At 38.9% G+C, this 72,089-nt stretch overlaps 1 protein-coding gene across 1 annotated transcript; it reads right to left on the minus strand.

Annotated features, from left to right (window-relative positions):
• Positions 1 to 18,743: 18,743 nt before the first annotated feature.
• Positions 18,744 to 35,324, minus strand: SPESP1 (sperm equatorial segment protein 1). The gene is made up of 2 exons (XM_032176168.2): positions 35,093 to 35,324; positions 18,744 to 19,962 (listed from the first exon to the last, which is right to left on the minus strand). The coding sequence occupies exons 1-2, from the start codon at positions 35,154 to 35,156 to the stop codon at positions 18,968 to 18,970; spliced, it is 1,059 nt and encodes a 352-aa protein (XP_032032059.1). The 5' UTR covers positions 35,157 to 35,324; the 3' UTR covers positions 18,744 to 18,967.
• Between the last annotated feature and the right edge of the window lie 36,765 nt (positions 35,325 to 72,089).

The raw sequence follows: 72,089 nt of genomic DNA on the forward strand, positions 1-72,089 counted from the left end.
AATTATTTCCCAGATAATCAAATGCTAAGGAAATTCTTCACCACCAGACCGGATTTACGAGATATGCTCAAGGGTGTTCTAAACATGGAAACAGAAGGACAATACTGGCTACCGTAAAAGCACATATAAGTACAAGGTTCATTGAACCTATAAAGCAATTACAAAATTAAGACTACAAAGCAATAACAACAGCATGACAGGAACAAAATCTCACACATCGATATTAAGATTGAATGTAAACAGCCTATAAATGTTCCACTTAAAAGATACAGATTGGCAAATTGGATGAAAAAACAACACCTAACCATTTGCTGCCTCCAAGAGATCCACGTAAAGTGTAATGACATCCACAGGCTCAAAGTAAAAGGGTGAAGAAGACATATCATGGAAACGGAAAACAAAAGCACAGGAGTTGCTAGTCTTGTATCAGATAAAATCAGCTTTAAACCAACAATTAAAAATATGCAAAAGAACATTACATAATGATAAAGGTTCAATTCAACAAGAAAATTTAACTATCCTAAATGTATATGCACCTAACACTGGAGCATGCAGATTTATAAAACAAATACTACTAGACCTAAGAAACGAGATAGACAGCCATACAATAATAGTAGGTGACTTCAACATCCCACTGACAGATCATTGAGGCAGAAAACTAACAAACTTTGGACTTAAATTGGACTCTTGAGGAAATAGACCTAATAGACATTTACAGAACATCCCACTCAACAACTGCAGCATATACATTTTTCTCATCTGTGCACAAAACATTCTCTAAAATTTGCCATATGCTTGGTCATTTTTTAAAAAAGTCTCAATAACTTTTGAAAAATCAAAATTATATTAAGCACCTTCTCAGACCACAGTGGAATATAAAATTAGAAATCAATACCAAGAGGAACTCTCAAAACCACACGGGTACATAAAAACTAAACAACTTGTTCCTGACAACTTCTGGCTAAACAATGAAATTAAGGCAGAAATAAACATTTTTTTTTTTTGGGAAACAAATGAAAACAGAGACACAACATACCAAAACCTCTGGGATACAGCAAAAAAAAAGAAAAAAGTGTTAAGAGGGAAGTTTATAGTGCCAAATGCCTACATCAAAAAGACAAAAAGACTTCAAATTAACAACTTAATGTTGCACTTCAAGGAACTAGAAAAACAGGAACAAACCAAACCCCAAGCCAGCAGAAGAAATCACAAAGATAAGAGCAGAACTAAATGAAATTGACACAAAAAAATCATATAAAAGGTCAATAAAATGAAGAGTTGATTCTTTGAAAGAATAAACAGAATTGATAGACCACTAGTTACATTAAACAAGAAATCAAGAAAGAAGATCCAAATAAGCACAGTCAGAAATCACAAAGATGACATTACAACTGAAACCACAGAAATACTAAAGATCCTCAGAGACTCCTATGAACATCTTTATGCACACAAACTAGAAAACCCAGAGGACATGGATAAATTCCTGGAAACATACAGCCCCCAAGATTGACCCAGAAGAAGTTGAAATCCTGAACAGAGGAGTAACAAGTTATGAAATTGAATCAGTAATTTAAAAATCTACCAACTAAAAAAAGCTCAGGACCAGATGGAGTCACAGCCAAATTCTACTAGACATACAAAGAAGAGCTGGTGCCAATCTTACTGAAACAATTCACAAAATCAGAGAGGAGGGATTCCCCTAACTCACTTTATAAAACCAGTATCATTCTGATACCAAAATCTGGCAAGGACACAACAAAAAAAGAAAACTGCAGGCCAGTATCTGTAATAAATATAGATGCAAAATCCTCAACGAAAGACTAGCAAAGCAAATCTAGAAGCACACAAAAAGATCATTCATCATAGCCAGACATGGTGGCTCATGCCTGTAATCCCAGCACTTCTGGAGTCCGAGGCAGAAGGATTGCTTGAGCTCAGGAGTTCAAGACCAGCCTGGACAACATAGTGAGATCTCATCTCTACTAAAATTCAAAAAAATTAGCTGGATGTGGTGGCACATGCCTGTAGTCCCAGTTAGTTGGGGGGCTAAAGCAAGAGAAGCACTCGAGCCCACAAAGTCAAGGCTGCTGTGACCCCTGATTGGGCCACTGCACTTCAACCTAGGATAGGGAGAGACCCTGTCTCAAAAAAATAAAGGAATAAAATAAAATGAAAAGATTATTCATCATGATAAGTACTCCAGGGACTGCAAGGATGGTTTAACATATGCAAATCCATAAATGTGATTCACCACATAAACAGAATTAAAAACAAAACCCATATGATCATCTCAATAAATGCAGAAAAAGCATGTGATAAAATCCAATATCCCTTCATAAGAAAAACTCTCAACACACTGGGCATTGAAGGAACAAACTTTAAAATAATAAGAGCCATCTATGACAAACCCACAATCAACATCATACTGAACAGGGAAAAGTTGAAAGGATTACTCCTAAGAGTTGGAACAAGGCAAGGATATCCATTCTCACCACTCCTATTCAATATAGTACTGGAAGTCCTAGCCACAGCAATCAGGCAAGAGAAAGAAATAAAAGGAAGTACCCAAACAGAAAAAGAGGAAGTCAGTTTATCATTGTTTGCTGAATGATGTAAACTTATACCAAACTAGGAAACCAAAGATTCCTCCAAAAGACTGCTAGACCTGATAAACAACTTCAGTAAAATTTCAGGATCCAAATTAATGCACAAAAATCAGTTGCATTGCTATACACCAACAATGCTCAAGCTAAGAACCAAATCGAGAACTCAACCCCCTTCACAATGGCCACAAAAAAATACAATATCTAGAAATACATTTAACCAAGGAGGTGAAAGACCTCTGCAAGGAGAACCTCAAAATATAGATGAAAGTAATTGTAAATGACACAAACAAATGGAGAAACATCCCATGCTCATGGGCAGAAAGAATCAATATTGATAAAGTGACTATACTCCCCAAAGCAATCTACAGATTTAATGAAATTTCTATCAAACCACCACCATCATTTTCCACAGAATTAGAAAAAACAATTCTAAAATTCATATGGAACCAAGAAGAGTCGAAATAGCTAAAGCAGTACTAAGCAAAAATAACAGAATAGAGAACCCAGAAATAACGCCACACCCCTACAACCAACTTCAACAAATGGAGGAAGGGACACCCTATTCAATAAATGGTACTGGAAAAAGTGGCCGGTCATATGCAGAAGAATGAAACTGGATCTTTATCTCTTACCATATATAAAAAATTAAGTCAGGATGGATTGAAGACTTAACCGTAAGATCTGAAGCTATAAAAATCTTGACAGACATATAGTAAGCCAAGAGATTGAATCAGTAACCAAAAACCTCTCAAGAAAGAAAGGTTCAGGACCAGATGGCTTCACTGGTAAATTCTACCCAAACATTAAGAATGAATTAACACTAATCCTTCACAAATTCAAAAAACAGAAGAGGAAGGGACTGGGGCAAGGCTGAACCTGCAGGAAAGCATCAAAGGAGATTTAAACAATAATGTGTTACATTCTTGAAAATTGCTGACAGAGTAGATTTTAAGTGTTCTCATCTCAAAAAAATGAGAAGTGTGTGAGGCAATGCATATCTTAATTACCTCAATTTAACTCTTCCATGTTTATATATTTCAAAACATTTATACATGATAATTATATACAATTTTTATTTGTCAGTTTAAAAAACGCTTTTTAAGGGTTTTATTTAAGTAGGAACTAAACAAGAAATTGGCTGCATTTTAAAATACTGCACTAAAGAAAAAAAAAAGAATCCCATCTAAAAGTGGTCAAAGGACATGAATAGACATTTCTCAAAGGAAGATATACAACCAACCAACAAATGTATGGAAAAATGCTCAGCATCACTAATCATCAGGGAAATGCAAATTAAAACCACAGGGAGATACCACCTTACTCCAGAAAGAATTGCCAAAATTATTTTTTTGTTTTTAAAATGGTCATAATTAAAAAGCCAAAAAACAATAGATATTGGTGTGAATGTGGTGAAAAGGGAACACTTCTACACTGCTGTTGGGAATGTAATTTAGTACAACCACTATGGAAAACAGTATGGCGATTCCTTAAAGAACTAAAAGTACATCTAGCATTTGATCCAGCAATCCCACTACTGGGTATCTACCTAATGGAAAACAAGTCATTATATGAAAAAGACACATGCACATGCATGGATACCACAGCAAAATGTGCAATTGCAAAGATGTAAAACCAACCTAAGTGTCAAGTGAATAAAGAAAATGTGGCATATATACACCATGGAATACTACTCAGCCATAAAAAAGAACAAAATAATGTCTTTTGCAGCAACCTGAATGGAGCTGGAGGTCATTATTCTAAATGAAATAACTCAGGAATGGGAAAACCAAATGCCATATGTTCTCACTTATAAGTGGGAGCTAAGCTGTGAGGACATGAAGACATACACAATAATGTAATGGACTTTGGGGACTCCAAGGGGAGCAGGACACGGACGGGAGTTAGGGATAAAAGATTACATATTGGGTACAGTGTACACTGCTCAGGTGCACTAAAATCTCAGAATTCACCACTATAGAACTTATCCACATGACCAAAAACCACCTGTACTCCAAAAACTATTGAAATAATAAATAATAAAATAAAGTAATGCATCTCACCAAAATATGAACATATAAAACAGATAAAGCAGTATTTTACAATGCTTTAGTCCAATGTAACCATTTTCTCAAAGTTGAGTTTCAAGCACTTTGGCAGACCTATAGAGAAAATATTTTAAATGTTCTTAAATCACATTATACTGTACTAATGCTATAATCATACAAAACCTTTCTAAAACTGCAAGTAACACAAAGCTACTATTTATTAAGCACCGACTACATGGTAGGCCCTCCATATATGCTGTCTTTTTTTAAACCTTATAACTTAATCTAAACAGATATCCTCAATTTCTACACCATTAAAAAAAACGTTTAGAAGCTACGATCTGGAATTCCTTCATTTTTTGCTACCAAACCTTCAGGCTTACCTTTATCTGAATTCATTTCTTCTCCTTCCCTCCTATTACACTCTCTGCACCCCATCTTCAACCTCTCCTTTTCTACTGGCTCTTTCTCATCAGCTGCTAAACATGGTCTAGTCTTCTGTCCAGAGTTGGTTCCTTCGGGTGGGGTCATGGTCTCTCTGACTTAAATAATGAAGCCACAGACCTTTGCGGTGTTACAGCTCTAGATGGTGCGGACCTAAAGAGTGAGCAGCAGCAAGATTTATTGCGGAGAGCAAAAGAACGAAGCTTCCACAGCCTGGAAGTGGACCCAAGCAGATTGCTGCTGTTGGCTAGGGTAGCTAGCTTTTATTCTCTTGTCCCTGACCATGTCCTGCTGATTGGTCCATTTTACAGAGTGCTGATTGGTCCATTTTACAGAGCACTGATTGGTCCATTTTACAGTGTGCTGATTGGTCTATTTTATAAACCTCTAGCTAGCCACAAAGAGCTGATTGGGATGTTTTACAATGTATTGGTGGTACATTTTATAAACCTCTAGCTAGCCACAGAGCACTGATTGGTGCGTTTTACAATTCTAGCTTCAGAGTGCTGATTGGTGCATTTTACAATCCTCTTGTAAGACAGAAAAGTTCTCCAAGTCCCCACCTGACCTAGAAGTCCAGCTGGCTTCACCGCTCAGTCTCACCTATCTGAAAATAACAAACTAATATTCTCCCTGGGCTTTACATTCCCCCCACCCCCATCACCTTTTTCTCTCATTCTAGTCACTTAAATATTTCAAGAATTGTCTCTACTTTTTGTCTCCATTTTCTTTTCTTTTTTTTTTTGAGACAGAGTCTCGCTCTGTCACCCAGGCTGGAGTGCAGTGGTGCAATCTCGGCTCACTGCAAGCTCCGCCTCCCAGGTTCACACCATTCTCCTGCCTCAGCCTCCCCAGTAGCTGGGACTACAGGTGCCCGCCACCTGCTAATTTTTTGTATTTTAGTAGAGATGAGGTTTCACCATGTTAGCCAGGATGGTCTCGATCTTCTGACCTCGTGATCCGCCCACCTCAGCCTCCCAAAGTGCTGGGATTGCAGGTGTGAGCCACCGCGCCCGGCCTCCATTTTCTTACCTTAACTCATTTTTCCAACATGGCTTATCTCCAAAGCCATCAAAACTGTTTTTGCGGCCGGGCGCGGTGACTCACGCTTGTAATCCCAGCACTTTGGGAGGCCGAGGTGGGCGGATCACGAGGTCAGGAGATCGAGACCACGGTGAAACCCCGTCTCTACTAAAAATACAAAAAATTAGCCGGGCGTGGTGGCAGGCGCCTGTAGTCCCAGCTACTCGGAGAGGCTGAGGCAGGAGAATGGCGTGAACCCGGGAGGCGGAGCTTGCAGTGAGCCAAGATTGCGCCACTGCACTCCAGCCTGGGCGACAGAGCGAGACTCCGTCAAAAAAAAAAAAAAAAGAAAAAAAAAAAACTGTTTTTGCACTAATCCAGTGGATGATTTTTAGTCTTTATCTCGTTTGATTTTTGAGTTACAACACTGTCAAATCCTCCCTCTTTTTTAAACACTGTTTCTTCCTTTGACGTCTATTTAACCACACTTCTCCTGGTGTGGTTAAATACAGGAGAAATATTTCAAATGTTTTAATATTTTTAAGCACTTTTCTAGCTATTCTTCTTGGTCACTTTGGTAGGTGCTTTTCTTCCTTTTTCCCTCTAAATTAGAGATATTTAAAGCTTAGTTCTAGGTCTTCTGCTCTTCTCTGTACACTCTATAAAGAATGTCTCCACTACAATGGCTTAAATTTCCATTTAGCTTCCAGATAGCTCCATTTAGCTTCCAGATAGCTCCAAAATCGTTATTTGTAGATCTCTTAAGCTCCAGATGAGTATATCTAACTGGATATGTCTCATGGGCAACTTAAATTTAATATATTCAAAAATAAGATTTCTAAAATCATCTTCTCCATAAGTATACTTCCCCTTTTAAATATACCATAATGCATTAATATTTATTGAGCATATAATTACAAGCCAGACATTGTGCTAGCTGCTGAGAGTATAGCAGTGAACAAAATTCTTATGACTCCTTCTCTTATAGACTTACAATCTGGTAAAGAGAGACAAACATTAAACAAATAATCATATAAGTAACTATAAAATTATAATGCAATGTTGATACATGCTATAAAAAAGACAAGGTACACTACCACCCACAAAGTAGCTCAAGTCAGAAACATAGAAGTTATTCCTGACCGCTTTCTTTACCTTGCACATCAAATTGCTAGCAGCAGTGAATCATATGGATCTGCAGCAACCTCAATTCTTGCCTCCTCAGAAGAAAGAATTCAACCAGGGGACAGAAGGCAGAAGGAGAGACTGAGGCAAGTTTTAGAGCATGCGTGAACATTTATGAAAAACTTTTAGAGCAGGAATAAAAGGAAGTCAACTTGTAAGAGGGCAAAGCAGAAAACTTGAGAGATCCAAGTGACTTCATCAGCCCTTGACTTGGGGTTTTATACACTGGCATGGCTCTGGGGTCTTCTTTCCTCCTTCCTTGATTCTTCTCTGGGGGTGGGTCATGCGCATATGCAGTAGCCTGCCAGCACTTGGGAGGGGCCACATACGAAGTGTGATTATCGAAGTTGTACACATACTCAATCGAGGTGTTTTTCCCTTACCAGTCGAGTGTTTAAACTCCATCATGTTACCTCTTAGTGCACATACTTGAGCTCACTTCCCCAGCTCCTGAGATTTTACTGGGAAGTTGCTGATCACCAGTGACAGGTTTTTTTCTATCTACTGGGAGAATGCCTTTTCCCAGCACTGGTTGCAACCAATTATTATTTTAGAGAGACAGTTTAACAACCACCTGATCATCATCTAATGGTCGCCTGACATTCCTCGTGAGGTCGGGAGAGGGCTTTCCTATCCTGTTCATGTCTAACTACCTACAGTAACAAAATAATCACCAAATTCTTGGTTCTTAATTCCTAAATATCTCTCAAATTTACTACTTATTTCCATCTCCTCTGTTACCATCCAAGTCCAGGAGATCATCATCTTTTACCAGATTTTTGTGACAGTCTCCTAATTGGCCTCTACTTTCAGTCTTGCTCCTTCCTCTCCTTTATCTACACTGAAGCCATTTAAAGTGACTTGCAAAAAATGCTTAAAATCTTTCAAAATATGTTCATTGTCTTAAGAATAAAGTACAATCTCCAAAATACAAATAAAGGTCCTGCATATTATATATAAAACAAATATAAGATAACTGTAAAAGGTGAAGAAAAAAAGCCAAACTGGCTAAAGACTTCTGAACCCAAGGAATGACACGGTGGTGCATTCTCTGAATTTTCTTTTAGCCTCATATATCCCAAACTTGGAGCTAGAGAAGCTGACACAGAAACATGAACAGGCACAGACATAAAATCCCCAACAAAAGCCTCTTCCCTCTAGCCAAAGGATTGAGAGAGGGATCGGGGACAACACAGAAAACTTTTAGACAATAACCATTCCATTCCAGCCAAACACTACAGAAAAACTGTGACCCCAATCCAATCTCCATCCCCACTAGCAAAAGCCAAGTTGGGAACCTAGATTTCCATACTCACCAAGCTGTAAGGGCGTGTTGGAGAAGGCTGAGTAGGGATACAGGAATTTCATCTCTGTTGGATGTATGAATTCTCTACTTTATATTAGTGAAGACCAGGTGAAAAGCCTAGACTTTCACCCCCACCCAGCCTTAATGAGTCATTCCTCCCCCTCACCACTACAGTAGTATCAGAGGAGCCCTAATGGTGAGCCAGGATTTTTACTACTACCCAATGGAGAAAATAATCAATAGATGTCAACACCAAGATGAAAAAGATGTTGAATTATATGACAAAGATTTTAAATCAGCCATCATAAAAATGCTTCAGTGAACAATTATAAACATGTTGAAATCCATTAAAAAGTATAAAAACTTCTCCCCCCCCCAAAAAAAAAATAGAGTCTTAGCAAAGAATTAGGAGATATAAAGAAGTACCAGGCCGAGCGCGATGGCTCACACCTGTAATCCCAGCACTTTGGGAGGCCGAGGAGGGTGGGTCATGAAGTCAGGAGTTCAAGACCAGCCTGGCCAATGTGGTGAAACCCCATCTCTACTAAAAATACAAAAATTAGCTGGGTGTGGTGGCATGTGCCTGTAGTCCCAGCTACTCGGGAGGCTGAAGCAGGAGAGTCACTTGAACTCGGGAGGCGGAGGTTGCAATGAGCCGAGATTGTGCCACTGCCCTCCAGCCTGGGTGACAGAGCAAGACTCCATCTCAAAAAAAAAAAAAAGAAAGAAGTACCAAATGGAAATTTTAGAACTGAAAAATACAATAATTGAAATAAAAAGCTCAGTGGATGTGCTCAACAGAAGGATGGAGAGAACAGATGAAATAATAAGTATCCTTGAAGATAGAGCAATAGAAATTACCCAATCTGATCAATAAAGAGAAAATAGGCTGGGAAAAGATTGGGGGCAAAAATGAATGGAATGAGCCTCAGGGACCCAAGGGGCTATAATGAAAGATCTACCATTCATGTCACTGGAATTTCATAAAAAGAGTAGAAAAGGAAAGAGTTGAAAAAGTCCTCAAAAGAATGGATACAGTGTCTAAATTTGGCAAAAGGCATAAACCTACAGATTCCAGAAGCTGAGCAAATCTCAAGCAGGATAAATACAAAGAAATCCATACCAAGGCACATTATATCCAAACTTCTGAAAATTAAAGTCAGAGAAAAAAAAAACCCTTGAAAGCAGTGAGAGAGAGATTACATTTTACCAATAAGAAAAAGCAATAGAAATGACAGTGGATCTCTCATCAAAAACCATGAAGGCAGGGAAAAAAGTAGCACAACATTTTTCAATTGATGAAAGGAAAGATCAACCTGGAACCCTATATCATGTAAAAACATCCTTCAGGAATAAAGAGTAAATTAAGATATTTTCAGACAAAGGAAAACTAAGGGAATTTGTCACTAGAAGACCTACCCTAAAGGAATGGATAAGGAAGTTTTCTATATGAGAAAGAAATCATAAAGCAAGGAGTCGTGGAACATAAAGAAAGAAGAAAATAATGGCTAGAGCAAAAATGTGAGTAGATACAATAGATTTTTCTTTTCTTTTGTGTTTTCTAAATTATGTTTGATGTTAAATCAAAATTTATAATGCTGTCTGATGTGGTTCTAAATGTATGTAGAGGAAATAGTTAAGACAATTCTAAGTCGGAGAGGATAAAGGGATCTAAAGAGAGGTAAGGTTTCTACTCTTCACTCAAACTGTTAAATGATGACACCAGTACACTGTCTTAAGTTATGTATATGTAATATGCTACCTAGAGTAACTGCTACAAACCTATACAGAGAGATACATTCAAATAAAACATAAATAAATCAAAATAAGATTCCAAAAAATGTTCAAGTAATCCACTGGAGGGCAGGAAAGAGAAAACAGAGAAACAAAATTAGAGAGAACATGAAACAAAAAAAAAATAAAATAAAATAGCAAAATGAGCCCTAATATGCCAGTAATTATACTAAATTTAAATGGTCCAATTAAAAGATAGAGATTGCAGAGTGAATTATAAAACATGACCCAGGTTACACTTTCTACAAGAGACTCACTTCAAACATAATGATACAGGCAGGTTGAAAGTAAAAGGATAAAAAATAATATATCAAGTAAACATTAATCAAAGGAAAGCAAGATTGGCTATATTAATATCAAATAAGGTAGAATTCATAACAAAGAAAATTACCAGAGGCATAAATGGACATTATACAAGGATTAAATGTCCAGTCCATCAAAAAGACATAACAATCCTAAATGTACATGCAATAAACAACGGACCTGCAAAGTATGTGAAGCAAAAACTGATAGAACTGAAAGGAGAAAATTCACAAATCCACAATTATAGTTGGATACCTCAGCACTTCTCTTTCAACAATTGATAGAAAATCAGAAAGATTACAGAATAAATCAACAACAGACAATAGGATCTAATTAACATGTATAAAATCCTCCAACCAACAGAATATACATTATTTTCTATACATACATACCATATCCTGGATCATAAACAAACCTTAACAATTTTAAAAGAATTAAATCATATATAGTTTTTTCTCTGACTGCAATAGAATCAAACTAGAAATCAGTGATGAAGGGATTACAGTAAACTCCCCCAACACTTAGAAACTATATGACATACTTTAAAATAATCTGTGGGCCAAAGAGGAAGTCTCAAAGAGGAAAATGTACACATGGCCAATAGGCAAACAAAAAGTTCAACATCATGAAATAAAATGAAAAATACATTAAATTGAAGGAAAAGAAAATACAGTATATCAAAAGTTATAGGACATGGAAAAAACAATGCTCATAAGAAAACATATAGTGCTAAATTCATACATTAGAAAAGAGAAAAAGTCTAACACCAAGAACCTAGAAAAATAAGAGCAAAATCCCTAAAGCAAGCAGAAGGAATGAAATGATAAAGAGCAGAAATCAATAAAATTTAACACAGAAAACAATAAAGAAAAATTAATGAAACAAATTTTTATTGGTTTGCTCTTTGAAAAGATCAATAAAATCCACAAGCCTCTAGCAAGACTGAAAAAGGTAAAAAGAAGAAAGACACAAATTATTACCAGGAATGAAACAAGTTATATCACTAAAGACTGTAAATATCAAAAAGATAAAAAGGAATATTATGAACAACTTTAAAAACATAAATTTGAGAAGTTGAATGTAATAGACCAATTCCTCAAAAAACATGAACAGTTACATCTCACCTAACATAAAATAATTTGAATAGCCCTAAAACTATTAAGGAAATTGAATTTATGGAGGTAAAACTCTCAAAACAGAAACCTCCAGGCCCAGATGGTTCACTGGTGATGATTCTACCAAATGTTGAAAGAAGAATTAACACCAATTTACAAAATCTCTTCCATAAAATAGAAGAGAGAGGAATACTCCTCAATTCATTTGATAAAGCTAATATCCTGATACCAAAACCAGAGAAGGACAGTACAAAAACAAAAAGAAAACTATAGGCCAATATCCCTCATTAATACATGCAACAATCCATAATAAATTTCAGCACACGGAATTAAGCACACAGAAACTCATACACTGCTGGTGGTTATGTTAAATGGTACAGCCACTCTGGAAAAGAGTTGGGCAGTTTCTTATAAGACTGAATATGCAACTGCCACACAACACAACAATGGCACTCCTGGGCATTTATCCCAGAGAAATGAAAACTTACGTTCACACAAACTCCTATATATGAATGTCAGATTATATATAATCTTTATCAGATATATAATTTGCAAATATTTTCTCCCATTCTGTCAGCAGCTTTTCTTTTCTAATAGCCAAGACATGGAAACAAGCCAGAAATTCTTAAACAAGTAAATGGTAAACTGTGGAGTACCACTCAGCAATAACAAGGAATGAGTTGATACATGCAAAAATCTTGACAAATCTCCAGAGAGTTAAGCTAAGTGAAAAAAAATCAGTCCCAAAAGATTATGTACTGTATGATGCCATTCATACAACATTCTTGAAATGACAAAATTATGGATATGGGGAACAGAATAGTGATTACCAGTGGTTAGACAGGGAGGGGGGAGGTGGTGTGGCTATAAAACAGCAACATGAGAGATTTTTATGATGATGGAAATGTTCTGTATCTTGTACCAATATCTATGTTTTGGCTGTTATATTGTACTCTAATTTAAATACTACATTTGGGTGAAATAGGGAAAGGGTACATTTAACTAGATCTCTCTGCATTATTTTTTACAACTATAAGACATGTGAATCTATATCACAAAATAAGGTTAGTTAAAAAGCAATAGATCATAATAATAAGATATCACTACACACCTACTAGAATGGCCAAAATGCAGAATACTAACAACACTAAATGCTGGCGAGTATGTGAAGTAACAGAAACTTTCATTCATTTGGTGGGAATGCGAAAATGGTACAGCCGCTTTGGAAGACAGTTTGGCAATTTCTTGCACAGCTAAACATACTCTTACCGCGTCGTATTAGTCCATTCTTGCATTGCTATAAAGAAGTACCTGAGGCTGGGTAATTTATAAGAAAAGAGGTTTAATTGGCCCCTGTTTCCACAGGCTGTACAGGAAGTGTGGTGCAAGCATCTCCTTCTGGTGAGGGCCTGAGGGAACTTACAATCATGGCACAAAGTGACAGACAGCTAGCATATCACATGGCGAGAGTGGGAGCAAGACAGCAAGGAGGGGAGGTCCCAGACTTTTAAACAGCCAGATCTCACGTGAACTAACTGAGCAAGAGTTCACTTATCACCAAAGGGATCGTGCTAAACCATTCATAAGGGATCTGCCCCTGTGATCCAGTCACCTCCGACCAAGCCCCATCTCCAACATTGGGAATCACATTTCAACATGAGTTTAGAGGGGACACACATCCAAACCATATCACGTATGATTCAGCAATCATGCTCCTTGGTATTTACCCAAAGGAGTTGAAAACTTCTGTCCACACAAAAACCTGCACATAAACGTTTACGTCAGCTTTATTCATAATTGTCAAAACTTAGAGAAGTAACCAAGATGTCCTTCAGTAGGTGAATGAATAAATTGTGGTACATCTAGACAATAGAATATTATTCAACACCAAAAAGAAATAAACCATCAAGTCATTAAAAGACATAGAGGAAACTTACCTGTGTATTACCAAATGAAAGAAACCAGTCTGAAAAGGCTACAGACTGCATTGATTCCAACTACAGACTGAGCATCCCTAATCTGAAAATCCAAAATCCAAAATGGGCTGAGTGCTGTGGCTCAGGCCCGTAATCCCAGCACTTTGGGATGCCGAGGCAGGCGGATCGCTTGAGATCAGGAGTTTGATACCAGCCTGGCCAACATGGTAAAACCCTGACTCTACTAAAAAAAAATACACATAAAAAATATTTGGCCAGGTATGGGGGCACGCGCCTGTAGTCCCAGCTACTCGGGAAGCTGAGGCAGGAGAATTGCTTGAACCCAGCAGGCGGAGGTTGCAGTGAGCAAGATTGCGCCATTGCACTCCAGCCTGGGCAACAGAGTGAGACTCTGTCTCAAAACAAAAAACAAAAGCAAAAAAAAAAACAAAACAAAAATCCAAAATGTTCCAAAATCTGAAAGCTTTTGAATGCTGACAGGACATCTCAAGTGAAAAATTCCACACCTGACACATTATTTTTTCACTGTATTAATAGTATGTCATGTTTTTACTGTCAAGTACTTATGTGTGCATAAGTGTAAGAAAATAATCGCTTATCAGTAGCAAATAAATTCAGAGTCAGAAATGATAGTGTTGCTAAATAACCACAGACTGTCCACATGGGTGGCTGAGATATTGACACCTTTGCTTTCTAATGGGTCATGTACACAAACCTTATTTCATGCTCAAAATTATTAAAAATAGTGTAGAAAATTACCTTCAGGCTATGTGCATAAAGTATATATGAAACATAAATGAATTTCATGTTTAGACTTGGATCCTATCCCCAAGATATCTCATTATGTATATGCAAATACCAAAATCTGAAAAAAAAAAAAAAATCCAAACACTTCTGGTCCTAGGCATTTCAAATAAGTTACTCAACTTATATATACATTCTGGAAAAGGCAAAATTGTGGAAATGAAAAAAAAAAAAAAAAAAAGCAGTGGTTGCCAGCCAGAAGTTAGGGGAGAGGGAGGCATGAATATATGAAACACAGAGGGTTTTAGGGCAGTGAAACTACTCTGTGTGATACTATAATGGTGGACACATGTACATTTGTCCAAATGCATAAAATGTAAAACACCAAGAGCAAATCTTAGTATAAACTGTGGAGTTTAGGTGATGATGATGTGTCAATGTAGGTTCATTAATTATAACAAATGTACCACACCAATACAAGATGTGTCAGGGAGGAGAGAGAGGGATGTGGGAACTCTGTACTTTCTGATCAATTTATCTGTAAAACTAAAATTGTTTGAAAAAAATAAGGCTACTAATAAAATAGATCATCACTGGAGATTCTATGAACTAATTATTCTGGAAATTATTAAGCAAAGGGATTCAAGCATTTGATGTCTTTCCAATATACACTAGACCACTAGGGAATCAAATAATAGATGAAAGTTTCTCTTTATAGACACATTCCAGATAATAACGGAAGGAATGATGTCTCTACTTTGTATCACCTGATCAATTAATCTATCTAGGCAATGACCATAAAAGTCTGCTAAAAATACAAAAAGAGACCCAACCATATGGAGGAATAAAACACCATCTTGCCAAAAAAAAAAAAGAGAAAGAAAAAGAAAAACCTCAGTTTGATGAAGCCTCTCTAGATCCAACTACCAATTTATAGAAAAGATAGAGGATAGGAGAACATGCTAAATGGCACTATGGGGATGCAATTAGCAAAATCCATATTGTGGGAAACTACAGGACAAATGACCAATTTCTTCAGTAAATAAACCCAAAGGGGAAAAAAAGAGGTATAAAGGAATACTTTAGATTAAAAGAGACTTATTAGTCAAATCAACCAATTTTAATGTGTGAACTTTATTTAATCTTGATTCATATAAACTCTAAATTTTAAAAATTATTTCACAATTGGGAATTTGAACATTGACTAGATATTTGATGAAATTAAAAATCATTAAACTTTTTTTTTTTTTTGAGATAGAGTCTCCCTCTGTTGCCCAGGCTGGAGCACAGTGACACGATCTCAGCTCACTGCAACCTGTCTCCTGGGTCCAAGCAATTCTCCTGCCTCAGCCTCCTGAGTGGCTGGGATGACAGGCATGCACCACCACACCCAGCTATGTTTTATATTTTTAGTAGAGACAGGGTTTCACCATATTGGCCAGGCTGGTCTCGAACTCCTGACCACAAATGATCCTCTTGCCTTGGCCTCCCAAAGTGCTGACATTACTGGCGTGAGCCACTGCACCCAGCCAGAAATCATTAAATTTTATGTGTGATATTGTGGTTGTGTTTTTTCTTTAAAAAAAAACTTAGAGTTTCACATTGTTATATTTTTACTGATGAAATGATAAAGTATCTGTGATTTAATTCAACATAAAATAGGAAGAGGAGAAAGGGGTAGGGATATAGATGAAAGAAGATTAGTCTTTAGATAATTGTTGAGACTAGATGATGGGTATGTGGAAGTGAACAATAACAAAGTGGAGTCACTTATGTCAAAGCCCTAATCAAAAATGGGAGATGGGGAGGTCATAAAGAAAAAATCCTCCTGCTTACATTCTTGAAATACCTATACACCTTGCTTGTACCCTGTAATCAGAGCTTATTCTCAGGCATTTCCTTGGCCTTCAGCATTTCTGATAAGATGATCTGACCAGGACAGGTGCCTACCAAGGGCTATCTCCTGCAGTGAGCTTTGTTTCAAAGCAGTTTGTGTGGACTCCTGCTTTAGAAACTCCTCTTTGTCCTGATTTTCCTGGTGTGTGTGCTTATGATTTTCATGGCTTGTGTACCCTAAATTGCGATTCCCAATTAAAATCTTTTGTTTTAGAGAGCTTGTCTCTATGAGGTCTTTTTTTAAGGTTGACATGTACATGGATTCATTACATTATTCTTTACTTTTGCAAATTTTTGAAATTTTCCAAAGTAAAATTATTTTGTAAATAACAGTAAAAGAGTATTTTTATTAAAGCCTATATATAATCCTTTTTACAATACAGCTAATTGTGGGAATTATTTTTGGTCCCTGCTATTAGCACAGTCCCCATATCCATTCAATCACCAAATCTTGTTGATTCTCCCTCTTTTTTTTTCCCCTAAGACAGAGTCTTGCTCTGTTGCCCAGGCTGGATTTCAGTGGCACAATCTTGGTTCACTGCAATTCGGCTCACTGCAATCTCAGCTCACTGCACCTCCACCTCCCGGGTTCAAACAATTCTCCTGCCTCAGCCTCCCAAGTAGCTGGGATTACAGGCGCCCACCATCACACCCAGCTAATTTTTGTATTTTTAGTAGAGATGGGGTTTTACCACATTGGCCAGGCTGGTCTTGAACTCCTGACCTCAGGTGATCTGCCCACCTTGGCCTCCCAAAGTGCTGGGATTACAGGCATGAGCCACTGCTCCCGGCCTGATTCTCCCTCTTAATTGCCAATTCTTTCCATCTACTCCAAGCAACATTTGGCCTGTGCATAGTGCACTTCTACTTTTGCCCACTTCCAAAACTGCAGCGAGTGGGTTTGGTTGTTGTTGTTAACAGAAATTTGATCATACTAGTCCTTTTTGCTTAAAATCCACTAATGGCTTCTCATTGATCACAGGGTAAAGGCTAAAACACTCAATAACGCGCTGAAGGCGCCACAGGATCTATTCTGACCTGGTGTATATGTCACCAGATCCATCTTGTGATGCTCTTTCTTGCCTTTCTATACTCCAGGTACTTCCTGAACTTCTCATACTTATTTTTAACTCACAGCATTCATACCTGCTGTTCCCTCTGCCTGGAATGTTCACTTTCTCCTTACACACACCCTAATCTTTCAGACTACACCTTAATTGCCACCTTCTCAGGGTAGCTTTCCCATTATTCTTGGTCAAAGTGAGGTCAAATACCTCACACCTTCATAACAACTTGTCACAACTGAAATTTAAAAATTTTTGAAATTATTTGTTTAGTGTCTATCTTTCTCGCTATAATATAATCTCAAAGGGAAAAGAAAGTAGGTCTTATTTTTGTATCCCCAAAGCCTAGTATCTATTGTGTCCTGCACATAGTAAAAGGTCAATAAATCTTTATCAAACTATTAATGAATGCCTTGATGAACAAATAAATAAATGTATTTGAATATAATACTGGTCAAATCATAAACAGAATTACCTGAGCCATTATTAAAATATTACACAGTTAACCTTAATGGTGTCAGTCATACTCTCTGACGAAAGATTTGAAAATCTTCAATGTGTATGTACACAAAGAAAGGAAATGAGAATGACTTCATTACATATCCAGGTTACAGTCCCTCATTGATACTCCAAAAGTACTTAATGACAAAAGAATAGAGATGTATCTTAATATAGTATCTACATTTTAAAGGAGGCACACCTATATCCAAATAACAGTGCAGATACAAGCTCCAAGTTATGCTATTAAGACAGAAAACTCACTGGGCACACTGGCTCACACGTGTAATCCCAGTACTTTGGGAGCCCAAGGAGGGTGGATTGCCTGAGGTCAGGAGTTTGAGACCAGCCTGGCCAACATGGTGAAACCCCGTCTCTACTAAAAATATAAAAATTAGCCGAGCGTGGTCATGGGCGCCTGTAATCCCAGCTACTCAGGAGGCTGAGGCAGGAGAATCACTTGAACCTGGGAGGCAGAGGTTGCAGTGAGCCAAGATTGCACCACTGCGCTCGACCCTGCGTGACAGAGTGAGACTCTGTCTCAAAAAAAAAAAAAGAAAAAAAGACAGAAAACTCAGATTATCTGAAAGACTAATAAAGACCATATGCCCCCAAAATTTACACTTTATGTATATACAATTATTTTATTTAAAACTAGCTATAGAGAGCAGTCTCTTAACTCATAAAATGAATGAATTTAACTAATCTATTCAAGTAAAATCAAAGCTTAAACATTGTAAAGATCTTCACAACATTTAAAATTAATGAGAAAAAACTACAAACTCCTGAACCAAAATTTTATTTTAAATTAGGTTTTTAGTGCATATAAAAATTGTTCATAACACATGACACATAAAGATGTTGGCACATTTGAACTACAATAGAAAATATTTTTACACAACTTTTGAAATTACGAATATGCTTATTTCTCCTGTGAAAAAGTGCAGTTTGCTTAAATCAACTTTGTCATGGAATATCAAGTAGGTTTAAAATTTTTATATTCTTGTTTAATAAACTTTTAATAAGGCTGTGACTCTCCTTGATCTACACATATTTTTTAATGTATTGAATACTGTAGCAGCTTTTTCTCTCATCTCTGGTGGAACACATTTAATATCTAAATATTCATAGAGTTTAGCTCTAGAATTACACAGCATGTTAATAACAGTTTCAATGTCATCAATTTTATTACTTGTTGGTCCTAGTGGCAATAACTGGGACTTATACATTGTTTTTAATTTATGTTCTGCTGCTGCTGCTAGAGCAAGGCTTCGTTTTAGGTGATCTTTAGAGGCTTCAATATCTTCTCTATATGCTGGGTTGCTGGTGTCACTAAGAAGTGCCTGTTGCACTTGTGAATTAATAGCTAAAATTTTTTTCAAAATGTCATCATTATTCCAACTCCCTGGGTGCTTTCCAGATGTTAGTTCTTCGGGTTTTTCTATCGCAGTTTCACCTGAGAGCTGAGGAACATCTTCTGATTCTGTAGAGATCTCAATGCCAGTGCTCTTATCTAAAGTGGTGACAGGTGACTTGTATGAGGTAACATATGGACTTGTAGATGATTCAGTAACAACTGGCAACATTCTTGGTGCCTCAGTTTGTCTTGCAGCTGGCTCCGGCTCTGGCTCTGGCTCTTCATTTTCAATATAAGGTTCCTCTGCATGCAAAACAATGGAAACATTGTTTGGTTTGATCGACCAGAATGGGGTACTTTCCGTGTGTTTTTTCTTTCCTATTTCCGGTGTGAAGCCTCCTGTAGGGAAAGTTGTAGTTTCTTCATTGATAGGATTGGTTAAAACATCATTCTCAGTTGAAGCATCTCCATGTGTAACTAGCTCCTTAAATTTTGATCCCTTTGATGCTATAGAATAAACATGTTTTGGAGAGTTAGATTTTTTCTCACGACCTGGCTCCCTAGGGGGAACACTTCGTACTAGGTTCTCTAAAACTTGTATATAATGATTCAAGTTTTGTTCTTCATCAGGTGTCATAGTTATGCCTTAAGGGAAAAAAATCAAATAAATAATAAGTAACATTTATTATTATATATGACACATTGACAGAATCTACTGACCAAAATTTATTTCATATGCTATCACTTAAAAATTGAAATAAAGAACCAATATGCAAAGCACCTTTGACACAGTCAACTTTTACTTAAATAAACAAAATTATTTCTTCAGGTTCTTATTAAAACAGTTGAGCAAGATTAGTGCAAAAATTGCATATTAACACCATTCTCTCTGTATTTTTGCTTTTATTCTCCCATATAACTTATGATTCAACAGGCAACTTATTAAACCAAAATTCTTGATTATGTCCTCTAACACAGTGGCGTGCTGGAGTAGGCTTATACTGGTTCACTAGAGCCCATTGTTAAATTTTATGAATTTTGTGAGCCAGATGTTAAACACAGACATTATTTAAACATTAACTTATCTACATATTTACAATCAAATAAATTATATTAAAAGCAAAGGTAATAAATATCCCAAACTTATCACTTTCTAATTATTTTACTATTTTCTATGCTCGTGAGGTTATTTACATCTAGTGTATCTGTATGATGAAAATGCAATATAATGGTGTGCTACTGTGCATCTCTACCTTCCTGCTCAGTGATGTCAACTTGGTAGCTTGAAATCAACCATGGTTGGAGTATCTATGCCATGTAAATGAGCAAATGCTACAAATCAGAGTTTCCTCCTCTCTCCCAAAAGCCAGTTTTAAATATTTACCAGTATACTACTGCCTTCAACCCAACAAAGATCTAACTATAGTCTGTGACTCATATCCACTCAACTGTTTTAGTAAGTAATGTTTTATTGGAACCTAATGAGTCTTGCCTATTTGTTTATGTATTATCTACAGGTGCTTTTGCCTGCAACACTAGAGTAATTGTAAGAGACCACACGGCTTGCAAAGCTGAAAATACTATATTACCCTTTACAGAAAAAGTTTGTGAATTCCTGGCCTAAATCATCAACATTTCACTCTTAACAACAAAATGGTAGTTCTACTTCATGAACCACTGGCAGCACCTTCCTTCTCCTCACCTGCCCCCAGATCAAAAATATATATATATATTCTTGACTAAAGTCTAGTCAGGAAATATTTCCTGTCTTTTATTTTAAGCATCAAATTGTTTTAGTTGACTTAGAAAAAAGTACAGAAAAGACAAAAAAAGCCCAAGGGTATTGTTGGGGCGTCTATCTAATGTGGAGAGTCTTTTTTTGAGGGGTCTCCTAAAATAAAATATTTTGATAAGCAAAAAAAAAAAAAAGGTAGTTCTATTTATACTCCTATTTTGCAGCATCTGAGCAGTAAAGCCTCTCATTTCCAACGTGGAGAACAGAAAAGATAATAAGATATTAAGATATTCTGGAATTCTGTTCAACTACTCCTGAATCGGAGTAGTTTTATTTTAAGCATCAAATTGTTTTCAGTTGATTTAAAAAAAAAAATACAGAAAAGACCAAAAAAAAAAACCCAAGGGCATTGTTGGGGCATCTAATGTGGAGGATCTTTTTTTGGGGGGGTCTCCTAAAATAAAATATTTTGATAAGCCAAAAAAAAGGTAGTTAAATTTACACTCCTATTTTGCAGCATCTGAGCAGTAAAGCCTCTCATTTCCAATGTAGAGAACAGAAAAGATAGTAAGATGTTAAGATATTCTGGAATTCTGTTCAACTACTCCTGAACCAGGGTATTTTAATTTTAAGTGCTATGGTTTTTTACTACGTGCAATTTTAAGGTTTGCTGTTTTCAAGTATACAAATTGATTTAATTCAGGGAAGTAAATCACTTTTTACCAAACACTAATGCATTACTCCTACCTGAACCATCCCCCTGCAGGCTAAATAAAGTAATAAAGTTTCTGTTCAGGAGGCACTTTTATTTAGCTTTTTGATAAGCACAAAATACTCAAAAACTGCCTTGTATTTACATGTTTCTCCTCTCTTCTTTATTCTGTTACAACTTAGAAAGACCAGATAGACGTTTAATCAAAATTGAAGGCATATTTCTAAATTTTAGAAAATTCTTTTTTTTTTGAGTTTTAAGGAGGCCAGCTTTATTTACTAGAAGCATCATTTGTAATTAGCATTAACAGTTCTACAAAATCTCTTTCGTACTGCTAGCATATTCCTATTTTATTCACAGAGAGTATAAACCTTTAACAGTGGCCAGAATAGATTGGTTTTGAACAGAACAGCCATCAGAAAAGAGCCCCAAACAAAATGAACCCCCTAAAACTGTGAAATCAGGGGGTGGCTGCTTGAGGTGGAAGTTCTGCATTTATGCCCAATGAGAAAACAGATATAATTTATATTAACCCATTTCACCTCAAAAACAGACGCTGATCAATGAAATTACACTAGATTTCCACAGCTGATTATTAAAAAATTCTTAATGAGAACAGTTTAGTGAGCCAATGTGGTTACTGGAAAGATACCACCCGTCTGGAGGTCTTGATTCTAAAAGTAAATTCTGCATTTTATGTAATGCTTAGAAAAACCTTGTATACTCCTAAGATCCATATGACGATGATAAGTGAAAAAGAAAGCATAGAACATAGAGTTTGATGCCATCCTTATAATACTTTTTAAAAATCACTCACATAGTATCATATATTTTGTCTGTGAACTACAGATTTTTTTAATGGACTGTAATGATAACATACTAAACTCATATGGGTAGTTGCCTCTGAGGAGAGGCAGTGGGACTCAATCTGGTCAGTAGAGGAGACTTTAGACTTTAGCTATAATATTTTACTCCCTAAACACACACACACACACACACACACACACACATACACACACACACACACACACCCCAATCATTTAATATAGTAAACCATTATAAGTCACATTTTTTTAAGTTTCAAGTATTTTTTCTCCTTTATTTTTTAATGGCAAACAAAAATTGTATAAAAATCACATTTTAAAAAGGAAAATAACTTATTTATGTAAACTCATACTTATAAAATGCATTGTCCTGAATCAAAGTCTTCATGAAGGAAAATAATTAAGTAAAATGAATATGCCTTGTGCAGTGAAAATAAAATATTTAATCCTGGTCCTAGCTCTACCAATTTATAGCAGCATGTTATTTAACTTATCTGGATATTCACTTAACTATAAAGCTAAGATACTACACTTGCCTTTTTATCTCACTGAACCAAATAAATTCGATATTTTAAAACACTTTCAAAGCTACAGAGCACTAATAAGATATTATTCTTTATAAAGGTAACTGATTACATTTCTCATTTTAAATATAAATTTCCCTTAAAATTATATAGAAAAACATGTTCCCTAAAAAGAACATTAAATTATACTTTGTATCTTATTTAGTGGGAAACAGTAGAAGCTTTTCCGCTAAAGACAGGAACAAGATAAGAATACCTAATATCTTCATTACTGTTAATATTTAACATCATGTTGGAGATACTAGTCAACGCAATTAGACGAGGGAAAATAATTGGAGACATGAGAATTGGAAAGAAAGAGGTAAAACTATGCTTACATACAGATGATAGAATTATAAATACAGACAACACAAAAGAATCCATTGAAAAGCTACTACAATTAGTAAGAGAATTTCATAAATAGCAAGTCATAAAAATCAATATACCAAAATGAATATATAAATATAAACTGCTTAGAAGATATAAGAAATAAGATGTTGTTTACATAACAGAAAAAATGAAACAAAATATTGGCTGTGTGCAGTGATTCACACCTGTAATCCCAGCACTTTGAGAGGCAGAGGCGGGTGGATGGCTTGAGCCCAGGGGTTTGAGACCAGCCTGGGAAACATGGTGAAACCCCAACTCTATAAAAGTACAAGAATTAGCTGGGCATGGTGGCACATACTTGTATTCCCAGCTAGTGAGAAGGCTGAGGTGAAAGGATTGCTTGAGCCTAGGGAGGTTGAGGCTGCAGTGAGCCATGATCTTTCCACTGTACTCCAGCCTGGGATTATATATATACATAATCATAAAATATTAAAAACATGCCAAAATCAATATGAAGAGTCATAGTAGGCTAAATAATGAATATTCAAAGATATCACCCTAGAACCTGTAAATATTACCTTAAGAAAGAAGGGTCTTTGCAGATGTGGTTAAATTAAGTTTCTTGACATGGGGCAATTATTCTGGATTACCTGGGTGGACTCTGAATCCAATCACAAATGTTCTTATAAGAGATAGACACAGAGAGATTTGACACACACCCAGAAGAGGAAGAGGTAATGTGGAGGAAGAGGCAGAGATTAGACTGATGTGGCCACAAGTCAAGGAACGTAAGCAGCCACCAGAAACTAGAAGACGCAAGGAGCATATTTTTCCCTTGAGCTTCCAGAGGGAGCATAGCCCAGCCTATGCCTTGATTTTGGCTCAGGGAAATGGATTCCAGACTTCTGGCCTCTAGAACTGTGAGAATAAATTTTTGCTGTTTTAAACCATCAAGTTTGTGGTAATTTGTTATAGGAGCTACAGTAAACTAACACAGGAATATAATAAAATCTTTTGAAAGACATAAATATCAACAAATAGAAAGCTATACCATGTTCTCAGATGAAAAGATTCAGCATCATAAAGATGCTTAGATGTCATATCCTCTCTTTTAATTTACATATTTAATATGTTTCTAAAAATGTCATTAATTTTTTTCTGGAGTTAGAAAAATTTATTATAAAGTTTATTTGGAAGAACAAATAAGAACAGCCAGGAAAACAAAGCCTAGCCCTATCAGATATTAAAATCAAATATTTAAATATATTATAAAGCCTCTATTATGAAAAGTAGTATAGCATTGGCCATGAACAGATGAAGGGAGCAGAACAGAAAATATAGAAATAGACCCAATTGCATATGGAAAAATAGCTCAAAAGGAAGAAAGGTTTCAATTTATAAACTATTTCAGCTAATAATTAAAGAAGCCATTTATAATTAAAATATGATAATTTTGCAATAATTTTCTATGGCTATGTATATCTAAAAAGGTACAAAATCTGACGTTATGTGTTTCTTGATGGAAGAACACAACACCACCTATGAAGTAGTCTTGCAAAAAAAAAAAGTCAAATCTGAATCCAGTAGGTCTCCCTAGATATAACTAACAATATACAGAAAATATATAGGACAATAAGGGAGATAATAAACTACACCATGGGGGTGTAATCAGCAAAACCTAGACTTTGAGAAACTAAAGGATGTATGACCCAGTTTCTTCAACAATTAAATTGCAAGGGAAAAAACAGAGATGGAGGAAGAACTGTAGATTAAAAGATAATTAACAGGTATATCAATAAGTTACATGTATAAATCTTACTTGAATTCCGATTCTATCAAACTGGAAAAAGAGAAAGACAATCAGAAACACTAACCAGATATTTGATAATATTAAGGAATTATTTTTATAAGTAAAAAATTACATTGTTTTGTGTTTTGTAAAGTCCTTATATTTTAGTGCTTCATGCTGAAGTATTTGCTGATAAAGTTATAGGATGTCTAGAATTTGCTTCTACATAATCCAAGCCCAAGAAATTGGGGAGAGTGTCCAGGGAAGTGAGAGGAAAAGGAATGTGGAGCTATCAATAAAATAGAGCTATCAATAAAATAGGATTAATCATGAATTAATAATAACTAAAGCTAGAAATCACCACTAAAGAACTTACCCATGTAACCAAAAACCACCCGTTCCCCAAAAACTACTGAAATGCTAATAATAATAATAATAACTGAAGCTATTATAAATATGTGGAGATTATGTAATTCTTTGTACTTGTGTACATATTTAAATTTTTCCATAATAAAATTTTTAAAATCTGAAAAAGATTTTAATTCTGAGCAACTATAATAAGCAAATCTAAAATGTAAAACCAACAAAGGTTTCAACGCTTTTAAAAAGACATTGCCATTAGATTATAGGCTGCTGAACACTTGCTTTTCAACCATTTAGCTTGCCTCTTCTCAAGTTAGTAAATAAGATACCCGGGTGGATATTAGGTGAGTTAGAGTGCCAAAGGACAGGAAAAGGAGATACTACTAGCTGATTCCTTAACAAAGTGAAATATTTATTATCCCCTTCTATTGTTACTCAGGCAACACCCAAAAGCCTGTTCTTGGCTGCCTAGCAACAGAGTGCCCTACCTCCTACCTCGATTTTCCTCTGTTCTTCATGTACCCTTGGCTTCATATTTTTCTGTTGTTAAATCCATCCTCTCTCCACACACCTTCTACCTCCTGCTTTTGTCCCCTAAAACATCTCCCTATTTCATGTTGACCTTCTCAGTTCTACTAATCAGGTCTGCTCTTGCAAATCAATTTGATCTTTATAAAAATGTTTGTAGTCAAGGTAGTAAAAGATAGTGGAGCCTCAACTGTCCCTACAGATGGCCGTGGCCACTGTGAAAACCTGTTTTTCTCCATTCTTCAGGAGGTGCTAGAAAGCTGTACAAAATTCAAATTCTTACAAGGAACAGACAATCCTGCTAGAAGTTGTGTTATTATACTTGGATATTCATAGTCTACACTGGTATACTTTATAATATCCCATCTATTTTTACCAGTAAGTGATTAAAGCAAACATGGCAATGTCCTAGAACATGGCTCTGGCCCAGGTAAGAATCTCCAGCTTGGGAAACCATGATGCTGCTCTCCAGTTCCTCTTATAAGCAGGATGGCTAACTGCTAAGCAGGCTTGAGATTTTGCTGGAATCTCAGATACGGGGACTGAAGGTGAGCCTGAGGTTGCCTGCACTTCTTGAAATAGTACAGGAAGAACTGTCACACAACAGAAATGATGGGAAAGTAAACAAAACGGTACTAAATAACTGTAGGAACAAAAGTGTTAGGAAATCCAAAGGGGAAAGGGAAGATAATGATTAAAAAGATCCTAACAGCTTCCACTGACTGAATGATCACTATGTGCCAGGCACTATACCCAGGGCTTTGACTGTGAGAAGTACTTTGTCAAAGAAGAAAAGGAAGAGACTTAGAAAGGATAAGCAATTTGCTTAAGATTATATTCAACTTATAAGTAAGGATGAGATTTGAACATAGGCTGCCTTACTTCAAAGCAGGTGCTTGTAACAACTACACAATGTTGTCATAAAGAAATGACACAAGGATGCTGGCAAAGCTGTATTAGTGTTGTGATAAAATTATTCTGCAGGGATACTACTCTGTTTTAAAATACATGTGAACATTAAATAAAATCAAATAAATAAATACAGTATCCAAAATTGTGCTGTCAACTGGACCGAAATATTTTAAACTGCATGTAAATATTAAAATTAAATTAACTTAAATATGACCAAATTTTGTTCTATCATCAAATGAACCAAAATGCATCCCTTTCACATATTAAGATGTATCTAGTAATATTGAAAATAATCCAAATACAGTATTTTCTTACTACAAAGTACGAGTAACTGACAATCAATGACTTACAAAAAAATTAATCCTGTTCACACAGAAATAAAAGGCAAGTTAATTACTTTTGAGTTTATTATGAGGAAAATAATAAAATCATGATTTAAAATGAGCAATGAAATATAAAACTTCAGGCTGGGCTTGGTGGCCCACGGCTGTAATCTCAGCACTTTGGGAGATGGGAGCAGGTGGGTCACCTAAGGTCAGGAGTTCGAGACCAGTCTGGCCAACATGGTGAAACCCCGTCTCTACTAAAAATACAAAAATTAACTGGGCATGGTGACACGCGCCTGTAGTCCCAGCTACTCTCGAGGCTGAGGCAGGAGAATCGCTTGAACCCAGGAGGCGGAGGTTGCAGTAAGCCAAGGTTGCCCCATTGCACTCCAGCCTAGGGGACAAGAGTGAAACTCCATTTCAAAAAAATAAAATAAAATAATAGATAAATAAAATTTAAAACTTCATTCAATAAATAATACATGTGAAATATATTTCCTTTTCATAGAATGACCAATTAAAGAAGGAAGAGAATAACGTAAAAGCCAATTTGCAAGAAAACTTGCTAAAACTCATTGTTCATAAAAGATATGCAAATTAAAAACAATTTTTGTTTTGCCAGTCAAGTAGGCAAATATTTTTAAATGATAAAACCTAGGATTGGCATGTGTATATGTTACTTCCTTAGTAAAATAAGTTCCATCCTACCCAGAGAGAGGAACAATAAAACCCATTTCCCATATACCCTATCCCCCAGGCCCTGGAGAACACACACCACGGCCTGTTGGTGGGTGGGGGGTGAGGGGAGGGAACTTAAGAGGATGGGCCAATAGATGCAGCAAACCACCATGGCACACATATACCTATGTAACAAACTGCACGTTCTACACATGGATCCTGTTTTTTTTTTTTTTTTTAGAATAAAGAAAAAAAAATAAGTTCCATCTTTACTCCCCTTTTGATCCCTAGATCCTTCTTTAGTCTCTCTCTAGCATACTGATCTTTTCTTTATAGAATTTATACAGTTCTAACTGTATTTGTTTGTTTAATGTTTGTTAACTGTTACACTTAGTAAGCTCTTTGAGAGCTGGGACACATCTAATTTGTTCGTTATATACTCTGTTTTACCCACTGCCTAGAACCATACTAGACAGTCAAAAAGTATGAATAACTGCATGAATGAACAGAATGCTGGAAGGTATGTAAATTAATTGCACCTCTAGTAATTTATCTTAAAATAATCACAGGTAAAACATTTCTACAGAAGAATACAGAGGAAGAAAACTAGACTTCATGTTATGTTTAAAAATAAATCTGCTAGTCTAAAAATTATTGTGTGGGGAGCAGTTTCTGGCTAATTGTCCAGTAATTATTGGAGAGAAAACTTTAAACGAGTAATAAGAATGTTCTTTTATTTTAGGCAAAGTAAGCAGTTTTTTTAATAATAAAAGACACAGCTTACTATGTCGTTCTAAATTTCTAAGTGTGAAGTTTATATAAAATAACATCATAAACATCATGGTGAAATAGCTCCATTTCTCAGAGAGCCCCCATACTTCTTGTAACTGCCCCTTACTAAATAGCCTAATATAAGTTTAGATCACATAAACTTATGTCCTACTAATTACCTTTCATTGAATTTTATCAATCTCTAAAGTAACGCTGCATTGACATAATTTTAATGTAAGTAAATCACAACCTTAATATTAAAATACCTCCATAATTTACCTTTTATTTATCTTAAAGTATGCAATTCAATGGTTTTCAGTATGTCCACAGAGTGGTGCAATCACCACCACAATCTAAGTTTAAAACAGTTTTGTCATCCCACAGTAAAACCCATTTCTCATATCCCCTATCCCCCAGCCCCTGGACAACCACTAATCTACTTTCTGTACCTACGCATTTGCCTATGCTAGACATTTCATATAAATGGACTCACACGATATGTGTCCTTTTGTGAGTGGCTTCTTATACTTAGCGTAATGTCTTCAAGATCATCCATGTTGTAGCATGTGTCAGTATTTCATTCATTTTTATGGCCAAATAATATTTCATTGTGTAGATACACATACATTTCTACTTTGCCCTTGGCCAGTAACCTTGATATGGCAACTGCTGATTGCACCCAAAATTTAACCAAGAATTATGGATGCTCATTTTGTTAAAGATTTGAATATAACTAGGATTTTTATTACAACGATAGTGAAAACAGAGTGGCTTTATCCATAAAGAACTCATGTATATAAAACTTAAACATATACCCAAGCATCCATCACTTATAGATGGTCCACACACTGTGGCTGAATGTCCATAACTTTGGAGAACAAATTGCGTATATTTTCTATACATGCCATGAAGTGGACTCATAAAGAATAAACTTCCCTTATTCTCCAGCAGTTAAGTACTAAAGTAAGAATAACTGAAAGCTGTCATAATGCAAGAACTACCAGTTAAAACATCCAACACCTTCAAATTAAAATGAACTTTTATGACGGTTAAAATTTTAAAACGAACTGAGCTGGAGTACTGTATTTCCAACTCAAAGTAGTAATAATTGTGCTTAATTATTGAGGTGTACTCGAGGAATGGTCATAAAAGGAAATATTAAATCTTCTTATTCATCTAGCAATTTTCCTATAATTTATTATTATGCAAATATTAATTTTTGCTCACAGGTAAATAAACAAGTAATTATGTTCATATTAATCAAGTGTTCCAGTTAAAGAAATGTAACTTTATGGCTTTCCACTTCCTGCTATTCATGTTCTTGGGTAGTGTCTTCTGACATTGGATATGGGCTTGCCCCATGTGACTTGTCTTGGCCTATTGGACATTAGCAAGTCTGATACAGTGTAGGCTTACTAAGAGCATCCATGTTGGGGCTTATAAATCTCCTTCTTGGAAGCAAGCTGCCACGGTGTAAAGAAACTTGGGCTAGAGTACTGAAAGATGAGAAGTCATGTAAAGACCCTGGAGGATGAGAGGCCATCTGGGATGTTCCTACCCATTTGAATTTCCAGCTGAATGCAGCTGCATGAGTGACCTCAGCTATACCATATGAAGCAGAGCTGCCCAGCTGAGTCTAGTGAACCCATAGAATTATGAAAAATGATAAGTTTGGGGAGCAGTCTTTTATGCCACAATGGACAACCACAATAGCCTCATTAAATTATGTTACAATTCTAGTGTGGATAAAGAGTTAAAAATCAAGATGCATCCTATGAGTAAAGTTATAATTGGAACCAAAATAAACTCATTACTTCAAATCTCTCTCTTTTAGTTCTGTTCACTAAAACGACAAAAATAACAATATTTCCCCACTGCAGTAGTCTAGTATGTATCGCAGGCACTTTGGTCTCTCATACCATGTTCTCCATCCCCTTGGAAAGACAGTGAATTCCATTAAGAGTGAGAAAGACACAGAGTGGGAAAGACACAAAGTGGGCTTCGAACAATCAGTTAACATCAGAAAACAAGAAGTCTTTAAAAATATATGGGATCCTATCAAAAGAACAAGAGAAGACAGCTTACAATGGCTCCAAATGGTCAAGGTATGAATATTTGAGGCTCAGAAAAAACTATACTTAGGTTAAATAAATTGTGTGTTTTTAAAATGATTCAAATATATAGTGATACTAAAAAAAAAGAAAATATTTTCTTTTCAAATAACTAGTATTTTATTTGGAGATAAAAAATGTTGCTTAAGTTTAATTTCACATATATTATCAAGAGATTAAAGTATATCCATTTAAGGGATAATACGATCAAAAGAACAGAAAGACAGGACTTTTTTCCACATAAAACATCAATGGACAGGCTAATGAAACTTCCTGCTACTCCCCCACGGACTACTCTCTTGACACTTGCCTATTAGATGACATGCTCCTCATTATCTCAAACATTAACAAAGTGTGTCATGACAGTTTATTCACAGGTTTGAGAGACCTTTTAAATGCTGTAGCCTTGGGCACTAACTAAGTGAACCTGCAGCACCAGAACTCAGTGAACTTTAGAATGTATTTGAAATAAAAGAAATATTCTTTTCCTTTTAATTTATTTGGTGATAGATTCAAACAATTGTTGCGGGTTGCTGCCTTATTGTTTCCCTTACCTTATGTGGTTCATTAAGACAAAATCCTTCCTAAAGACAATGACAGAAGCCAAAGACTGATACATTGAGCCTTCTTATAACACCAATCTAGAAATAAGAGCTTTTGTAATCCTAGACTAACCCTATTTTTCCTAGTCTATACCAAGAGATGATCTAGAGGAAATAATTTATTTGGGAGACACCCCAAAATTAATATTTTAATTTTATTTATACTTAAAATATTATGCAAAGTTTGAATCATTTAAAAATTAACATATATTAATATTAAATTAATATTAACACACTTTAATTTTAATTAGTTTGCACTCCCAGCCCATGAATATTTGATGACTTAAAATTTTAAAAGGCCAATTATATAATTTTAATAGTAGTTGATATTATTTAAATATGTAACTATTATGTTAATATTACTTTAGAAGTTACTGTGCTTTTTTTTTTTTTTTGAGACAAGGTCGTGCTCTGTCAGCCAGGCTGGAATGCAGTGGTGCCATCTCAGCTCACTGCAACCTCTACCTCCTGGGCTCAGGTGATCCTCCCACCTCAGCCTCCCGAATAGCTGGGACTACAGGCCCACCCCACCACATCTGGCTAATTTTTGTATTTTTTGTAAAGACAGGGTTTCGCCATGTTGCCCAGGCTGGTCTTGAATTTCTGGGCTCAGGTGATCTGCCTGCCTCAGCCTCCCAACGTGCTGGGATTACAGGTGTAAGACACCACACCCGGCCTGTGCATTTTTTTTTTTAAAGCAAAAAGAATTCTCATTAAGAAGTAAAGTAAGTTGCACAGTGTAAATACATTAAAGAGGGAATACGTTAAATATCTTCCCACTTAAAAATTTTAAAATGGGAAAGTATTTAAAACTATGGAAAAATCAGGTAGAGGAAACTGAACGTATAAAAATTTGATATAGTAAAACGTTGTTTCTCCAGCACCATCAGGATGTGTGTGTGTGTGTGTATGTAAAGGAGTGCCGACTTCTGTATACCCAAGCTGCATTTACGTCTAACTGAATTTAGATTAAACAAATACTAGTTAAGCTTGGATTGGGCCTGTTAGAAAGGTATAGGCAGATACAAGAAGTACTGAGGTTTTCAATAAATGCAGTTACTTAATACACCCGTGATGTTTGTGTAATATAACCTCAAAACTGTCTAGTAGTCTAGAAAAAATGTGTCAAAGCTGCACTTTTCATTATAAAAACCTATGTACCTTATCTTTTGCATCTCACCAACAATTGTTTGAATAGCGGCCATATAAAAGAATGCATAGCTGATTTACATCACGCTCAATGATATACTCATTTTGGTATACTTAGTTTAAAAACAAAATTAAAATTAGAGAAAAAGTAGAGAGACAGATACAGAGAAAGCAGCCATGTACCACTGCCTGCTCTATATATTCCTTAATCCACTTCTGTAGAAGAAAGGTAATCACATATTCCAAGACATCTTCTATGATTACAACCTGTATATAGTTTCCTTCTGTCTTATAACATCTATATATTCAACACAAAATCACTCCTTTTTTCTGGGAAGTGTCTTTTCATTTCCTACAACCTTTTCTTTCTTCCCAAGAAAGATTAGGCAATAGGGTGCTAAGAAAGACAACAGCCTGGCTGGGCACAGTGGCTCAAGCCTGTAATCCCAGCATTTTGCGAGGCCGAGGCGGATGAATCATTTGAGGTCAGGCGCTCGAGACCAGCCTGGCCAACATGGTGAAACCCCGTCTCTACTAGAAATACAAAAATTAGCCAGGCGGTAGTGGCATGCGCCTGCAATCCCAGCTACTCAAGAGGCTGAGGTGGGAGAATCCCTTGAGCCTGGGAGGCGGAGGTTGCGGTGAGCAGAGATCCGGCCACTGCACTCTAGTCTGGGCTAGAGAGTGAGACCCTGTCTCAGGAAAAAAAAAAGGGGGGGGGGAGGGAAGGGGAGGGGGAGGGGGAGGGGAAGATTATGGTGCTAGGCAAGAGACTGCACTGAGTTAAGTGGGTGTCCAGGGACTCCTACCCAGCAGTCCCAGAGTGTACTGTGTGACAGTGTTAAAGTCACTTCAATTAAAGTCTCCATATATGTTAGTCACTTGTGACTTACTGATCTACAACTACCAAAATGCAGTAACTGGTGTTAGTAATAATGATCATCAGACATCAAGAAAAGATAGTAGCATCTTCATTATGTTCTGGTCCTTTATGTCAAGGAAGAAAAATTTTACAAAACTTTTTATTAAAAACAGCTACAAATCATAAGTGCTAGTATTTAAAGAGCTAACTTTAGTTACCTAGAACTTCATCTAGAACTTTTCCCATTACTATTCATAATTTAGATTGTGTTGTATTTTCAGTTTTTAAATCTGATTTTTAAATAGGATCGTTTAGCAATTCTGAAATATAGATTTGCATAATCAGCATGCACGATAGTGCTTTTTTCACACCTGTTAAATTGTATTTATTGATTTAAGTGAAACCAAACTCCAACATTACTAAATGCCACAATGAACTACAGTTGGACTAAATGGGGAAGCCTCACCTACCTGACTTAAACAGTAAGTACCTCAAGGTGCCCACATGATATTGTTAATAAAGTCTTTGCACCCCTGAATTTGACCTTATTGGTTTTCAGCTTTCGGGGAGGGACAAAAATTGCTCCTTGGCAAGTCTTAAGTTATAATCCTGCTTAACTAAGGCTTTGAATGCCGTGTGCGCAAGCATGCTCTCTGGGAGCGCATCCTCAGGTGAGTGTCCCATACCGCGACCCACAATCCACAGGCTCTCCAAATTTTACCGTACGGGTCAACCTTTTCCTGTACAGGGCCAGACAGTAAATACTTCAGTCTTTGCAGGCCAAACTGTGTGGCAACCACTTAACCCCGTTGTTCTAACGCGGGAAAGCAGCCATGGGCAATACATAAAGGAATGAGCGTGGATGTGTTCCAATAAAATTTTATTCACGAACAATGAAATGTGAGCGTCATGCTTTTCCACACGTCATGAAAGAGTTCATTTCCTATTTACGTTTGAAAATGTAAAAATAGAACATCACACACTGGGGCCTGTCGTGGGGTGGGGGGGAAGGGGGAGGGAGAGCATTAGGAGATATACCTAATGTAAATATTGGGTGCAGCACACCAATATGGCACATGGATACATATGTAACAAACCTGCACGCTGTGCACATGTACCCTAGAACTTAAAGTATAAAATAATTTAAAAAAAAAGAAAATGTAAAAATCATTCCTAGCTGGCCAGCAGCTGTCACCCGACCCCTGCACGGTCACGCGCTCAATGGCTGGGGAAGGATGGGGTGGGCAGAGGCAGGCCTCCGGTGAGGTGAGGGGCTTCCACCCGCGCCCACGGCCCGCAGGCGCTTCCCATCTCATCTGGGCCGCGCCGCCTGAGTTGCTGCGTTCCCTGGCCAGGAGAGGAGAGGGACACCCCTCGGCGTCGAGGCCAGGACCCTGGACAGTGGGGGAGGGAGGCATGTAGGACCAGGGAGAAGGAAGGGCCAGGCTTCAAGGTCGCGGAGCTCGGGAGGTTCCCCCAGGGTGTCCCCGGTCCGCTGCCTCCTCAGGCCAGTCACTCACTTGGATAAGCCGGAACGGACGAAGGCCATAGCAACAGCACAACTAGAAGGACTAAGGGCTTCATAGGCGTCGTCCGTAGCACTCTGCCATGCGACCGGAACGTCCTGGGGCCACCAGGCTGGGAACCTTAGGGCCGAAAGGGAAGGTGTCAGCGGAGGACCGTCCTGCCTTAGGCCCTGGGACACCCCGCAACGGTTGTCCCCAGCGCACAATTGCAGCGGCGTGGGGGAGGGGAGAGCAAGCTGCCAAGGCCCGCCCCCTCCTGGGACCACGTGCAGGGGGCGGGGGATCGCGCGCGCCCCGCCCCGCCCCTTCCTAATGCGCATGCTCGTTCCGCCTTCTCAGGTCCGCGCCAGGCGCGCGCTGGGAGCGCCTCGACGCCCGGCTACTGCGTGCGCCGTGCTGCCTCGGGGCAGGCGGGGCTCGGCCCGTCCTGCGAGGTAGGGATGCCGCCGTGGTTTAAACGCGGTCCCTGTGAGGAAGGAGCTGTAATGGGAGAGGCAGCTAACCTGGCAATTACCACTAGCGTGAAAGGGGGCTGTAGTGGGGGAAGCCCTAGGTACTGTGGTGCACAGTGGAAACCCACCCCCGGAAGCGGGCGGGGAGCTTGGCTAAGTGGAGCACAGCTTGGAGCGCCCCCAGAACTGCGCATAGTTCCGGCGAGTTGCATTGCGGGGGCTGGGAGGACAGTTGTTGGAGGAGAGGGAGGAGAGGTAGGCAAGGGCATTAAAAACACTGTAAGGGGCTTGGGTGTTTTTGTTTTTCAAAAGATCACATTCTATTTCTTTGGCCTTCTTAAGAAGATAGGGGTAGGGATGAGGGAGAGGGTACGACTATGAAAGGATAGCGTGAGGTTGTTTTGGAGACTGATAGATGGCGGTGGCCACAAGAATCTATACATGTGTTAAAATTCACAGAAGGCCGGGCACGGTGGCTCACGCCTGTAATCCCAGCACTTTGGGAGGCCGAAGTGGGTGGACCACCTGAGGTCAGGAGTTCGAGACCAGCCTGACCAACATAGTGAAACTTCGTAGCTACTAAAAATACAAAATTAGCCAGGCGTGGGTGGTGGCACACGGCTGTAGTCCCAGCTATTTGGGGAGACTGAGGCAGGAGAATCGCTTGAACCCGGGAAGCAGAGGTTGCAGTGAGCCGAGATCGTGCCACTGCACTCCAGCCTGGGCGACAGAGCAAGACTCCACCTCAAAAATAAATAAATAAATAAAAATAAAAATTCACAGAACTGCACATCCCAAAGAATCTGTTTTTCTGTATGGTTATTTTTAAAAATTCACATACACTCATCTCTGCTTCAGGAAGCAAGGGGCTTGGATTTTAGTCTGAGGCATCAGTACTAGAGTACTGCCAGGTTTTGAGCTGGGAACGGTTGTGATTAGATTTGTATTCCAGAAAGCTCACTCTTCATGTAGCGTGAAGAATGGACTGGAGGGAAGCAAGACTAGAGGCCAGGAGCCAAGTGAGGAGGCTGCTTCAGTAATCCAGGGATGGAATGATAGGGGCCTGGATTCATGGTGGCAGAGGATACGGGACACGGGGACAGATCTAAGAGACCTTTAGAGCTGGCATCAAGAAGATTAGGGAATTGATTAAATGTGGGAAAGGAAGGAGAAGGAGGCAATGCCAAAACTTCTGGCTTAAGCATCTGGATATGTAGCGGTGCCATTTACTGAGATGGGAACAGAGGGTACTTGTGGTAGTGGAAGAATAAGAGTTTCATTTTCAACACTGCTATATTGAGATGGGTTTGGAACCTCCTACTGGAGGGGCTTGTCCAGCAGATGGATGTGGGACCCCCAAAGAGTGCTGAGATAGAGATGGAGCATTCAGAGGCATCAGCATCTAAAAGTGGGGATGTCTGCGACTGCCCAAGGAGAGTCTTCAGAGGGAGAAGATCATTGGGCCTAGGACAGATCCTTAGGACACATGGGAGACTATAGAGGGGAGGTTAGACCTGTAAAGGGGACCAAAAGTAGGGAGAGGAAAACCAGGAAAGCACAGAAGCGTCATGGAAGAGGAGGAATTCAAGACTCTTAAGTGCTTCTGAGCAAACAGTAGAAGGACTTAGATTTAGCAGCAAGATTCTTAGCAGAAGCAGTTTCAGTGGAGTGGCTTGGGCAGAAGTCAGAACACAATGAGTTGAGGAAAAAGTAATAGGTGATTAAGTGCTGATAGCTAGTACAGACAACTTTTTTAAGGTGCAGAAGTCTTTAATGTGCTTCACCAATGCTTAATCCAAATATAGCAGCATCCTAGAATCAAACAGTTGCAACTACAACCACGTGTTGCTTCACGATGGGGACACATTCTGAGAAGTCATTGTGGGAACATCATACAGTGTACTTACACAAACCTAGATGGTATAGCCTACTTCACACCTAGGCTATATGGGATAACCTATTGCTCCTAGGCTAGACATTTGTACAGCATGTTACTGTACTGAATACTGTATGCAATTATAATACAATATTTATTTCTAAACATAGAAAGGGTGTAGTGAACATACAGTATTATGTATGTTCATATGTATATATGCCCTTGGAATATGTAACAAAAGCATTAACATTATATAAATACTGTGACATAAATTACATAACAAATTCAGGGGGGCCAGGAGTGGTGGCTCATGCCTGTAATCCCAGCACTTTGGGAGGCTGAGGCGGGTGGATCACTTGAGGTCAGGAGTTCGAGACCAGCCTGGCCAACATGGTGAAGTCCCATCTCTACTAAAAATACAACAATTAGTTGGGCATGGTGGCAGGTGCCTGTAATCCCAGCTACTTGGGAGGCTGAAGCAGGAGGTGAACCCAGGAGGTGGAGGTTGCAGTAAGCCAAGATCGTACCACTACACTCCATCCTGGTCGACAGAGCAAGACTCCATCTAAAATAATAATGATAATAAAATAAATAAATTCAGAGGGAGACAACTTTATGTCCTAAAATAATCATAATGTGTTATGTATAATATAAAAACAATACAAGAGAATGGTAATATTATGGGCTAAATGTTTATGGACCCCCAAAATTCTTTTCATTTTTTTCTGGAGTGTCCCCCAAAATATCATATGTTGAAGTCCTAACCCCTGTGTGATGAATAAGAGATGGAGTCTTTGGGAGGTGATTAGGTCGTGGAGGTGTAGCCATCATGAACGAGGTTAGTGCCCTTATGACAGAGACCCCAGAGAGTTCCCTCACTCGCACCCCATGTGAGGATACAGCAAAGATGGCTGTCTGTGACCCAGGAAGCAGACCTCCACCAGACACTGAATCTGCCCATACATTCATCTTGGACTTCCCAACCTACAACTGTGGAAAATAAATTGTTTAAGTCACCCAGTCTATGGTATTTTTGTTATAGCACCCTAACGAGACTAAAATAGGTAGGTTATATTTGTTGGTTAAAATATCTGACAGCCCATTAAAATGATGCCCATAAAGTATACCTCATTTGGAGAAATGCCGATGTTGTAGTAGATCATATTTTAAGATATTAGCTGAAGTCCCACCTTCCCTGGGCTTCCTTGCCCCATTACCACTTTTCCTGCATAAAGACATCAGTGATCATCTTAATGTACTTGCCTCATGGAAGGATAATAACAATCTTGAACCTGGAAGTTAAGTGAGATGCTGGAATTTTGTTTGTTCATTTTTGCTTTTTTTCGTCATGGTAGGGTTGAAAGACAAAGAACTTTTGTAAGAGCTGCTGCTTATGTGAAAAGTTTTGTTCGCGTTTGTTTTGTGTTTTTAGTGAAAATGCCAGGCTGTGAATATCAAAAGCCAAGGAAACTCAAGGACAGGAGAGCATGAACCATAGATTGGGGTTGGATTCAGGATGATGTAAGGTCCATTTTCCCGACACAGAATTACATTTTTGGGAACAGAAGAGAGGGCTGCAGTGTGCAGAGAAAACCTCCTGGCTGGTTTTGGGGTTGCAGAGATTGCTCATGTCTCCTTTCCAGAGGAGAGTTCAGGGAAAACTGCACACTTTTCAGACACACTGTGCATCTAGCACGGGGCCAAAGCAGCTGCGCAGCTATAGTTGACTCAGCTACTTGAGTGGACAAGTTAGGCAGACAGCTCACCAATGGAGCCCAGAAATGCTGAGCGAGGGCCTCTGCACTCAGACAGGCCTGGGCTTAGACCAGAAAGAAGCCAAGTGCATGGATCTGGCATATGGTAAGTACTGAGTAAATATTAGCTTGAGTATGGGCTGACTTAGTGACTTGATTCTGATGAATAGAATATAACAAAAGTGATGGCACATCACCTAGGTGATTAGTACATAAAAAGGCTACAGCTTTCATCTTGGGCACCCTGTCACTCTCTTACTCGCTGCAAAGGAAGCCAGCTGCCATGTTGTGAGCTGCTGTACAGAGGGACCCACATGTTTGAGAGGTGACAGAGTGCTGGCAGCCCTCACAGCCCTCGCTCACTCTCAGTGCCTCCTCAGCCTTGGTGCCCACTCTGGCCACGCTTGAGGAGCCCTTCAGCCCACTGCTGCACTGTGGGAGCCCCCTTCTGGGCTGGCCAAGGCTGGAGCCGGCTCCCTCAGCTTGCGAGGAGGTGTGGAGGGAGAGGCGCCTGTAGAAACTGGGACTGCGTGCGGCGCTTGCGGGCCAGTGTGAGTTCCGGGTGGGTGTGGGCTTTGCGGGCCCGGCACTCGGAGCGGCCAGCAGTCCCCGCCGGCCCGGGGAAGTGAGGGGCTTAGCACCTGGGCCAGCAGCTGCTGTGTTCGATTTCTCGCCAGGCCTTAGCTGCCTCCCCGCAGAGCAAGGCTCCAGACCTGCAGCCCGCCATGCCTGAGCCTCCCCAATGAGCACTGCTCCCTGCTCCACGGCACCCAGTCCCAGCCACCGCCCAAGGGCTGAGGAGTGCGGGCGCAGAGTGTGGGACTGGCAGGGAGCTCCACCTGTGCCCCGGTGTGGGATCCACTGGGTGAAGCCAGCTGGGCTCCTGAGTCTGGTGGGGACTTGGAGAACCTTTATGTCTAGCTAAGGTATTGTAAATACTCCAATCAGCACTCTGTATCTAGCGCAAGCTTTGTAAACACACCAATCAGCACCCTGTGTCTAGCTCAGAGTTTGCGAATGCACCAGTCTGCACTCTGTATCTAGTTAATCTGGTGGGGACTTGGAGAACCTTTATGTCTACCTAAGGGATTGTGAATGCACCAATCGGCACTCTGTCTAGCTCAAGGTTTGTAAATGCACCAATCAGCACCCTGTATCTAGCTAATCTAGTGGGGGCTTGGAGAACTTTTGTGTCTAGCTCAGGGATTGTAAATGCACCAATCAGCACCGTGTCAAAACGGACCAATCAGCTCTCTGTAAAATGGACCAATCAGCATTCTGTAAAATGGACCAATCAGCAGGATGTGGGTGGGGTCAGATAAGGGAATAAAAGCAGGCTGCCCCAGTTGGCAGTAGAAACCCGCTGGGGTCTCCTTCCACGCAGTGGAAGTTTTGTTCTTTCGGTCTTTCCAGTAAGTTTTGCTGCTGTTCACTCTTTAGGTCCACACTGCCTTTATGAGCTGTAACCCTGCGAAGGTCTGCAGCTTCACTCCTGAACCCAGTGAGACCACGAACTCACTGGGAGGAACGAACAACTCCAGACAGGCCACCTGAAGAGCTGTAACACTCACCACGAAGGTCTACACCTTCACTCCTGGTCCAGTTAGACCACGAACCCACCAGAAGGAAGAAACTCCGGACACGCTGCCTTTAAGAACTGTGACACTCACCGCGAGGATCCACGGCTTCATTCTTGAAGTCAGACCAAGAACCCACCAATTCCGGACACGTGTTGAGGAACCGATGTCTCCAGGCAACAGCTAGTAAGGACCTGAGGCCTGACAACAATCAGGTGAGTGAACTTGGTAATAGATCCTCCCCAGGTGAGCCTGGAGTTGACCACAGCCTGGCTGACATCTTGATTGCAGCCACCTGAGAAACCCAGAGATGGAGGCATCCAGCTGAGCCATGCTTAGATTCCTGACTCACAGAAACTGTTAAGACAATAAATGCTTGTTATTAGATGGAGGAGGAGAAAGCATTTGCCTAAGCAATAGCTACCTACAAGGGTCTCTGTTGATTTGTTCCTTGAAAAAGACCACACTTGGAAAGGCACCTGCAGTTGGGTACACTACTTGATTGAGTTTATAACTGTCAGTCATTCTTCCAGGTCCATCTGTTTTCATTACCAGTCAAGCTGGAAGGTAAGTGTAAATTCAGATATTTGATTCAGATGTTTGAGGGTGACACTATAGCTAGTCAACAAGGGATTGTTACAACTTGTGCATTACTATTTTGATTGGGGGTGGGAGACTGTAATAAAGTTCTGTGGATTCTTCATAGTCTTTTCTATCATGCCCACCCTTGTTCTAAAGGTTAGGAAACCAATGTGAAGATTCTGCCTTATGTCCTTTAAATGTACACTCAGGAATTGGGGAAAAACCACTGGAAGGGTTTAGGGTTCCATTGAACTTACTGTAAGGTGGACTTGGGTTAAAATTCCTTTAATTACCTCACCCCTGTAAACCCCACTCTAACCAGTGAACTACTGTGGCATACTGCGATTTTCCTTTTTTTTCAGTGCAGATTTATCCATAGATGATCACTGGCCCCCTTGGAGAAGGCTAGGAGTTAAGAATCACAGCACATACTTATCTCATTGTATTATTACTGAGTTCTTCAAGGGTTTCCAGCTTTCCCTTCATTTAGGAGACTGGATTTGTGAAACACACTGCAGTTTGGGGATTGAATGAGGAACTGCAGTGAGAGGTTCAAGTAGGATGTCTGTCTGTTAGGCCCAGAGTTGGAGTCGTTTTTCCCTTGTTTGGTTATAAAAACCCCAATAAGACCTTAGCAGTTTTCATCTTGTTAACCATTAAAAAGGAAATGGTGAACTAGCCAAGGTATATCCTAATTGTGGAATTGCAGTTTTTTTAAAAAAGTGTTGTAACTCTGTACTCCATGGTCTATGTGCTAACATATAAAAGTCTCTAAAATATGGTGTTGAGTAAAAAAAGTTCAGAAAAACACATATATCCACTTATGCAAAATTACACCAGTTACACATTTCCATGAATTCACCTGAAATCATTCTGGAAGGAAACACAGTAAGCTGATAATAGTGCTTCCAGAAAGAGAAATGAGATTAGAGGAGAACAGGGGATTTTGAAGGGAGAATTTTGCTTTTTACTTTTTCTTATCCCTTGGATTTTTTGAAGCAAGATTACTAATGTAATTAAAAATAGAAATAGTAACTTTTTACAAAATCTAGTGAAGAAAGGAGGGCCAGTGGTAGAAATGTTTTATTATGCCTCGTGTTTTCCTTTACTGACTTTACTGACTTCACTGAAATATTTTTGAAGTGGCTAATTCACTACCTAGAGAAAAGTAGCCTGCATTTCTGCTTCACCTCTGGATTCTGTAGACTGTTCTGATAACTAATCAAACAGTATCATTTACCGTTATATGACTTTTTTTCAGGGATGTATTTTATCTCCCCTTTATAGTTGTTTTTATGCTATTTCACACAACACCTTGCTGGTGCTCAATAAAGACTTAATAAATAGCAACACATGTTCTTCCAACGTAAAGAATCCTTCCCCGCTTTCCCCCACCCTCTTCCCCTAGAGCTGTCAAAATTCTGTTTCAAGGCTCAAATGCCACATCTGCTGGGAATCTCCCCTCCCTCCAGTTAGAATGTATCATATCTTCCCTATGCCATATTTCCATAATGCTGTATTGTAGCCATTATTTCATTAAATTCTGTATCTTATGTTTTTACAAGCCAGGCTTCTCTAGACCAAGGTCTTTGAGGGAAGGAATCCGATCTAAGTTATCCCTGCATCACCACCTCCTAAAACCCAGCCAAAGTCGTGTGCATTCACCAGGTGCTCAATAAATGCATATTTGAGTTCAATTGAAATCAAAAGACAGGGAATTTTCATAGAATCTTAAAAAGATCGCTGGGAATCTTACAGAATTTTTACAGAATCTTAAAAAGAGCTAATAATACTAACCCAGCTACAGTGACAACTTCCAGCACAATTTTCAATCTCGAGAAGAAACTCCTCATCTCTAAGTGCCTTGACTCCATTATTTAAGTCTAGGTGAAATGAATAACAGGTGGTCTCATCTGTTCTTTTGTCTGTATCATGCAAGTAATTCTAGACAATAAATTCCTGATCGTGAAACCACTGTGTCAAAATAAATGTACCAGTTTGCATATCCATCAATAGTATAGTAACTTACTAATACTGGATGGCATCATCTTTGAAGACCAGTCATGTCAAGTGCCATTATCTTGTTTTAATCTGTTTCACTTTGTTTTTCAGTGAAGCAAAGTGTTTGCCTACTCTTTCCCTGTTCCCACCTTGGATTTTCCCTATATTCCTTCTAGTATATGTCTAAACCCACACTTACTGTTTTTTATTCTTTCTCCTGTTAACCCAAGGGATTTGAGTTAATAGTCTATGGTTAGCCAGAGATATGTTTGTCTCCCTAGAAGTATATTTGGGAAGTCCTTCCCCTCTTAGGTCACTTCCTAAATCCTTTCTATCCCCTCTATTCTCCTGGGACCAATGCACTGAGCAGCTCGGACCACAGCTCTTGCTTAATTAACACCAATGTAGTTTTTTACATCTCAGATCTCAAACGTCATGTCTTAACAGCCCTTGGCCCCATGTGTGGAAAAATAGTTGAAATTATATACTATTAAATGAATGAATCCCCCAATCCTTCTATGCATTTATCCATCCATCCAGCTATTCATACATCCACTCTGCCCTTGTAAAAATCACCATAACATCAGCGTGAGAGCACCAGCAGCTTTGTCAGAGAAGGACTTCAGCCACCCGGGGGCAGCAGAGCCTCACCAGTGGCTGGGATGGCACTTGTAGTTACATCAGAGCATCTCTCCAGCTGTGACTCTAGAAACTGAATTTTGATTTTGTTGCAATAGATCATGTTTTGCTGTTGTGTGCTTTGTTTTACTCTCATGCATCTGGAACACACCAAATAGCATGTAATAATGTTTAAGTGATTTAATAGTAATAGCCTTTGTCTTCCAAAGAAGATTTTCTTCAGTGCCGGCTACGTAGAAGAATATTACACTTCCAGTCTTTTCTCTGACAAAGCTAGTCCACATGTAGTTACATTACAGACAGTCCTTGGCTGAAATCAATTCATGAAATGAATTGGGAGCACACAGAAGAAGCAGGCTGACCCTTGGGAATGCCCACTGTCTGCACGATCTGCCCCACCTGATGTAGGCAATATACATTTTTTAATTTTTAAAAAATTGTATTTAACTTTTATATTCGGGGATACATGTGCAGATTTATTATATAGGTAAACTCATGTCATGGGGGTTTGTTGTACACATTATTTTATCACCCAGATACTAAGCCTGACATCTGGGCCCTGAATAGGCTCTGTGGGATGTTTTTGATTAATAAATGGATGGCAGAGGCATCCTGGAGTGTAGATGGTGATTGCTGGGAAGGGGTTACAAGTGTGTGAGCCTCACAAGATTTTTAGCTCTGTCCAGGAAAACTCTCTCTTTCCTATTGACTCTACCAAAGTCAGTGTGCATCCCCATGAAAGTCTGAAAGTGTAGCTGGGGACTTACAGAGATGCTAGGACAATGATTTATTGTCCTGTTGATTTGCCCAGCTAGGAGGGTCCTGGAATTCTAAAGGAATACTCAATACAAATTTAATTTGTATTCACTTAGTTTTTGTAAAATTAATTATGTCCTCACTAAATAGAAAGCTTCTTAAGGACAGAGACCGTGTCTTTTTGTGTTTGTACCCCAGGGACTTTTCACAGTGCCTGGCAGAGTTTGGACTGTATGTATGTGCTGAATAATATGTGAAATTTTCTTTTTTTTTTTTTTTATTATACTTTAGGGTTTTAGGGTACATGTGCACAATGTGCAGGATTGTTACATATGTATCCATGTGCCATGTTGATTTCCTGCACCCATTAACTCGTCATTTAGCATTAGGTGTATCTCCTAATGCTGTCCCTCCCCCCTCCCCCCACCCCACAACAGTCCCCGGAGTGTGATGTTCCCCTTCCTGTGTCCATGAATTCTCATTGTTCAATTCCCACCTATGAGTGAGAACATGCGGTGTTTGGTTTTTTGTCCTTGCGATAGTTTACTGAGAATGATGTTTTCCAGTTTCATCCATGTCCCTACAAAGGACACGAACTCATCATTTTTTATGGCTGCATAGTATTCCATGGTGTATATGTGCCACATTTTCTTAATCCAGTCTATCGTTGTTGGACATTTGGGTTGGTTCCAACTCTTTGCTATTGTGAATAGTGCTGCAGTAAACATACGTGTGCATGTGTCTTTATAGCAGCATGATTTATAGTCCTTTGGGTATATACCCAGTAATGGGATGGCTGGGTCAAATGGTATTCGAGATCCCTGAGGAATCGCCACACTGACTTCCACAATGGTTGAACTAGTTTACAGTCCCACCAACAGTGTAAAAGTGTTCCTATTTCTCCACATCCTCTCCAGCACCTATTGTTTCCTGATTTTTTAATGATGGCCATTCTAACTGGTGTGAGATGGTATCTCACTGTGGTTTTGATTTGCATTTCTCTGATGGCCAGTGATGATGAGCATTTCTTCATGTGTTTTTTGGCTGCATAAATGTCTTCTTTTGAGAAGTGTCTGTTCATGTCCTCTGCCCACTTTTTGATGGGGTTGTTTGTTTTTTTCTTGTAAATTTGTTTGAGTTCATTGTAGATTCTGGATATTAGCCCTTTGTCAGATGAGTAGGTTGCAAAAATTTTCTCCCATTCTGTAGGTTGCCTGTTCACTCTGATGATAGTTTCTTTTGCTGTGCAGAAGCTCTTTAGTTTAATGAGATCCCATTTGTCGATTTTGGCTTTTGTTGCCATTGCTTTTGGTGTTTTAGACATGAAGTCCTTGCCCACGCCTATGGCCTGAATGGTATTGCCTAGGTTTTCTTGTAGGATTTTAATGGTTTTAGGTCTAACATATAAGTCTTTAATCCATCTTGAATTAATTTTTGTATAAGGTGTAAGGAAGGGATCCAGTTTCAGCTTTCTACATATGGCTAGCCAGTTTTCCCAGCACCATTTATTAAATAGGGAATCCTTTCCCCATTTCTTGTTTTGTCAGGTTTGTCAAAGATCAGATAGTTGTAGCTATGCGGCGTCATTTCTGAGGGCTCTGTTCTGTTCCATTGATCTATGTCTCTGTTGTGGTACCAGTACCATGCTGTTTTGGTTACTGTAGCCTTGTAGTATAGTTTAAAGTCAGGTAGCGTGATGCCTCCAGCTTTGTTCTTTTGGCTTAGGATTGACTTGGCGATGCGGGCTCTTTTTTGGTTCCATATGAACTTTAAAGTAGTTTTTTCCAATTCTGTGAAGAAAGTCATTGGTAGCTTGATGGGGATGGCATTGAATCTATAAATGACCTTGGGCAGTATGGCCATTTTCACGATATTGATTCTTCCAACCCATGAGCATGGAATGTTCTTCCATTTGTTTGTATCCTCTTTGATTTCATTGAGCAGTGGTTTGTAGTTCTCCTTGAAGAGGTCCTTCACATCCCTTGTAAGTTGGATTCCTAGGTATTTTATTCTCTTTGAAGCAATTGTGAATGGGAGTTCACTCATGATTTGGCTCTCTGTTTGTCTGTTATTGGTGTACAAGAATGCTTGTGATTTTTGTACATTAATTTTGTATCCTGAGACTTTGCTGAAGTTGCTAATCAGCTTAAGGAGATTTTGGGCTGAGACAATGGGGTTTTCTAGATATACAATCATGTCATCTGCAAACAGGGACAATTTGACTTCCTCTTTTCCTAGTTGAATACCCTTTATTTCCTTCTCCTGCCTGATTGCTCTGGCCAGAACTTCCAGCACTATGTTGAATAGGAGCGGTGAGAGAGGACATCCCTGTCTTGTGCCAGTTTTCAGAGGGAATGCTTCCAGTTTTTGCCCATTCAGTATGATATTGGCTGTGGGTTTGTCATAGATAGCTCTTATTATCTTGAGATACGTCCCATCAATACCTAATTTATTGAGAGTTTTTAGCATGAAGGGTTGTTGAATTTTGTCAAAGGCCTTTTCTGCATCTATTGAGATAATCATGTGGTTTTTGTCTTTGGTTCTGTTTATATGCTGGATTACATTTATTGATTTGCGTATGTTGAACCAGCCTTGCATCCCAGGGATGAAGCCCACTTGATCATGGTGGATAAGCTTTTTGATGTGCTGCTGGATTCGGTTTGCCAGTATTTTATTGAGGATTTTTGCATCAATGTTCATCAAGGATATTGGTCTGAAATTCTCTTTTTTGGTTATGTCTCTGCCAGGTTTTGGTATTAGGACGATGCTGGCTTCATAAAATGTGTTAGGGAGGATTCCCTCTTTTTCTATCGATTGGAATAGTTTCAGAAGGAATGGTACCAGTTCCTCCTTGTACCTCTGGTAGAATTCAGCTGTGAATCCGTCAGGTCCTGGACTCTTTTTGGTTGGTAAGCTATTGATTATTGCCACAATTTCAGAACCTGTTATTGGTCTATTCAGAGATTCAACTTCTTCCTGGTTTAGTCTTGGGAGGGTGTATTTGTCAAGGAATTTATCCATTTCTTCTAGATTTTCTAGTTTATTTGCATAGAGGTGTTTGTAGTATACTCTGATGGTAGATTGTATTTCTGTGGGATCGGTGGTGATATCCCCTTTTTCGTTTTTTATTGCATCTATTTGATTCTTCTCTCTTTTCTTCTTTATTAGACTTGCTAGCGGTCCATCAATTTTGTTGATCTTTTCAAAAAACCAGCTCCTGGATTCATTAATTTTTTGAAGGGTTTTTTGTGTCTCTATTTCCTTCAGTTCTGCTCTGATTTTAGTTATTTCTAGCCTTCTGCTAGCTTTTGAATGTGTTTGCTCTTGCTTTTCTAGTTCTTTTAATTGTGATGTTAGGGTGTCAATTTTGGATCTTTCCTGCTTTCTCTTGTGGGCATTTAGTGCTATAAATTTCCCTCTACACACTGCTTTGAATGTGTCCCAGAGATTCTGGTATGTTGTATCTTTGTTCTCGTTGGTTTCAAAGAACATCTTTATTTCTGCCTTCATTTCATTATGTACCCAATAGTCATTCAGGAGCAGGTTGTTCAGTTTCCATGTAGTTGAGCGGTTTTGAGTGAATTTCTTAATCCTGAGTTCTAGTTTGATTGCACTGTGGTCTGAGAGACAGTTTGTTATAATTTCTGTTCTTTTACATTTGCTGAGGAGAGCTTTGCTTCCAACTATGTGGTCAATTTTGGAATAGGTGTGGTGTGGTGCTGAAAAAAACGTATATTCTGTTGACTTGGGGTGGAGAGTTCTGTAGATGTCTATTAGGTCCACTTTATGTAGAGCTGAGTTCAATTCCTGGATATCCTTGTTAACTTTCTGTCTCGTTGATCTGTCTAATGTTGACAGTGGGGTGTTAAAATCTCCCATTATTATTGTGTGGGAGTTTAAGTCCCTTTGTAGGTCACTGAGGACTTGCTTTATGAATCTGGGTGCTCCTGTGTTGGGTGCATATATATTTAGGGTAGTTAGCTCTTCTTCTTGAATTGATCCCTTTACCATTATGTAATGGCCTTCTTTGTCTCTTTTGATCTTTGTTGGTTTAAAGTCTATTTTATCAGAGACTAGGATTGCAACCCCTGCCTTTTTTTGTTTTCCAGTTGCTTGATAGATCTTCCTCCATCCCTTTATTTTGAGTCTATGTGTGTCTCTGCACGTGAGATGGGTTTCCTGAATACAGCACACTGATGGGTCCTGACTCCTTATCCAGTTTGCCAGTCTGTGTCTTTTGATTGGAGCATTTAGCCCATTTACATTTAACGTTAATATTGTTATGTGTGAATCTGATCCTGTCATTATGATGTTAGTTGGTTATTTTGCTCGTTAGTTGCTATAGTTTCTTCCTAGCCTCGATGGTCTTTACAATTTGGCATGTTTTTGCAGTGGCTGGAACCGGTTGTTCCTTTCCATGTTTAGTGCTTCCTTCAGGAGCTCTTTTAGGGCAGGCCTGGTGGTGACAAAATCACTCAGCGTTTGCTTGTCTGTAAAGTATTTTATTTCTCCTTCACTTATGAAGCTTAGTTTGGCGGGATAGCAAATTCTGGGTTGAAAATTCTTTTCTTTAAGAATGTTGAATATCGGCCCCCACTCTCTTCTGGCTTGTAGAGTTTCTGCTGAGAGATCAGCTGTTAGTCTGATGGGCTTCCCTTTGTGGGTAACCCGACCTTTCTCTCTGGCTGCCCTTAACATTTTTTCCTTCATTTCAACTTTGGTGAATCTGACAATTATGTGTCTTGGAGTTGCCCTTCTCGAGGAGTATCTTTGTGGCGTTCTCTGTATTTCCTGAATCTGACTGCTGGCCTGCCTTGCTAGATTGGGGAAGTTCTCCTGGATAATATCTTGCAGAGTGTTTTCCAACTTGGTTCCATTCTCCCCATCATTTTCAGGTACACCAATCAGACGTAGGTTTGGTCTTTTCACATAGTCCCAAATTTCTCGGAGGCTTTGTTCATTTCTTTTTATTCTTTTTTCTCTAAACTTCCCTTCTCTCTTCATTTCATTCATTTCATCTTCCATCAGCGATACCCTTTCTTCCAGTTGATCGCATCTGCTACTGAGGCTTCTGCAATCTTCGCGTAGTTCTCGAAACTTGGCTTTCAGCTCCATCAGCTCCTTTAAGCCCTTCTCTCCATTGGTTATTCTAGTTATCCATTCTTCTAATATTTTTTCAAAATTTTTAACTTCTTTGCTATTGTTTTGAATTTCCTCTCGTAGCTCAGAGTAGTTTGATCGTCTGAAGCCTTCTTCTCTCAACTCATCAAAGTCATCCTCCATCCAGCTTTGTTCCGTTGCTGGTGAGGAACTGCGTTCCTTTGGAGGAGGAGAGCTGCTCTGTTTTTTAGAGTTTCCAGTTTTTCTGCTCTGTTTTTTCCCCATCTTTGTGGTTTTATCTACTTTTTGTCTTTGATGATGGTGATGTACAGATGGGTTTTTGGTGTGGATGTCCTTTCTGTTTGTTAGTTTTCCTTCTACCAGACAGGACCCTCAGCTGCAGGTCTGTTGGAGTTTACTAGAGGTCCACTCCAGACCCTGTTTGGCTGGGTGTCAGCAGCGGTGGCTGCAGAACAGCGGATTTTCGTGAGACCACAAATTCAGCTGTCTGATAGTTCGTCTGAAAGTTTTGTCTCAGAGGAGTACCCGGTTGAATGAGGTGTCAGTCTGTCCCTACTGGGGGGGTGCCTCCCAGTTAGGCTGCTCAGGGGTGAGGGACCCACTTTAGGAGGCAGTCTGTCCATTCTCAGATCTCCAGCTGCGTGCTGGGAGAACCACTACTCTCTTCAAAGCTGTCAGTCAGACAGGGACCTTTAAGTCTGTGGAGGTTCTTGCTGAGTTTTTGTTTGTCTGTGCCCTGCCCCCAGAGGTGGAGCCTATAGAGGCAGGCAGGCCTCCTTGAGCTGTGGTGGGCTCCACCCAGTTCGAGCTTCCTGGCTGCTTTGTTTACCTAAGCAAGCCTGGGCAATGGCGGGCGCCCCTCCCCCAGCCTCGCTGCCGCCTTGCAGCTTGATCTCAGACTGCTGTGCTAGCAATCAGCGAGACTCCGTGGGCACAGGACCCTCCGAGCCAGGTGCGGGACACAATCTCCTAGTGTGCCGTTTTCCAGGCCCGTTGGAAAAGCGCAGTATTGAGGTGGGACTGACCCGATATTCCAGGTGCCGTCTGTTTCCCCTTTCTTTGACTAGGAAAGGGAACTCCCTGACCCCTTGCGCTTCCCGAGTGAGGTAATGCCTCCCCCTGCTTCGGCTCGCGCACAGTGCACTTCACCGACTGTCCTGCACCCACTGTTAGGCACTCCCTAGTGAGATGAAACCGGTACCTCAAGCAGAAATGCAGAAATCATCCGTCTTCTGTGTCGCTGGGGCTGGGAGCTGGAGACCGGAGCTGTTCCTATTCGGCCATCTTGGCTCCACCCTCTATGTGAAATTTTCTGATGGGTGCCACGAACAATAGAAGATGACTTTGGGTAAGGAGAACCTTAATCTCTGAATCTCATTCTGCTTATCCCTAAAATAATAACCCTTTGTATCTGAATTATGCTTAAGTCTAAACCTTATATATAGATCAAATATATTTCCTTTTACACTCACAAGCATACTGGGAGGGTAGGCTAAACAAGTGCTGTATGAGTGTCCCAGTTCCACAGTTGAGAAAACTGGGACTCAGACTAAAAGACCTAGCCAGGTCACTCAGCCACATCCCAATGAGCTGAGACTACAAGACCCAGGTCTTTTGACTCTCAGTGCAGTACACTTTGACTATATCTTTCTGAATTACAGGGGATAATTGGACTAGTCAGTCTGTTGGAGACTTTCTTCTAGCTTCAGAAATGGTTCTCAGGCCACACTGAGAATTAGTGTAGAAACTTTTTAAACATAACCAATAATCAAGACTGTATGGTATTGGCAGAGGAATAGACACATATATCAATGGAACAGAATAGAAAAATCCAGAAATAAACTACACAAATATGTCCAAGTGATTTTTCACAAAATGCAAATGCAATTAAACAAATGGTGCTGGAGCAATTGGATGTGCACAGGTAAAAACATGAACATCAACCTAAATCTCACACTTTATATAAAAATTAACTCAAAATGGATCACTGGTGCTAATCTATAAAACTTTCAGAGAAAAATAGGAGAAAATTGTTACCAGCCAGGTCCAGGTCTGTTCTGCCTATGCACAGTAAGTCAGTCACAGTCACCTGGATTTGCGAAAGAGAAAATATTTATTTACAAAGCTGCCAGGTGAGGAGGTGGGAGACCAGCTCTCAAATCTGCCTCCCCAAAGATTAGACTTAGGGATATTTGTGGGTTAGGGAAGTGGGGTGGTCTAAGGTGTGGGGAAAGGTGATTGACAGTGGGGAAAAATGAAGTGGCAGGTTCTGCACAAGTGTCGTTTCATAGAACATATGCACAGGAAATGCCAGCATTAACATGATCCGAGGGAGAAGTTTTGGCCCTCTAACATCAAAAGGCCACCTCTCCAGCACCTGCACAAGCCCAGTTGAAGGGGCAGTGGTCTCAACCAGTTCAAACTGGACAGGAGCTGGCCCAAGTTCCTGAAAAACAACTGAAGTGACCATTACCATGGTGACCCATGAGTTATTGATAAAGGAGCCAAGGAAGGATAAATTTCAGTGTGCAGCAGCAAGGGCTTCAGCGTCACAGAAAAAGGAAGGAAAAAAGATAAGCAAGCGACCAAAAAAAGCAAGCAGGGCAGGTAGACCTGATCAGATTAACACCTGGGTTTTGAAATCTTCAGGATCTATGATTAGGCAAAAAGTTTTTAGACTTGACAACAAAAGCATAATTCATGTAAGAAAAACAACTGATAAATTGGACTGCATCACAATTTAAAATGTTTGCTCTGAGAAAGACCCTGTTAGGATAAAAGACAAATTACAAATTTCTTTTAAAATCTGCAAACCACAAATCTGACAAAGGACTAGTGTCTAGAATATAGAGAATTCTCAAAACTCAGCAGTGAGAAATATCAGTTAGAAAATGGGCAAAAGACAGACATTCACTGAAGAGAATACACAGATGCAAATAATGCACATGAAAAGGTGTTCAGCATCGTTAGCCACCAGGGAAATGTGAATTAAAACTACATGAGTTACCACTACACACATATCAGAATGACTAAAATAAAAATAGTGACAACACCAAATGCTGTTGAGGATGCAGAGAAACTGGATCACTTATAAATTGCTGGTGGATTTATTCCAGCAGCCACCTCTGCAAGGCAGTTTGGCATTTTCTTATAAAACTAAATATGCAAAAACCATACAACTCAACAATTGCACTCTTGGGCACTTCTCCAAGAGAATGAAAACTTATGCCCACACAAAAACCTATACATGAGTAATCATAGCAGCTTTATTCATCATAACCAAAAAAAATCTGGAAACAACTGAGCTGTCCTTCAATGGACAAATGGTTATACACACTGTGGTGCACCCACACCGTGGACTACTACTCAGCAATGAAAGAAATTGAACTTTTGATACATGCAACAATACATGCAATGACTTAGATGAACCTTCAGTGAATTATGCTGAGTGAAAAAAGTCAATCCCCAAAGATTACATATTGTATGATTCTATTTATATAGCATTCTTAAAATGACAATTATAGAAATAAGGTTAGTTGTTGTGAGGGTAGGGGATGGGAGAGGAAAGAGAAGTGGGAGGTAAGGAGGTGTGGTTAAAAATGGGCTACACAAGGGATCCTTTGGTGATGGAAATGTTCTGTGTCTTTATTATAGCACTCTCAATATCCTGGTGGAGAGCCAGGCATGGTGGCTCATGCCTGTAATCTCAGCACTTTGGGAAGCTGAAGCAGGCGGATCCCTTGAGCCTAGGAGTTCAAGACCAGCCTTGGCAACATGACGAAAACCCATCTCCACGAAAAAATACAAAAATTAGCCAGGCATGGTTGCCCACACGTGTAGTCCCAGTTACTTGGGAGGCTGAGGTGAGAGAAAGGCTTGAGCCCAGGAGGTTGAGGCTGCAGTGAACCTTAATCATGCCACTGTACTCCAACCTGGGTGACAAAGCAAGACCCTGTCTCAAAAAAAAAAAAATCCTGATCTGGTGGTGAAATTGTACACATCTTGTACATATCTTGTTTTGCAAGATGCTACCATTGGAGAAAACTGGGTAAAGGGTATGTGGAATCACTGTATTATTTTCTACACAAATGCATATGAATCTACAATTCTCTCAAAAGTTTAATTTAAAAAAAGGAAAAACAGCTCTATCCCCAACCAACTGAATCAGAATTTTTCAGGTGGAGTCTGGACGTTAGGACTTAAAAAAAAAAATAGAGTACAAAAGATTTTAGATAATTAACTCTAATATACAACTAGGGCTGAGAAGCCCTGTACTGTAGGGGGGACAAATGCAGCAGGTGGCTCTAGTAAGTAGAGTTTGAACGAAGATGAAGAACTTGACACATCCTGCAACCTCCACCTCCCAGATTCAAGTGATTCTCCTGCCTCAGCCTCCTGAGTAGCTGGGATTACAGGCATGTACCAACACGCCCAGCTAATTTTTGTATTTTTAGTAGAGATGGGTTTTTGCCATGTTGGCCAGGCTGGTCTCGAACTCCTGGTCTCAAGTGACCCACCCACCTTGGCCTCCCAAAGTGCTGGGATTACAGGCGTGAGCCACCACACCCAGCCCACCACTGTCATTTTATTTCAATGTCAGTGAACTATATTTACCATCACAGAGGATAAATGCTTAATTTTTGATGTTGAAATTGGCAAATACTGCTAGTGGTCTCTGAGGTGGTCAGTGCGGGCTAGACAAGGTTTAGTAGTGACCACACAAAGACAGACCCAATTTTTAGGGCTTTTTTCCCCTTACTCTTACTCTGAGTAGTTGATTGAAGAAGAGTAGAAGTCAGCATCTCATTGATGCTTATTTTTTTAACTGAAGTGAACATCACATAAAGTGTACAATTTGGTGGCATTTAGTACATTCACAATGTTGTGTAATTACTCTTTCTGTCTAGTTTCAAAACACTTTATTGGTGGGGTACGGTGGCTCATGCCTGTAATCCCAGCACTTCGAGAGGCCAAGGCAGGAGGATCACTTGATCCCGGGAGTCCAAGACCAGCCTGGGCAACACAGTGAGACTCCATTTTTACAAACAAACATTTTATCTCCCCAGAAGAAAACTCCATACCTAATAAGCAGTTATTTCTCATTTCCCTCTCATTGCAACCCCTGGAAAACAACAATCTGCTTTGTCTCTTTGGATTTGCCTATTGTTAGTATTTTATGTAAGTGGAATGATAACAATATGTAGGCTTTTGTGACTGGCTTCTTTCACTTATCATATTATTTTTCAGGTTCATTCACATTGTAGCATGTATCATTTAATTTTATGGTAAAATAATATTCCATTGTATGTGTATACCACAGTTTGTTTATCCTTTTATCTGTTGATAGACATTTGGGTTCTTTCCAGCCTTTTAGCTGTTGTGAATAGTGCTGCTGTGGACATGCAGGTAAATGTATTTGTTTGAGTATCTGTTTTCAATTATTGGGACTATTATTTGAAAATACTGGATCAAATTGAAATTCTGTATGTTACTTTTTGAGGAATCGTCAAACTTTTCCACAACAGCTGGACATTTTGCATTCCCACTAGCAATATACAGAGTTTGGGTTTTTTCACATCCTTACCAAGACTCCTTATTTTCTGGTTTGTTTTAATTATAGTCACTGTAGTGGGTGTGAAGTTTCGTTGAGATTTTGATTTGCATTTTCCAAACCACTAATGATATTGCACAGTATTTTCAGGGGCATTTTGGACACTCATATATCTTCTTTGGAGAAATGTGTATTCAAGTTTTTTCCCCATTTTTTAATTGGGTTTTTTCTCTTTTTGTTGTTGAGTTGTAAGAATTCTTTATATATTCTAGACAGTAGACTCTTGTCAGAGATATGGTTTGCAGATATTTCCCCTCATTCTATGGGTTGTCTTTTCTTTTTCTAGATAATGTCTTTAATGTGCAAAAGTTTTTAATTTTGATGAAGTCCAATTTGCCTGTATTTTTCCTCTGGTTGCATATGCTTCTGATACCATATTTGTGAACCCATTGCCAGATCTAAAGTCATGAAGATTTACCTGTATGTTTTCTTCTAAGGATTTTATAGTTTTAGCCTTTATATTTAGATTGTTGATCCATTTTAAGTTGATTTTTAAAATATGGTGTGAAGTAAGGATCCAACTTAATTCTTTTGCATATGGACAGCCAGTCGTCCCAGCACCATTAGTTGAAAACACTATTCTTTCCCTATTGAACAGTCTTGGCACTCTTGCCAAAAATCAGTTGGCCATAGATGTGCATAGATGTGTGGGCTTATTTCTCAACTCTTAATCTCATTCCATTGGCCTATATGTCTATTTTATGGCAGTATCACAGTTTTGATTACTGTAGCTTTGTAGTAAGTTTTGAAATCTGAAAGTGAGTCCTGCAACTTTGTTTTTCTTTTCAAGATTGTTTCAGCTCTTCAGGGCTCTCTGTGTTATGATCCATGAACACAGATGTCTTTTATTTAGGTCTTTTTAAATTTCTTTCAGCAGTGTTTTATAGTTTTCAGTGTACAAGTCTTTCACCTTTTTGGTAAAATTTATTCCTAGGTATTTTATTTTTTGATGCTATTGTAAATATAATTGTCCTCTCTCAATTTTCTTTTCAAATTGTTCATTGCTTATGTATAGAAACATGGCTAAATTTTGTGTTTTGATCTTGTGCATGCAACTTTATCAAATTTGTTTCTATTAGTCCTGACCCACTTCACTCCCCCAGGCCATTTGGAATCTTCCCGAAATAACATTTATTTTAGAGCCATTCACAGACAGCTTCTGCTTCCTGTTTTAAAAATATCTGAAAATTTACTTAGATGGTGTCTAGAGAGAGACAGATGTAGGCTTGGGAAAACCCAAGAGAGTAAGAAATAACTTATGGAAGAAGGAAAAGCATTCTTTATTCTTTTTATCCTCCATATTTGAAATAGAGCAATATGAATAGGCCCAAACATATAACTTTAGTTCTTTAGACAATATATTAGCTTTATTTGATAAGTGACTTTAATATTACCCAACTGAACCCTTTTCTTCAAAATATAGTAGGATAGATCAGGTTCCCCGCCCCCCCGCCCCCTCCGGGATGATGTGGAGAGCCTGGTTTGTCACCAGTGGCAATCACCACTGCTTTTTGTCTCTTATGTAGACAATGCAAGTACATGGTATTCAGAATAAGGACCTAACAACAGCTCCCTGACGCTTAAAAAAAAAAAAAAAAAAAAAAGTGTTTTTAAAGAAATTCTGGCCAGGCACGGTGGCTCATGCCTGCAGTCCCAGCACTTTGGGAGGCCAAGGCGGGTGGATCACTTGAGGTCAGGAGTTCGAGACCGGCCTGGCCAACATGGCGAAACCCCATCTCTACTAAAAATACAAAAATTAGCCAGACGTGGTGGCACACACTTGCAACCCCAGCTACTTGGGGGGCCGAATCAAGAGAATTGCTTGAACCAAGAAGGCGGAGATTGCAGCGAGCCAAGATTGCGCCACTGCACTCCAGCCTGAGCAACAGAGTAAAACTCTGTCTCAAAAAAAAGAAAAGGAAAAAAGAAAAAAATTCTGCCTTAAAAAACAAAGTAATATAAGTGCATCCTAAAAAAATTCAAATGAGATTCTTCCAGTCCCATTCCCAAGCACTAACCACTCTTAACGGTTTGCTGGGAATATAGTATTTCCTGTATTATTTATGTGCACACATATATGTATTCAGATTGTTTTATTTTTTAATTTATTTTAATACTGTACATGCCTGTAACTTGTTTTCTTCTCCCCAATTTATTCCAAACTTACTTCCATGTCAGTGTATACCAAACACCTCAATGAAGTTTTTAACTCTTGTTAAATATCTAGGTTGTCAACTTTTAACCGTTAAAAATGTTATAAATATTCAGCAATAAGGTTTCTTTGTTCATATATTTTTGCAAATTTGTGCAAATATTCAGTGCACTGGATTCTCAGAAATGACCTTACTCAATCAGAGTATATGCGTATTTAAAATTTTGTTTATGCGGTCAAATTTCCCTCCAAAAAGCTTGTATCAGTTTACCTTTCCACAAATGCAGACATGATTACTCTCTTCCCCACATCCTTTTGGTGAGACTTTTTATCTGACTCTCCACTTTGATAAAGCTGATCTATTTTCAGTCATTCACAAGCTACAGTTGCCTTTGTTTTGACTGACCTTGCAGTTGAAATCTCACTGGTGCTGTGAATGGCCAAGTCTTAAGTGGTTAATTAATGAAGCCTCCATAACTTTTTGGTTATTTTACCATTTCGATTGTTTTCTTTCAGGTCTAGAAGTCTTTTCTGTTTTGGTTTAGTTTTGTTTTTCAAGTAGCAACAGGCAAATATGTTAATCAAACTTGATCACAAATTACTTTAAGTTCTACCATAAATCATTATTTATAGATTCTGCAGACCATGCCATTGGTTAAAGGACAACAGGCAGTCCATGAGAAACACCACTATTCTCTTTTACTACTATTTGTTTCAGCACCAAACCTCCAACAATACAATAGCTTGGCTGTTGGTAATGTGTATTGATTTTTTTTTAGTAATGTGACTCACTTGGGGTACAGTTTCAGCAGGGCTGTAATACTCCCTGAACCTTTTATTTCGTTCCATATTCAAAAATATTTCTTAGATCTCTGGATACTTACATTTCAGTCCTGGAACCCCAAATCTAGGGCTTTCTGAATTTATGCCACAGAGGTGTGGCAACAGCCTCCAGGTAATTTTGAGAAAGGTAAGTCTCTCAGGTCAGAAAGAAAATTGCAAATTTTCTATGGCCATTTTGATTTTAGTTTATAAAACACTCTACTCTGACTTATATAAAGGACATTAGGTAATTGCATTTGTTGTTGTTGTTGTTGTCCAGTAGTCTATTTGAGTTAGAGGGAGATTGGTTTAGAAAGGTGTGTGGTCAGAGGGTTGTGGAGGCCTCCATTCTCTAAGCTGAACTCTCCTAGTTTGAGTGCCTGTTTCAGCACGAAGGGAAAACATCTATCTTCTGTTCTTTACCAGAAAAAATCTCCAGACTCAGCAGTAAGAAACCAGCCATCCTATAAGATTAGGGTGTGCTATACTCTGAAGGGCCTACGTAGAGTAACCAACCATCCTGGTTTACCTGGACAGGACTGTCCGGGTTTTAGTACTGACAGCCCTGCATCCTGTGAAATCCTGTAGTTCTGTGCAACCCAGAGGGTTGGTTGCTTTAGCAGTGCAAACAGGCTCAATGGCATCTATTATTCTGTCATTTTGTAGAAATGGCAAAATGGTTATAAAAGTTGCAATCTGTTTTAACATTTAAATTTTTAAAATTAACCCATTTAAAACACCCCAAATGTACAATTTATTATACTTGTGCTGTTTATAAAAATCTCAGTTTTTAACAATATTAATTTACACATAGCAGTCCACTAACGGCATAAGTTAAAAATTGTAAGGTGAACATCGCCTTCCTTCATTCTTGTTGGTCTGTCTCTGACTACAGAAATAGTCTCATATAAATGGCATGTCCACATTCTAAATGCAAGGCCCTCTGTGAAAGTGAGGCCTGGGCCGTGGCAGCTCTGATGAAGTGAGAGGAGTCATTTTGCCACTAAACTGGCAAAATGTAAGACACTCAAGAGGGTGGAGTGCCAAGAACAAGGTAAGCCTGCCCGTGGTGCAGGCAAGGGGGAACATGGAAAAAAATTTATAAAGTAACAAAACCAATGGAAAGTTGACCTACTTTTTACTGTCACTACTCCCTGGCAATTATAAAAAATGTCAATGGTAAGGCCGGGCACGTTGGCTCACACCTGTAATCCCAGCACTTTGGGAGGCCAAGGTGGGTGGACCACCTGAGGTCAGGAGTTTGAAACCAGCCTGGTCAACATGGCGAAATCCTGTCACTACTAAAAGCACAAAAATTAGCCGGGTGTGCTGGCATGTGCCTGTAATCCCAGCTACTTGGGAGGCTGAGGCAGGAGAATCACTTGAACTAGGGAGGCAGAGGTTGCAGTGAGCCAAGAATGCACCACTGCACTCCAGCCTGGGTGACAGAGCAAGACTCTGTCTCAAAAAAAAAAATGAAAACAAAATGTCAATAATAAAACAGTCCTCCCTTAAAAAAAGATTATTGGTCTACACTGTATGCAATAGCAGTGATTACTGGTGAGTTTTAAGAATATACATGTAATCTGTCGATTAGCACATCTGTTTACTGCTTATACTTGAGAATTGTTCCAGCTGTCTGGCACAGTGTGTGCCTGAATCCAGCTCAAGTGATAAACACATTTTGCATTGAGATAGTAGGTTTGACATCAGCAATGATGGAACAGCCTTGTAAAGATGAAGAAGCGAAACCTGAGTTACTTTAATCATGTCATTCTTTGTGACCCCTTCGAGTTTTCATTTGTATTTAAAGTTGAAAACAGGCTAGGTGCAGTGGCTCATGCCTGTAATCCCAGCACTTTGGGAGGCTGAGGCAGGTAGATCACCTGAGGTCAGGAGTTTGAGACCAGCCTGGCCAACATAGCAAAAACCCCATCTCTACTGAAAATACAAAAATTAGCAGGGCATGATGACATGTGCCTGTAATTCCAGCTACTTTGGAAGACTGAGGTAAGAGAATCACTTAAACTTGAGAGGCAGAGGTTGCAGTGAGCCAAGATCATGCCACTGCACTCTAACCTGGGTGACAGAGCAAGACTCCATCTCAAAAAAGGAAAAAAATAATAAAGTTGAAAACAGCAAAACAGGGCAAATTGTGAGGTATATTTTTGTTAACACGAATTTTACTTCATACATGAAATATCTTTAAAATTTATATTCTTTTAATAGTTGTTATAAAACTAAAGAACAAATCAAGAGAATCATTATTACTGATTATTACAGAAGGTAATCTTGTCCTAAAGAGGATCAGGGATGTTGAATATATTAGGTATGCCATCGACTGCCCCCTAACAAAACAAAAAGTGAGAAGAAGCCTGCCAGAAGCACTGCTCCAAAACATTAACTCTGCAAGGAATATTTAAGGAGCTTTGGAATTGGGCGTTGGGCATTGCAGTGTTACCAGCTGTCTTTTTTTTTTTTCCCAACATTTTCCCACCAAAAGGCATACAGATACTGTAATAAGCACATTCAGCAGATTGTTCTAGGTCAAATCTTGGGAACATTATGCTAAGTGAAATAAGACAGTCACAAAAAGACAAATACTACATGATTCCATTTATATGTGGTTTTAAAGAAACCAAACTCTTAGAAACAAGTAGAATTGTGGTTGCCGGGGACTGGGGATAGGGGAGAGGGGGAGTTGCTGTTTAATAGGTATAGAGCTTCAGTTTTGCAAGATGAAAAAGCTTTTAGAGATCTGTTGCACAACAATATGAAAATAGCTGACACTACTGAACTTCACACTTAATGGTTAAGATGATACATTTTATACTGTTTTTAGCACAAAAATAATTTTATAAAAATGTATCTTTTGAAGGTTCTTTTATCTGATATGTGTAATACATAAAGCCAATTCTATCTAGATCCAGTCTTTATATATATATATTTTTTTAATATAGAGACAGGGTCTCACTCTGTTGCCCAGGCTAGAGTGCAGTGTTGTGATCATAGCTCATTGCAGCCTCAAACTCTTGGGCTCAAAAGATCCTCTTGCCTCAGCCTCCTGAGTAGCTAGGACTACAGGTGCATGCCACCACACCCAGCTAATTTTTTAATTTTTTGTAGAGACAGGGTCTTGCTATGTTGTCTAGTGTTTACATTCTAAAGATATTGTATGTTGTCTAGAAATAATATGCTTTGGAGTGACCCAAACTGCAGTTAATGACATTAACAGGTAGAGGTGTTTTACACACCCAATGAAGGGATACACCTTTGCAAACTTTTCTATATTCTTCACAGATGCAGTCTGGCCTGCTGCTATCATGAAGCACATGTTCCCACTCTGCTTTCAAGGACAGACATTTATGGGTTTATGATCTTCTCTCCATAGAGTAGGAAATATGTAATAGAGTTACAATACAAACTCACATTCACTAAAGAACAATTTAATAAGCATTTTCTTTATTAAATTTTCATTGTAAAAACATGACAAATTGAGGTGCCTATATTATTCTAATTTTAATTTACAAAATTCTAATCTAGCTCACAGTAGGACCCTAAGGAAACATGTTTGAATTTTGTTATCTTTCCAAAAGGCTGAATATTTTGGCTTAAACAATTTGACATTTTTTTCATTTGTTTACTAATTTGTAATTTAATACATTGCCACTGATATGGACAGTAGACTCTTTAGGCACTAGATAAAAAGCACAGCCTCTGTGGTCTATGCTCCAGATTATTTTTCTATTCAGTCCTAAAACCTGTGACCATCTGGCTACTTGCTCAAATATAACAAGCTGGAATGAGAATGAGACTTAGATATGATAGACTTGGCATGTATCCTCAGTGTGTGGGCTGGTGGGAGGGGTCATTTGATATACAGTTAACCTTTCAACACAGATTTGAACTACATGAGTCCACTTATATGTGGGTTTTTAAAATAAATACATTAGAAAATGTTTTCTACATTTCCAACAATTTGAAAAAACTTTCATGTGAACCATGTAGCCTAAAAATAATGAAAAAATTAAGAAAAAGTTAAGTATGTCATAAATATATAAAATATATGTAGATATTGGTCCATTTTATCATTTACTACTGTAAAATAATACAAATCCATTATAAGATGTTAAAATTTATAAAAACTTATGCACATGCTTATAGACCATAGATGACACAATTCACAGTCAAGAGAAATGTAAGCAAATATAAGATGCAGTATTAAATCATAATGCATCAAATGAACTGGTATATACTGTACTACTGTAAAAACTTCATAGCCACCACCTGTTGCTATTGTGGGGCGCTCAACTGTCTTGAGTATCTGCTTAACTCAAGTGATGCTGATCATCTCCAGGTGAGCAGTTTCTCCCTCCAGACCATTGGAACCACAGTACATGTGATCTCTCATGGTTCTCTCATAGCTTTCATTGTGTTTAGTTCAATACTGTAAACCTTGACTCACACCATGGAACCCATACAAAGTGCCCCTAGTGATGCTGGAAGTGTGCCAAGAAGCAGAGAAAATTCATGACATTACGAGAAAAAGTTAGATTGCCTGATAGGTACTGTGGATTGAGGTCTGCAGCTACAGTTGTCATTTCAGACAGACAATTCACCTTGTAAACAGTTAACTTATGATACAGATAAATACAATAGAGTAGTGTCAATGGATTTTCCTTACGATTTTTTAAATGACATTTTCTTTTGTTCTAGCTTACTTTAAGAATATAGTATATAATACATATACTAAATATGTGTTAATTGACTGTTTATGTTATCAGTAAGGCTATCAGTAGTTAAGTTTTGGGGGAGTCAAGAGTTATAGATGGATTTTCGACTGAACAGGAGGTAGGCGCCCCTAACCCCTGCATCATTTAAGGATCAACTGTATTTAAAACTCAGAGTTATGTTTTCACAAATTTGGAATTTTGTTACCAACCACTCTGAAATCCAGCCTCGCTGGGCTTTCTGAGCTGGGCTTTCCGTGAGCCCCACCGCTTCTCTAAAATGCTTTGCCAGACCATTTCCACACCAGCCTTCCTCTCACTCCTCCACTCTTGCTGTACCTACTTTCTGCAACCCCACAACTCCTGCTCCAGTGAGAACTTACCTTTTCTTCTTCAAAAACGACTACCCCTATAAACCTTTCGGCTGGTATTTATTTCTTTTTCCTTTTAATACTTTGATTTCTTTTAACCATTGAACTTTTCAAAGGAATGCAATGTTTATATAGAACTGGCCAGAATTTCAGTTACAGTTATTTTAAAAACTGGATTTGTTAATGGAAGAGTGTTTTCCAACTAGACACGAATAGAAGGCAAAATGGATTGCCATTAATAAAAGTGAAATACTACTAGTTATTTTGACCTGGGTGGAAGTTACACGGGTGTTCCTTTTGTGACCAATCACTGAGTTCTTCATTTCTGTCTTATACACTTCTCTGTAAATTATATTTCAAGATAACATATTTTTAAAATGTTGATATACACTGTCAAATTGCCCTTCAAAAATTCTGTACAAATCTACATTCAGAACCCCAGTGAGCCAAGCACTTCTTCCACGTGGCATCCTTGCCGGTTGTACAGTAGATTTCTGCCTGCGCAAAGCTCATCCACTTTCAATCATTTAATGAGAACATTTTGCAGATGTGCAGTATCAAGATCTTCATCTATGCTATCGATAGCTGTGAAATTATGAAACATGCCATAACCATCTGCAGAAACTTTGTCCTTCCAGTCTTCCATCTTGTTTTGCCATTTTGCCATTCCATCTATCATTTGAAAATATTTCATTCCTCCTTGCATGAAATTAGTGAGATAACTCCAAATATTGGGAATATCATAAAAGTTAGCCATTCTGACACCTATAAAAAGATGTTTACATCTTTAAAAAGCTGGAACCAAATTAGTTTATCTTGCAGAAATGCCAAGAGTTGGTGTTTGCAGAGAATGTTTATTCTCTGCAGAATTCTCCACTCAGCAACCATCATACCTCATCATACAACAACACTTGTTTATGATTAGCTTCCATATGATCACATAATAGAATAGCCTCACATTTAACACGTAATCCTTTATGTAACTCATAATTTTAACTATGCCGCTGAGACACTATTGGTTCAGCTGGGTTTTTTTGTTTGTTTGATAGCAAGACTTTCTCAATGAAGGAACAGCATGTTGGTTTATATTCTGGCCCAGCTCTTTTCTCTGGATTAACTACTCCAGAATGCTTACCTGTCATTACATCTGTGCATCAAAAATACTTCTACCCCTAATCTCCAAACCACATAGACAATGTAATGTGTCATCATTTTATACAGTTCTAAGTTAGTTGTGTTTGTGGTAATGAAGTTGGAAAAATCTACTTTCGTATTACCATCATGCTCAAATAACACATATACTAAAAGAATTGCTTTGTTAGTATTACCTGTGCATCAGGTTTCATTAAAAAATAGTTCGCTGGCTTTATTTGTACCATAAATTGGTCTTCCACGTAATTAGCTGGTTTTAAAATACGTTAATCTATAGTGTCATTGGAAAATAGTCTTCACAGTATCTTCTTTGCTCAAGATTCCCCCATCATTTCCAAGCAAACATTTTTTATGAATTTTTGTGCTAATGTCGCCACAATTTAAATTTTTTGTCCTAGTCATGCAAAGTGCTACTTGATAAGAAGCCTGAAAAGTACTACTCACTCTTCGTATATGAAATATTGAACATCTTCTTCCATTAACTTTTTAATTCAATATTCCTTCTTTCAAACAATTCTTTTCATTGTGAATGTGTGTCTTCATGAGTTGCATATGCATATTGCCTACATTTTGATGATGAATTGCTTACGTTAGCCAGTGTATCTCTGCAAATAACACATTCAAATTTTAGTGCTTCTCAATTAATCAGAGCAGTGCAACTGAACTTAGTAAGTAAAGGATTATACTTCTGAGTCAATCTAGTAGAAACTCTTTTGGTTGTCATGCCTTCAAAATTACTTTCATCGTCATTATTTGATTTACTACTGGTGCTACATTTAGAAAAGGTATGTATTTTCTAGATTTTTAAAAATTCCAATGAAAGTTATTCTAGTAAATTATGGCTAAAAAGAAATGATACAAATTTTACTGCCCTGAATTGACTAATAATGTTATATTATAAATTAAATAGTAGATTTGATTAAAAATTAGACTGATTATAAAAACATGTTATCGAAATGCTTACTTTTTTCAGATTTTTATGTATTTTTGTATCACAGTTAACCACCTAACCTTAAACTATCACACAATGCAGTCTGGTCCTACTGTGCATGAAAACATGAACCTTGCCCATTCTGAGTTGAAAAGATGTAAGAAGAGTCTAATTATGTCTAAAGCAGACAAGCTGGCCCAGGGAGTGGAGGGAGATGGGGACAGTGAGAAGACAGCTCCAGCTTCCCCTTGAGTGGCTGACCTGAGGCTAGAGGACTCTCTGAATGTTGGAAATTGTGCCACTCCCAACACAGAACCTCTGAATAGCATGGCTTTCCTAGAAGCCCGGATGAAATGTCCACTGATTTAATAACAATTGTTTTTGCAAAAGTAAGGACTGCCACTTTAAAGAAACACATTGATTAAATAAAAATGAATACATCCAATTTCAGAAATGCAATACATGAAAAGCCATACTTCTTAGAATCTAGGAAATGCCATGAGGATATTTTACTAAGTCTGTGCCTACTTTTTCTGGGTGTGTGTGTGTGTGTGTGTGTGTGTGTGTGTGTGTGTGTCTCTAAGAGGCTATAGCTTCTCTCATTGGCAGGGCTGTTGTGCAAAAAGTGCTCACTGCTAAAGACCTGGAATACAGGCATCAAGGAAGTGGAGGAGTGGGGTCTCCTGAGCCATGGATGCTAACATTCCTTTCACATGCCCAAATTTTACTTTCCCATCTGTGACACTATGTCATAAACAGTATATGCTGCCTACCATTTTTTTTTTCAAGTCTTCTACTGACCTAGAACAAAGCAAAAATATGTTGATGCACTTGGGAAGCTGTAACTCCATTGGTAAGGGAAAAGTCTTTGAAGTTCTACATGTGTGTTTTAAGACTAAGGTTTGCCCTATAAGACCCCACATCCTCTGGGGACAACAGTGGCTTTCTGGGTTGCTGTGAATTAAGGTATCTGGGTATTTCCCAAAATCTGGGTACTTCTCTTTTCTCACCACACAGTTAGCTGGTTAATTGTTTATTCCATTAGGAATGAACTGGAGTTGGACCCTGGGTACATACTTGTGACATTATAGTTAGTTGTTCCTCAAGGGTATCCAGCTTCCTCTTTTTTCAAAGGCCTCTTGGTCGGTGAACTGGGTCAGAATTAGACAAAAGAAAGCTCTAGTCCTTGTTTGTAATGTTGTTACACAAATCCAGGAGAGCCTCAAGAGGCTACCCATTTTTGATCCATCAATGTAGTTGTAGATAACTAACGAAGGTACATCCAAAATATGGAAAATTAGTTTAAAAGAAGTACATATTCTGGCCAGGTGTGGTGGCTCACACCTGTAATCTCAGCACTTTGGGAGGCCAAAGCAGGCGAATCACTTGAGGTGAGGAATTCAAGACCAGCCTGGCCAACATGATGAAACCCTGTTCTACCAAAAATACAAAAATTAGCTGGGCGTGGTGGCAGGCACTTGTAATCCCAGCTACTTGAGAGGCTGAGGCATGAGAATTGCTTGAACCCAGGTGGCGGAGGTTGCGGTGAGCTATTGAGATCATGCCACTGCACTCCAGCCTGGGCAACAGAGTGAGACTCAGTCTCAAAAAAAAACAAAAAACGTGTATGGAGACATCAATATATATGTAGACGCATGTAGATACCTAGGTATATATTTTATAGACAGATGGAGATCATATATATACATACAGAGATAAAAGTAGGAATAGTTATAGATGTGTGAGTGCATTCACATATTTGTGAGTATGTATGTGCTGAGGTTTGAATATGTCCCCTCCAAAATTTAAGTGTTGAAACTTAGTGGCCAATGTGATAGTATTAAGAGGTGGAGCCTCCAAGAGCTGATTAGGCCATGAAGGCTCCTCCCTCATGAATGGATTAATGTCCTTTATAAAAGAGGCTTCATTCAGGTTCAGCCCTCTTGCCCTTCTGCCTTCTGCCATGTGAGGACATAGCATTCCTCACTTCCAGAGGATCCAGTACCACGGTGCCATCGTGGAAGCAGAGAGGGGCCCCCACTAAACAACTGAGCCTGCTAGTGCGTTGATCTTGGATTTCCCAGCCTCCAGAGTGTCTATTTCCTAGCGTTGTCCACTGACAGGGCCTAGAAGCAATGGCACTTCAATGGTAATGAGCACATCTGGTTTTCCAGTGTTGGTTCCTAAATTACATTCTTACTAAAAGGTACCAGTGTTCCTTGGGGAAATGGCTAGTTCTAGGGCTGGAGCAGGGAAAGGATAAGACAGGACTGGAACCTTTTATTGTGTCAGAAAGTGAAGAAATGCTCAATGAAAGATGGAGAGATATCAAAAGGACATAGGAACTAGCTTGACAGAGTTCTCATTGGCCAAAACAGGGACAATTTGAACAATCAGAATAAATAAGTATAGTAATGAATTACAACCTACTGAATAGAATAGGAGACCATGAATCCATACTGATATAAATAAATAAGATGGGGTCAAAGCTCTTCTTTAGAATGCCATCTAATATATGTAGAATGGAAATAGAAAATGAGCATTGGCAACCATCATGGGGATGCCCAGTTGAAGTGAGAATTGTCAATAGGTGCTAAAGCTGGGTGGAAGTTTGATGGGGAACAAGATATTGCAATAATCTCTGAATACCTCTTTACAAAATACTATGATATTATCAAGGGAAGAATCATGACCTTATGGTGAAGAAATGGGGTAGACAATGACAGAACTAGGTAATCAGTGCTAACATCACCAGTGTCAGGATGGGTCAACACGGTATGCTTCTGGAAGGAATGCCCTGAGAAGAACACAGTAGCAGATCTTGGTGTACCCGAATCTAGACATAAGGAAATATCCCACGTTGAAGGTCGTCCCACAGAATGGAAGTCCTGTGCTTAGTTTCTGTCAAGGACATAGAAAATAGGAAAAGGCAAAAGACCTGTTGCAAATTTACAAGTCTGAGGAGACATGACAATTAAATGCAACATATATTTCCTGGACCAGACAGGAAATAGAGACATTGTTAGGACAGGTGGCAAATGTGAATGAGGACTATGGATTGGACAGCAGTGAGGAACCAATGTTAATGTCCTCATTTGGAGGTTGTATACTGGTTTTATATCCTAGTGTTTTGGAAAGTATACAAAGATTCCTTAAAAGACTAATAATAATGGGTATATATAAGTGAAGAGAGAGAGTAATAGAGAAAATTTAGTGGCCTCAGCAATTGGGTAAAGTAATATGGGAGTTATCTGCAATTTTTGGAAGTTTGAAATTATTTCTAAATATGATTTTTTTAGGAAAAAAGATCTACATGTACAACATAGATCACATGGACAGAATCGGTAACAGTCACCTGCTCATCCATATTGAAGCCCAAAGCCAAAGGAACACTCAATAATACAGATCCAGTCTTTAAGATTTTGATATTTTGTTCAATATACATTTTTGGTGCTGATTTAGATTTTTTAAAATATTGCACTAAAGTTTATCTCGATTACTGAGCTTTTGGCAATCCCTTCAGTTGTGGGGACTCCCTTAAATTGTGTGCCAAAATGCCTCACTTGCCTCACCTTCATCCTGGCCACAAAATAATATATATTGTTGAATAAAATAAAATAAATTGCAGATGAACGTGAAGAGTATGCAAAAACACAGACAAATAAAACAACTATTCACTTGTTTCTGGAAATATGTGTTTATAAATGCAGAGAGAAACTTCTGGAAGGAAACAGCCAGCTGTGAATGATGATCCCTCTGGGGAGAGAAGAGAGATTGGAAACAAGATATGTGGTAAAGGGAGGCTTTGGTTGGCACTCTTTATACTGTTATTGCTTAAACATTTTGGCAACAAGAATGTTTTCAGATTTTATGCACGTAATTTTTTTTTTTGAATCAAATGTTTTTAATCCAGAACCTTGTGGGAAGGTAGGGGGAGAAGTAATCTACTCCTCCCTTTGCCTCTACTAGGTTTAGCTGACTTCTTCCCACTGGCTAATTTGCTACAGATGTTTGGGCAGCAGTTCTGCCTCATCTCTGCATCCTTCAGACTGTATTAATTCTTTTTCATTTGTTTTGGTCTTGCCTTTTTTTTTTTTTTTTTTTTTTTGGAGACAGAGTCTTTCTATGTCACCCAGGCAGGAGTGCAGCCTGGACCTTCCGGGCTCAAGTGATCCTCCCACCTCAGCGTTCCAAGTAGTAGGGACTACAGGCATGTACCACTACACCTGGCCAATTTTTGTGCTTTTAGAGACGGGGTCTCTCTAGGCTGGTCTCGAACTCCTAGGCTCAAGCAATCCTCCTGCCATAGTCTCCCAAAGTGCTGAGATTATAGGTGTGAGCCCTGTGTCTGGCTGTTTTAATTATTTAGCGCATGATACCTGAATAATATATTCTTTCCTCAAAATGGGCTTTGTCTCTTTTGAAAGTCCCTAGAGTCTACATTTTTCATATTTTATTCATTCTCCTATTATTGGAAAATAGGAGTTATTTCCCATGGAATTACTGGGAGATAGACATTGGTCAGTCAGATATATGGCTCTCCCTTGGTGAGTGAGTATTGGAAAGAGAGGTACACCAGGGAGCTCCTCTAATGGATCACTTTTCTAATCATCTTACCCCTTCCCTCCCTATCTGCCCAAGCACCATGTACGTTTTTTTATTTTTTTGTTTTTTGGAGACAGAGTCTTGCTCTATCATGCAGGCTGGAGTGCAGTGGCACTGTCAGCTCACTGCAACCTCCACCTCCTCGGTTCATGCAATTCTCCTGCCTCAGCCTCCTGAGTAGCTGGGATTGCAGGCGCCCACCACCAAACCTGGCCAATTTTTGTATTTTTAGTAGCGATGAGGTTTCACCATGTTGGCCAGACTGGTCTTGAACTCCTGACCTCAAGTGATGTACCTGTCTTCGCCTCCCAGAGTTCTGGGATTACAGGCATGCACCACCACGCCCAGCCCCAATCACCATGTACTTTTATAATTCCAAATTATTTGCTTATGTAATTATCTGACTAATATCTGTAATGTTTATGAGAGTACGAGCCTTGCCTGTTTCTCTTCATTAGTGCTTCAGTGCCTGGCATATACCAGGAGCTCAAGAAGTGGAAGACATTAATCAATCAACAATTTTACATGAAATCAGTATAGCACTTGGTTCTGACTTGGGTGCACATCGCAATCACCTGGGGAGTTTTTTTTTTAACCCCAAATCCTTGTCTTCAATGCAACGGTAGTAAGTCAGAATTGCTGGAGGTAGCGGCTTGTCATCATATATATTTTTTTAATTTCCCGGGTAATTTCAGTCTGTAGCAGGGATTGAGAAACAAAGACAGTGTCTCTGTTAGGGTTTGCCAAGAGGAGGTGCCAAAACAACCCTAATAGTACAAGGAAAGTACTTGCAGCCACCCTGGGACCTCCTGGGTCAGAGGGCTCATCTCTTCTACTGAGAATCTTGGGACCTGGGTTTTGATTTGGCTAACTGGGAGTACCCCCATCCCCATTGCATACTTCAGAATGGCAAATGCATTACATATGAAAGTAATATGAATAGTGATTCAATCATAATAAACAAGAATGGCCCTCATTCCTCAGGTGAGGTTTTCCTCAGCCCAGGCTCAAAGGAGGGAATTTGCCTCACCCAGCTCTCCATTAAAGCCAGCCCATGCTGTGAACGGTCTACAGAAGCATGGCTTTGTAAAATAACTTCTGGCAGTGAACAGCAGAGGCAGGATGCTCCTAAGTGGGTGATGTTCCAAAGATTTGTGGCCTTCTTGAATGGGGCAACCTGAGTTTTGTGTTTTCTACTATGGAATGCTGAATGGTTGTGCAGTCTGTTTTGTTTTAAGAAATGGTGGGTAAGATATTTTTGGCTTTGGTTGGGGGAAGAGGGAGGAGGTTTATGGACAGTTGCTAGCCTCAGATCTCTTAGCTAGTCCAGGGTAGAAACCATCATATTTTTATAAAATATGTTATAAATAGCATATTTTTACTGTACCTTTTTATGATATGTTTAGATTCACAAATACCATTATGTTACAACTGCCTGCAGTATTCAGTACAGTAACATGTTGTACAGGTTTGTAGCCTAGGAGTGATAGGCTATACTATACAGCCTAGGTGTGTAGTAGGCTGTGCTGTGTAGGTTTGTGTAAGTACTGTACACTTTATGATGTTTGCACTCTGTGATGATGAAATTGCCTAACACCATGTTTCTCAGAACATAGGCTTCTTGTTAAGCAACTCATGACTGTATTGTCCCAAGTCAATATTCAGCCTTCCATCTTAGCTGCTAAGTCTCAGAGAGTAAGACAGGCAACTTCTCAGCGTGCCACCCCTCAAGTCATGACTCTGTGACCAAATATATGTGTCCCAGACACTACATCCTCGCAATCAACCTCTCTTTCTCAATCTTCTTGTCCTGTTCTCTGCCTTTCTCTCCTGGCAGAGTGGTTGAGCCTGAGAAAAGA

This window comes from Hylobates moloch, unplaced genomic scaffold (assembly GCF_009828535.3).
Source record: "Hylobates moloch isolate HMO894 unplaced genomic scaffold, HMol_V3 SCAFFOLD_14, whole genome shotgun sequence".
Lineage (NCBI taxonomy): Eukaryota > Metazoa > Chordata > Mammalia > Primates > Hylobatidae > Hylobates > Hylobates moloch.

Coding starts and splice junctions, on each gene's coding strand:
- SPESP1 (XM_032176168.2), bottom strand. CDS start 35,156: ATGAAGCCCTTAGTCCTTCTAGTTGTGCTGTTGCTATGGCCTTCGTCC. Junction 19,963..35,092: donor GTCCGTTCCGGCTTATCCAA/GTGAGTGACTGG, acceptor TTTTCCCTTAAG/GCATAACTATGACACCTGAT.